The sequence below is a fragment of the Schistocerca serialis genome, chromosome 3 (genome assembly GCF_023864345.2).
Source record: "Schistocerca serialis cubense isolate TAMUIC-IGC-003099 chromosome 3, iqSchSeri2.2, whole genome shotgun sequence".
Taxonomy (NCBI): Eukaryota; Metazoa; Arthropoda; class Insecta; order Orthoptera; family Acrididae; genus Schistocerca; species Schistocerca serialis.
The window spans coordinates 182,994,062-183,066,150 of NC_064640.1; positions in this window are offsets into that span (position 1 = coordinate 182,994,062).

Sequence of the window (72,089 nt, forward strand, 5' to 3'; positions counted from 1 at the left end):
TGGGTGACGTGAACCAGAGACTACGATGATTGTTTCGCAAGCTGGACAGGGCTGGGAGTCCCTACATTTGTGCGGTAGTTTCGAAAACGGTAGGGTCTCAGTAAATGTCTAAGTGGCGCAATATTATCAGAGACACTATCCACCTGCTGATGGCGTGTGGGATATTCACGAGGGTATTGTGCTTAGGGAACTTTGCGTCCACCTCACCCTGATCAGCTGCCGAAACATTCGCAACAACCTACAAGGTTTGATAGCACTCGTAAAAAGGTGTGTAGTCCATGCAATAGAAGGCTATGAAATTTATGTAAAAATCGAAGATGGCAAAGGTGAGATTTATTGTGGCAAATGCAAGCGTATATCGAAAGCACAAGTGCATGGGAAATAGAAGTACAGTATATATCCCAAGGGACAACAAACTCGGATCAGCTGAGATAAAACTGGAGCTGCATGCCGAAATATTTCCTCATGACTCAGTATCAATTTTGCGAATATTCTTATAACACGCTCTACCTATTAACCACCGGACTCACGCCCAGATGTGACTGAAAACTTTAAACTCAAACTCATCCTGCCTAATTTTTCCCCATTCAGATTGTCGTCAATAGAGTAGCTTGTAATGATACAAATATGGATAGGAATAATTATATATTTCTTAGTGCTGGTCATGGTGAGACACCTCGTTTATCATTGCTAAATGCCTTTTCTAAAATGTACCTACCGTAGATGGTTCGCAAGCCCACTATAAATGGAAATATATTGGATCTAATAGCAATAAATTGACCAGACTTCTCTGAGGATGATTATACTCAAATGGTATCAGTGATAACTTGCCATTTGTATATCAGGCAGTAGTGAAAGCGAGACAATCGGGAAAAACGTAAGTAAACTGTTTATTATATCAAGAGTAATCGTCATAACTGTGGAAACATTTGTCCTACTGCTGGGCAAGTCTGTCACTGACCTTATGGATAAATGTTTGCGGTTGCCTATGGTAACATGGTTGTACCAAGTCGTGCTCATCTCCCCCTCAATGAAAGCTATGGCCAGTAATCTCTCCCTTCACCCCTCCAAAAACATGGAAATCACATCACTGTAGTAACAAGCCTAGCAGAATGTGGACAGGCATTTTGTTGCCATGGTTATTTCTTGTACGCTGCAGAAGTATTTTAGTAATCCCTTGCGCCGGCCGAAGTGGCCGCGCGGTTCTGGCGCTGCAGTCTGGAACCGCGAGACCGCTACGGTCGCAGGTTCGACTCCTGCCTCGGGCATGGATGTGTGTGATGTCCTTAGGTTAGTTAGGTTTAACTAGTTCTAAGTTCTAGGGGACTAATGACCTCAGCAGTTGAGTCCCATAGTGCTCAGAGCCATTTGAACAATTTGTAAGCCCTTGCACATCCTCCATACTGTCCCGACGTCTCCCCTAGTGGTTTCCGTAATTTCTGAATCCTGAAGATGGATGTTTATCAACGCCGATCTGAAACGCCTAGAACAGCTCTGCCACAACGGCCGGCTTGGGTCATTCACCAGCTACATAACAATGATTACGATTCTTTATCTTTATCTGTTTTATGAGATTATTAGTGTTTATGAGTGTGTATAATGAAATGGTCTGTCGTAGCCGAGAGCAGACGTGAGGCTAGCCACGTGTAGGTTAGGAGAAAGTATTTGTGTTGTGCTGAAATATTTTTGTGATACATTGGTAGGTTTTGTGGTCGCATTTCGTGAGTATTCATTGACAGTGGCGTACCTCAGTATTACTAGAGGGATTATTCCAGAATTAATAATTTTATCAGTTTCATTTAGCCGGTCAGGTATATTTAATAATTAGTATTTTAAGATTTGGACTTATCTCTGCGTTTAATCCTGTGAAGATGTCGATATTACCATACATAGAAATCATTGGTGTCTCCTACGTAAGTCATTCTGTATTTCGTTGTTTTCAGTTTGTGGAGGAATCTATAATCAGGAGTCCCATCCATCTAGCTGATGGTCTGTGGGATACTCACGAGCCTCCGTTAGTTTAGACCCCAACGTTTCTCCAGAAAACAATGTCCTCACACAAAATGGTTTCAAATGTGAAGCGGGTTTTTCTGCTCCTCTGATTTGCTCCAGTTGCTCTGAATGTTACTTCAGAAAAACATTCACCAGAACGCACTTATTGAAAGTTGGTTTTTTGTACGCTGACTGTTATATCCTGTCAACTTGCTAGTAGTCTAGAATTGGTAACCAAGAGAATTTTTTTGTCCTAGTCCTTTCTTTTTGAAAAGCTGGTGTTTTAAAAGTGGGCCTTCAGTTACTCTAAGTATTCCGAACATTGCTCCATAAGTACTATCCCGACAAAGAAATAGTATTGAAATAGAAATTAAACCACTTTCTTATCAGCTGCCCTTTTCACACTTTTGTCCGTATTTCCTTGCTGTGTGTTTCTATAGTTGTTCTGAACATAGTATCCTCTGGTCAAACACTGCCGACAAGTGAACAGTATTGAAGTGGAAACCATATCAATTTTCTTATTAGCCTAACTTTTTATGCAGAATTATAGTTTCTAAATTTGTTCTGACTTACTCTAGTTCCCAACAGTCTCCAGAACGACATTTCTGAATAGTTAATAACAATACTAATAATACTGAATCGATATTGAAGTGTGCTCCCCTGTCGTTGATAACATTTTTGTTATCGTTTGAAAGTTTCCGTCATCCTCTGTATTCTTCCAAAATAGTATTTTAAAGCATCACAAACGCTGCAGATGAGTGACGATATTTCTTTTCTCTTATCACTTTAGAAAATTAAATTCCAGTGAGTAAGTGCTGAGCATATGATTCTAAGTTTACAGGTATGTCTAGATTGTTCCTTTTGGATTTACTCCTAGTTAGCACTGATAGCGGTTCGTTCCAACATTTCGCAATGTTCCTTGTATCTGCACTCATTCAATCGAACACTTCTCTGCAGGCTACGAAGAGAAAGAGACGGGAATGTCTCTTGGAGATTGTAATACGTCGCAATAGAACTTTGATACTTCTATGAGTAATTTCGGCCATAACAAGTGTTCGGTGACTTCAAGGGTAGTACTATCATCCGATTACTAGACTCTCGTGCTTCGATCAGGTAGACAACAGGTGCCAATCCCACGTATTTACCTGAATATCAGTGCTGTAATCAGCAATTCTGATGAGAATGCATTTATAAGCCCCAAAAATATTTACATGCTTCTGCGAAAAATCATTATAACACCCAGTCCGAAGTGCTTCAACTCCATGTCGTCAACTTTATAATCGAATGCTCTATTGCTAAACGTCTGGACAGATACCCTGTATGAGAAACTGTGGGAGAAAAAGTCGATGCCATGAACTATAGTAGTTAAGACATATAAAGCGTCGAAATTTGGACTGTACCTTTAGATCAAAGGTAGATGTGAAGAATGTCGAAACAATTTATCGGAAATTGTTGTTTAGACTGATCTTTTGTGTATAGTAAGAAGCGTCAGCTAAAAGAAAAACTAAGAACTCATGTTCCAACAGAAACGGTAGCCCGCAATATCTTATCTCGCATCTGGCCCAGAATCGAGGAAAATCAACTAACGAAATTTGAAGACACTGAGCTTCCGCAATTACCAAAAAATTGAGTTTCAAGTAAGACAAAACAAGAGCTCCAAATGTCATTTTTGGATTGACTGGATGCAATCAGATTGAGCAACTCACCGTCATGAAGATTGAACGCCACGAAGGTGAAATTCACTCGATCGGTCTACATCCATAGTACATCCATTATTGTATGCAACAACAATTTGCTGTGTTCGTAAAGTATTCACAATACATCTGTGTAGATGGAAGAGGTTCATTAGTAAAAAGATTCAAGAAACTAACAGGAACACTCTGTTCGCACATCTATCTTTTTTCAAATTGTCACAGAAACCCCGGTTTCCAGACTGCGCCTCTTTCAAATGTTGAGCGAGTCTCAAAACACAGATTCCATGCAATACTGGCTTAATGAAATTATTCACTTGCTTAGCAACCACAATACAAAATTTCCACTAGAAAACACGCTGTCGGCGATTTCGACAAAGCACTATTGGCTACTATTCTAATGGCGTTTGGAGACAGTCGAGATCTAAGAGTTTATTTATCTCTAAAAAATGGTTCCAATAGCTCTGAGCACTATGGGACTTAACATCTGAGGTCATCAGTCCCCTAGAACTTAGAACTACTTAAACCTAACTAACCTTAGGACATCACACACACCCATGCCCGAGGCAGGATTGGAACCTGCGACCGTAGCGGTCGCGCGGTTCCAGACTGAAGCGCCTGGAACCGCTCGTTATTTATCTCTGTGTTTTGATTATTTGGACGGTTTTACCACTGCACTTCCATGATGTTTTCTACGACTGAATGTGTCTCATTACATTCATATGATTTTCAAGAAATAGTGAAATCTTCCGTCATAGTTTCTAACAGCTAAAGTGTATGATATTCACAAAGACGACTATCCCTATTGCCTAAGAACTGGCCATCTCCAGAATAGTGGAAACGAAAGAAAAAAACCATGAAAAATGAAGAAATTTAAACAAGTGAGTATTTTGATGATAACGACAACAACAAATGTGAATTCGGAATTGTTAAATGGGATACTACGTTAGTTAATTAGTCCTTAAGAGAAGCTGAATGTAGATACTTAGCATAGACGGGGCATGATATCTATCTTTATTACGGACCAGGTGTAGGTCTAAGCATCATGGTAATCTTATATTTTTTCCCCTTTATTCAGGTATTAGGATACCCATATTTTGATTTGCGACTACAAATGCCATCTCGTACGCAGTAAAGAGGGGATTCAACTATTAGACACATCGTTTGTTACTAAATGGGACTTGCCCAAGGCCAGGTGACAAAGTTATAGCTGTTCATTTCATATCTCTTTCAGGACATCCCAAACGAGTTTAGGCCAAAGAAGTCTACAATGATTCAACGAACACTGACCAGTCCGCTACCGCTTACTATATACTACATGAAGTGGAAACGTCACATAGTATTTTATTGAATGTACTGACCTATCGAACTGTTAATGTTGTAGAACCAGTGGAAAAAACGAGCAGACACTGAACCGAAGAAATCGGAGGTGGTAATAGAACACCCTGGAAATTATTCTACTAAAGATGGAGTAGATTCATCGATAGAAAACTCCCACGAGTTAACACTTGAACACAAGCGGCTCAATAAAAATGTCCCCGAAAAAACGAAGAGTACTTAATTGCATCCTCGTTCTCAGTTACAGATGGACACATCTTGTAAAACTAGAAAGTTCGGTACCAATGTTGTACTGAAAGATTAGGAGTCGATTAGGGACAATGTCTGATGAATTGCTGCAACTGATACTTCTGGATTTGACAGTATTGTGCAGTTACAGGCCATCACATGTATCTATGATTGCTTTCAGAAGACAGTTCAAACCACACCGTCAGATGCAATGAATCTTGTATAGCCTTTTGTGCAAATGCGATCATGCAAACAGATTTACATTGAACGAACACGACTGTAAGCTAGTATATAAAGTCTATTTAAGCAAGGAAATATATCGAGGGTAATTACCAATGACGCCAATTCAGATATTTGTAATTTGTTCGATTGGGTTTTTAAAGATGAGTGCAGTGGGGGTCTGAGAGAAAAATGTGTCAGACGTAAGAGAGTGAGAAAGTACTAAGGCAACCTACTAGTAACATTAGACTTTGATACGTTTTGCAAACGCGAATATGATAAACTAGCAGCACAACAATACTACAGAGAGGCAATACTACGTCCCAACAGTAATGGATAAGACGACATGAGCGTCAAATACCGCCCGTACATGTTTGACGAGAACATAAGAGATACTAACGTTACAGTGAGCGTCAATTCTTTTCCGTACAGTATGACTCTCAGCGTATCTACGTACACTTTGGTAGGTATAGTTAATTATTGTTGAGACGGTAATGTAAGGTAAATAGCGCGTTATATCACCAATATAAAATTGGTGGGGAATTGTTTGAATTTAACACTATGATATCAACACGTATAAATGAAGATCACTTGCTGAATCCAGTCATTTGCCTTTACGTCAGGACGTAAATACAGTATTACACCAACATGACGCAACGATTCTTGTTTTACTAAAACTGACGCATTAAGTAAAAGATACGGCTTTCAGACGACATTACCGACAGCCAAAAAAATTAAGAAATTAGCAGTGACGATGTAAGTAACATTAATTGTAGGTTGTAGTACAGAAACTGAAGTGAGTCGTTTAATTTGCCTTAAACACATTTGCGTAGTTCTTCAAAGGGATAAAAGGCGTAAATGGGAAACGCCTCACCTCTCGTTTCGCATTAAACATATGATGATTCCAGTGAGACATGTATCATTATATGCATACAAATGATGAAAATGTGAAGAATGTGAAAAACTTTAAAAAACTTAATGAAACAAATCAAATAGACTATACAGTGAAGGAGACAATACGTTATTAATAAGATCAAGCCAAACACATAGGAAAAAAATTAAAAAGAAGGAAAGATAACTGATTACCTGCACGTGGTCCTTCCTGCATGCTCTTACGTTGATAATTTACCCACGTCAGTGAATTGAGTAACCTATGTAAATTGAACGAAAGCACATGATATCTCCCACTTACTTTTCGAATACGATATGCTTCAGATAGTTGCCTATTTGGAATAATCTAAACCAGGATTTTAGTTTTCTAAAGTACCTTCTCCTTTTAACTGCTACATTAAATGCTCTACTTTTGTTACCTCTTAGTTCAGTACCTTGTATTTGCCGGCACTATAATTCAGAACAACTGAAGCTAATCTGAACGCGTGTCATTTTAGGTAATTTTTCCAAAAATTGAGAGCTGGCTCAAGATATGGTTTTGGTTGCAATTTCAGCACTGTTTATCCGGAAATACTGTTTTTCTGAAGCAATGTTCTTAGCAGTTACTGCAAATAAGAGCAGGCATTAAAATTCCGATGGTGGCACGTGAGATAACCTGTTTTTGGTTGCCATTTGGAAACTGTTTATCTGTGGACATTATTATTCTGGAGCAGCGTTCTTATATTTGTTTGCTTGCTTTAAAATGTATAGACGTGTTCTTCTGGAGTAACGTAGAGCAAGACAACACAATTTTAAAGCAATATGAGAACTTAAAAAATCTTTCATATTTGAGGCTTAACTTTCCTGACGCACTCAGGGGGGTGTCTTAGCCTTGCTTACATTCCATCCACTTCACCCTGACTCGCTACCGAAGCAACGTACAATGACTGGAAGCACTCGTAATAAGATGTGGTGTTCACACGATACATGACACAGAAATTTAGGTGCCAATCGAAACTGACTGGGCTGACAGTTTTTGTGGCAAATGAAAGTAAATATTGAAAGCATATTCGCCTGTGTAAGTAAAGTATTTATCGCAGCAGAGAAAAAACTTGGAATCACTTACATAAAAAATGAAGCTACATGCCACATTATTCGGGCAAAACACAGAATCAAGTCTGGCAGAATCTTAGAACTGGATCCATTTACTGATCACTTAACATACGCCCAGAGTTAAACGAAAACCTTAAAGAAAAACTCATCTTGCCAAAACGCATGTACTCATTCATACCATAATGAATAGAGAAGATTTTAATCATACAGGTATCGTTCGAAATAATTGTACTTTCATAAGTGTTGGTCACGGTAAGACACTCTTGCTGAACATTTCTATATACCTTTCCTAAAAAGTACCTACCTTAGATAGTTCGGAAGCCAACTCGTAATGGAAATATACTTAATCTAATGGCAGTTAATGGACTAGACCTGCCTGAGGACGTTCATACTCAAAATGTTATGAGTAATTTTATTGTGGTTGTATAAGAGGCAGCCCATTAAACCGAGACAGTTAAAAAAACCTAAGCAAACTGTTACATCACTTACGGTGCCGTGAGACAAGACTATCATAGCCATTATGGAACAATGTTTGACGTTTCCTATTGCATCGTGACTGTACCAAGACGTGCTCCTCTTCTTCCAAAGCAAATAGATAGCAACCAATGTCCTCCTTCAATCCTAAAAAACAAGGAAATTACATTGGGAGGGATTGAGATCTTTTGGAGGTTGTGCAAGGACTTGCAACGAAACTTGTGCAGCGAACTCAAAACAAGCTTAGCAATATTTGGACGGGCATTTTGTGGCCATGGCTATTTAGACTACGCTGCAGAAGTTTCTTAGACTGCCCTTACATATCCTCCAGGCAGTCTTGAACTCAGCGATTTCCTTATGTTCGGGTACCTGAAGAAAGCATCAACTTGCTCCATACGAATAGATACAGGCCTGGTACAAAAGTTACTCTTTAGACAAATCTGGGCAGATTTTCATTACGAGCCAAATTATAAATGAATTAATCAGTTGAAGCGGGAATGTGGCAGTTCGAAGAGGGGCAGAGGGACGTGTCGCTTTATTTATGAAGAAGGTAATAATTTAAAGGAATGAGAAAGTATTGTGTTCAGTAATAGTGGGAACGTGTTACGTAGAGAAGAGAATTGCAGTACCATGAGAAAGGAAGAAGCTTGCGGGTGTAGAAACGTGTGAGACGATGAAGTTCCCAATTATTTATCGTAGCACCACCGTCTCAGTGAAAAAGCAAATTTTCAGAGAAGACACGATTTCTTCGAAATTGTCAACAGAGAAGAGAGCACAAAAGATAAACAGACATAGGACATAAAATTGAAACTGAAGGTTCAGCGTCGAAGACTCCAGAAATCGAAAGTGTGAGAAGGGACTTCCGACCTCACAAAACGAGAATATACAATGCACCAACAGGAACTGTGTACGAAATAGGCGAACTCGTTATTTTAAGTATTGAAACAGGAGGTGTCTGAAGTTCAATTGTTATCAGCGAACGGTTCGAAGCAAGACGATTCACAGACGCAACAGTGTGAATTAATAGAATATTTTTGAATTAATTTATTGGATTTCGATATGACCCCTCGTCAAATAATCGTCCTCCCGTGGACATACGGTTTACTATGGCTCCTGCGATATCCAGCTGCTGCAGAAGTTACATCACAGGTGAGGGAGCTACTACATTTCCCTACTGTCAACCATTAATTTCGACACATCAGTGGCTATTTACATTCGAGCTAAACAGTATGTAGCAGACTACACGTAGAGATAAATGCAATGAAGAATAACGAAGCTGACTAAGTTACTTCAGAACAAGGGCAATAAACACAAAATAATTTCGACTTTACACTAAGAAACATAATTTATACGTTGTCATTACAACTTAAATAAGGCAGTGAACGCATGCTTTCCTGAGACCAAATTGCAAATAAATTATTACTTATTTCATCAGCTGCCATATGCAATTTCAATATTTGCCTTTGATTTGTAAATTCTGTTTATTTTATCACTTCTCAGCTCATTGTATAATCAAAATTGAACCTAACTAATTTGATTCAATACTTTAAGCCATATAGTTTCGATAAACATTTCATGTCTCAGGTTTGAGTCTCACTGATCTTTTAATTCAGCATGTTCAATAATTTTCGGTAATACGTATTAATTCATACATTCTTAACTATTCTTAAAAAAATGAAGCAAACTGTGTTGACACACGGCACTTCATTCATCGAAACAGAGAAATTATTTATCCTTTTAAATACCTACATAAATAATATTACGATTTTACTATATCTGTACTTACGTTATGTGGTTATGTGTGCATATCCATGTGTAGAAACAAGACGTATGCCATAGCCAAGGGCAGAAGCGGGGCTACCCACGTGTAGGTTGTTGTTCTGGTCTTCAGTCCAAAGACTGGTTTGATGTAACTCTCCATGCTGCTCCACCCTGCACAGTCCTCTACATCTCCGAGTAATTGCTGATACCTACTTTTTTCTGATTCTGCTTACTGCATTCATATCTTCGTCGCCTTTTACGACTTAAACCCCCTACGCTCCCCACCATTACTAAATTGGTGACGGCTTGATGCCTCACAGTGTGTCGTACTGACGAATCCTTTCTTTTAGCCAGATTGTATCGTAAATTTCTCTTTTTCCCAATTCTATTCAGTGCACCCTCATTAGTTACGTTATCTACACATCGAATGTTCGGCTTTCTTCTGTACCCCGACGTGTCAGAAGCTTGTATTCGATTCCTGTGTACACTGTTTATCGTGCTAGTTTCACTTCCATACATGGCTACACTGCACGTAAATACTTTCAGAAGTGGCTTCCTGACACCTCCGGAATGTTTATCCTGAGAGGGTGCTATCTCATTTAACCATACAGTACAGCGGCGAGCCCTCAGGAAAATTACAGCTGTAATTATTCCTCGATCTCCGCCGTTTGCAGTACCAGCACAGGAAGGTCGTTTTGCATGGTCTTAAAAGGATAGATCAGTCAGTCATTGAGACAGGGGGGAGAGGAGGAGGTGTGTTCGAAATAGTAGGTTAAGCGAAAGTATTGGTTTAGTAATAAATAATATTTGGGATACAGTAGCAGGATTGTTGATGGCATTTCGGGATTGTTGATTGACAGTTATCTGTACTGGGTAATATTAAAGTGTGCTTCAATAGTACTAGAGCGAGTGTTCTTGTATTAATACTTTAATCCATCTTATGTGTTGCGACAGTGTATTCATTTATAACACTTGTAAGATATTAAGGTGTGTACCACTTTTATAGTGTTGATAAATGTTTGTACTCATTAGCGTTCACATTTATTGTTCAAACCTTATCAGCTTGTCTCTGAGTTTAGTCTTCTGAACATGATTCTGCTTTAATACATACCAATTACTTCTGCCTCCTACGTAAGAATTCCGTATTTGTCGTTTTGAGTTTGTGGTGGAAACAGAATATGATTAGTGAGAGCTGTGGAGTGTGAACCAAGTAAAGGGTGTAATGATGTCCTATAACTTGACACGTGAATTTGATGACATAGTATCGTCCCACGGTTTAGCCAACGGCAGTTATCGGTAAGCACTTGTCACGTACGACAGACGACATTTTAATCCCGCATTCCAGCTGAAAGTAATATTCATCAAGTCACTTCGGCAACTTGCACACACTGACTGAATCATAAGCAACAAACACAAGTGAAAGCGGTAATAATAGCAAAATTCGCGAGTAGCTTATGAACCAGTGGGTGTTGTACCGAGATGACGAGAGACGTGAAATAGGAAAAAAAAGAATTTGATGAACAGGTGCTGCAGAAGTTAAAATCCACGCCCTTGATCACGGAGATCAACGAAGACTGTATTATGCAGCTTTCTCCGCAGAACTGATCGAAGACCCCTTCTTGTGAGACGAGTGGGCGGTGTGAACCAGAGACGTTGAAGATTGTGTGACAAGCTGGACGGAGCTGGGGCTTAATAGATTAGCGATGAATGGCCACCGTAAATGGGTCAGTGGCGCACTACAAACCGAGATCAGATCTATCTAGCTGATGGTGTGTGGGATACTCATGGGGCTTTTTAGCCTAGGTGACATTCCATCAACTTCACCCTGAACAGTTGCCGAAGCATTCACATCATCTTACAAGGATCGGCAGAATTCGTGAAAAACTGTGCAGTACACACGATACACGGTACAGAAATGTAGGTAAAAATAGAAATTGACAGCGATGATAATTTTTGTTGTAAATGTAATTGTAAATCGAAAGCATAAGCGTGTGGTAAGTGGAAGTAGTGTATTAATCGCAAGAGCCAACACACTCAGATCTCGCTGAGATACAAATTGAAGCAGTATGAAGATATTTATACTCAGGCTCGTATCACTGACCCTGAGGCGGTTATATAAGTGGGAGCCAGTGGAAACACGTTATACCAAGGCCTGCGCCTCTACGTCAGAAGCAAATCGATGGCCACGAATGTCTTACTTCAGTACCAAAAACACGAAAATCAAGTTGGGAGAGATCGGGATCGAATTTGCTTCCAGCGGAAGATCTGCTGCAAATTCAAAACAAGTTTAACAATATGTCGATAAGCATGACGTTGGGAGTGTTATTTCGAGTACACTGAAGAAGTTTCTTGGTAAGACATTACACATACTCATTACAGCCCTAACCTCTGGCCTTCCGATTTCCATATTTTCTGGGCACTGCAAGAAGATATTCGTGGCTGAAGATGTGCCCGAGACGTACATACACACGCCTGGATAGAATCGTGATTCCTTAGGCACATCTACACAAATTTTTGTTACGAGGCAAGTGATAACTGAGAAAGGTAATAGAAGCACGAAAGTGGCAGTTTAAGGACGGGCAAAGGGACATGTCTCTGTATCAGTGAAGAAATGATAATTTTACGGAAATGAGGTAGTATTCTGTGTAGTATTTAAATGGAATGTGTAAGGAGGAAAAGAAAAGTGCAGGACGGTGACCATGGAAGCACTGCGCCTGCCGAGACAGGTGAAACACAGAAGTTTCCAGCTAATTATTATAGCAGCATCATTGCAGTGAAACAGCAAATATTCAGGGAAGACATGATTACTTCGAAGTTCTCACAAGCGAATAAAACACAAAAATGGAAAACAGACGTAAGAGATAAGGTTCAGAAACTGAAGATGCAGTAGAACATGGTCTCCATTATCCTCTGTTTCTTGCGTCGAAGGTTCCGGACATCTAAAGTGTGAGAAGATACGAATCGATCTCAGAAAACGAGATTATACGCTGCAGTAACCGGGAAAATGTACGAAAAAGACATACTCGTTATTTTAACGAAGGAAGCCTTAGGTCGACTGGACTACAATTCTTATCAGCGATCTTTACAGCTCAAGATGATGCACAACAGTAACAGTATGAATTAATAGTATTACTTTGAATTAATTTGCTCGTTTTCGATGCCAACTATCTTCAGCTTTTCGTCCTCCCGTGGACATCTAATTTACTATGGTACCTGCGTTATTCCGCTGCTGCAGAAGATACATCTCAGGTGAGGGAGCAACAACTACTGGACGCCCGCATCTCGTGGTCGTGCGGTAGCGTTCTCGCTTCCCGCGCCCGGGTTCCCGGGTTCGATTCCCGGCGGGGTCAGCGATTTTCTCTGCCTCGTGATGGCTGGGTGTTGTGTGAGTCCTTAGGTTAGTTAGGTTTAAGTAGTTCTAAGTTCTAGGGGACTGATGACCATAGATGTTAAGTCCCATAGTGCTCAGAGCCATTTGAACCACTGGACGTGATTCTCTTCGACCCATCAGTGGCTAATTACTTTCGAGCCAAACGCACTTCACGCAGAGCTAAATAACAATGAAGATTAATGAAACTGAATAAATTATTTCAGAGCAACAACAATAAACTGATATATACTCGATTTTTCACTCTGACGCTTGATTTTCTCGCAGTCAGATGCTTTATCTCACTATATAAATTAAGCAGTGAAATCGTGCTTACCTGAGAGCAAAATGTAAAATTAATCTTTACTGTTTGTATCTGTTCTGATAAGTAATTTGGAAATTTAGATTTGTTTTTATAAAATTCGTTTATTTTATCACTTCACATCAAATTGTATTATCGAAAGTGAACTTAACTAACATGGTTCCATATTCCGCAGTCTTAAATTTTCGATAAATTTTTCATGTCGCAACTATTATTCTGATCGTAATTTGAAATTGTAGTGCACCATGTTTTTCAATAATTTGTATTAATTTATGAATTCTTAACCCTCCTTATGGAAAATGAGCGAATGGTGTTGACGCATAGTACTCCAGTCGTCGAAACAGAGATGTTATTTATCTATCTAAATAGCTACCAAAGTACTAATACGATTCTGTATCTGTACATGCTTTCCATAATTATGTGAATAAATAGTAGCGTTATGTAGTCATATGCCATAGTCAAGAGCAGCAGGAAAGTTAGCCACATCTAGGTAAGGCCAAACTGTTTGTTTGCTAAGGAACTGTTTGGGCGAAACACTAGCGTTATTGTTGGAGGCATTTTATTAGAGATCATTCATCCATTCTGTGATATTAAAGTTTGCTTCAGAAGTACTACAGCCACTTTCCAGTAATACCTTACAATTGTAAGGTATTTAGATAAGCAGCACTTTTGTTGTGTTGAGAAGTGTCTGTTCTCAGTGGTGTTGACGTTCATTGTTCATGTCTTGTCGCTTTGTCCGTGAATTCAGTTCTCTGAACATGACTCTGCTAGCGTATATAGTAATTACTGCTGCCTCCTAAGTAAGCCATTCCATCATTTGTCGTTCCGAGTTAGTGATGGAATAAGAAAAAGGATTCGTGATTGCTGTGGAGTGTGAACCAAGTGCACTGTAAAATGAAGTCCTACTATTTCCCACGGCAATTTAATGACCTAGTATTCTCCAACGGTGTAGCCAACGTCACTAACCGACAAGCACTTGTCATGTAAAACGAACGACATTTTAAACCCGCATTCCATCTGCAAGTAAACTTCAGCAGGTTCATCCAGCGACTTGAAGGCACACACTCACTCATAGGCAACTAACTCAAGTACTGCAGTTCTCTTCTTCATGTTACACGTAACAAATATTTACTTCACAGAATATTATCTCGTTTCTGCAAATAACCACTCATTTCACTAAGGAACCGATAGGACCCTCCGCCATCATTAAACTGCCATTGCTCTGTTTCAACTGCCATTCTCATTTACCACTTGCCCCGTAATAAAAATTTGTACAGATTTGCGTAACTAATCACGACTTTACCCAGGCCTGCATCTATACGTCTGGAGCATATCTACGGCCACGAATATCTTCCTTCAGGGGTTCAAAAATATGTAAATCGGATGGGGAGATTTCGGGTCTTTATGGAGGATGTGTAAGGGCTCGGAAAGAACTTCTTCGCTTTAATCGAAATAACTTACGCAACAAAATGCCCGTCCACATACTGATAAGCATTTTTGAATAAGCTACTGAAGTTTCCTGGAATCCCTTGCATACTCTCCATACGATCTCTATCCCTCCCCATGCGATTTCCATGTTATTGGAGCACTGAACAAAGAAATTCGTGGCCACTGATTTGCTTTCCACGATGAGGGGTACGCATTATTACAATAATAGTACGATTGGTACTACAATCATTTATCCGTATTGACGTTGAAAATCTCATCTCACACCAGGATACATGTTTTAACAGTTATGCCAAATACTCTTGAAATAATAAAGAGATTGCGACCAGTTTCGGCAACCGTCTTGTTCTCCTGGCAAATCTTTCTTACGACCGCCTCAAAGTCACTGATACCATTTTTAGTACTAACATCCTCAGTCTAACGATTTATTGCCATTAGATAGAACAAATTATCATCACATGTAGACTTACTATCTAAATAATTTACATTTTACAAAATGCGTATAGCAATTTTGTGCGTGGAGTTTTACCGTGACCAACTTTCACAAATGTTTAATAATTCCTATCCATATCAATACGATTAAAATCATATGGAATCATGACAGTGTGAATGAGGGACATGCATTTTAGCGAGTTGTTTCTCTTTGAAGTTTCCGGTTACAATTTTGCCTGAGTCCGGTGACGAATAGATAGATGCAGTTATTGAATTATGCCCACACTTTATACTGAGTGTTGCCAAATAATCTCGCATGCAGCTTAAAATTTTTATATCAGCTGATAAGAGTTTGTTGTCTCTTACGATAAATACCCTACTTCCGTTACCCATACGCTTATGCTTCCGATGTACACTTGCATTTACCACCGCTGTAAGTTTGGCTTTTTACCCAAATTTCTCTACCTTATATTGTTAGAACTCCGCTTCCAATCCTCGTACGTTGTTGCGAATGCTTTGGCAGCTGATCAGCGTGAAGTTGGTGGAATGTTGCCTAGGATAAAAAAAAATTCTGAATATCACACACACTATCAGCTAAATGGATCTGATCTCTACTTGTAGTGCGTTAGTGGCCCATTTACGGAGACCGAACAGTTTTCGAACTGACAGTGGTATTATAGAATCTTGTTCAGCTTATCTTCCCAGTCTATGGTTCACGCCACCCTCTTGTCTAAGAACGTGTCGTTCGTCATCACTTCTGTGGATAATGCTGCATATTTCACACTTTGTAGAAATTCGACGACCTAGCGCGTGGAGTAAGACTTTTCCATCTCCCACTCATCAAATATTTTATTTGCAAATTGGTATTTTACACGACACAGCCCTTGCAGTTCCTAAAATGACATGACCATTCTAGTAAACAGCTGACACTTACGAATTTTGTTTATGACTAATTCATTGTCGGCAAATTGCTGAATGCTCTGGCTGAACTTTACTTCGAGAGGGAATGAGTAGGTTAACATATCGTTTGTAGTCCACGACAAGTGGGTTAGTTTGGTTTATGTCGTTCTAAGTTCTAGGGGACTGATGACCTCAGAAGTTAGGTCACATAGTGCTGAGAGCCACTTTGAACCTTACACGTCCTCCACATATCCTCAAACTCTGCCATTGCGATTTCCATATATTTGGGGCCCTGATGAAAGATATATGTTGCCGTACATTTACTTCATACGTGGAGATACGGGCCTGAGCAGAAACGTGATTCCTTAGGCATTCCTGCGCATTTTTGTAATTACGAGACAAGTGATAAATGGAAATGCCAGGTGAAGCTGGTACGTCGTACCTTGAAGCTGAACAGAGTGATGTGTCGGTTTAATAGCGAAGAACGCGGCAATTTAGCAGAAATGACGTAGTATTGTATGTAGTAAATAGTTGGAATGTGTAGCGTGCAGAAGGGAATTGATGTACGATCACAAAAGATGTTGTTTGTGCATACAGAGACGGGTGAAACGAAGAAGTTTCCTGCTAATTATCATCGTGTAGTGTAATAGCCAACTTTCAAAGGCAACACAAGTTTTTCGGAATTATCAACACAGAAGCGTAAGAGTAAGCAGACATAAGAGAGAAGATAGAAGAACTGAAGATTCAAGAGAACATCTTCTCGATAATCTTCTATTTCCTGCGACGAAGATTCCAGACTTCGACGGTGCGAGAAGGGACCAATCGTCATCACAAAACTAAAATACACGCTGCACTAACTAAGACTGTGTACGAAACAGATAAAAAGTTTATTTTAACTATGGAAACAGGAAGCTGACTAAACTATAATTTTTATCAGCGAACTTCACAAAGGAAGACAATGCACATGAGCAACAATGTGTATTAATAGCATTTTTCTACAGCTATATCTGCATGGATACTCTTCAAATCATACTTATGTGTTGGCAGAGGGTTTATCGAACTACCGTCAGCCGGCCGATGTGGCCGAGCGGTTCTAGGCGCTTGAGTCTGGAACCGTGTGACCGCTACGGTCGCATGTTCGAATCCTGCCTCGGGCGTGGATGTGTGTTATGTCCTTAGGTTAGTTAGGATTAAGTAGTTCAAAGTTCCAGGGGACTGATGACCTCAAATGTTTAGTCCCATAGTGATCGGAGCCATTTGAACCATTTTTGAACTACCGTCACAACAATTCTCTATAATTTCACTCTGGAAGAGCTCACGGAAAAACGAACAGTAATATCTTTCCGTGTGAGCTCTAATTTCCCATATTTCATTACGATGATTGTTTCTCATTATGTATGTCAGCGTCATCGAATTATTTTCTCACTCTGAGGAGAACGTTGGTGAATGATTTTTCGTAAGGATTCCCTCGCTACAAATAAACGCCTGTGTTTTAACGGTGTCCAACTCAAATCCTGTATCATCTCTGAGACACTGGCTCCCCTATTTCTCAATAAGACTAAAGGTGCTGCTCTTCTTTTAACTTTCTCGATGCACTCAGTTAACTCTATCTGGTAAGAATACCAGACAGTGGTGCAGTTCTCCAAAAGAGGACGAACAAGTGGGTAGTTTAGGCAATCTCTTTAGTACTTCTGTTACATTTGGTAAGAGTTCGTGCAATAAAACGTAGTCTTTCGTATGTGTTCTTTCCAATTTAAATAGTTCGTAATTGGAATTCCTCGGTATGTAGCTAACTTTACCGCCTTTAGGTTTGACTGATTTATCGTGCAACCGAACTATTACTCAAGTGGATGACCTTATCTTTTGAATTGCCAATTTTCGCACTATTCAGATACCCTTTCCAAATCGTTTTGCAATTTGTTTTGACCTTCTGATGAGTTTACTAAATGATAAGCAGCAGCATCATCTGCATACAAACTAAGACGCCACTCAGGTTGTTTCCTAAATCGTTCATATAGATAAGGCACTGCAGAGGCAGTGCAACGCTACGTTGGGGAACGCCGCAAACCACTTCTCCTTTACTCGATGACTTTCCGGCAGTGACTATGAACTGTGACCTCTCTGACATGAAACTACGAAACCGACCCCATAACTGAGACGATATTCCATAAGTCCGCAATTTCACCACATACCTCTTTTCTGAATTAATGTATTCCTTTTCGATACGACCCATCGTCAACTTATCGTCCTCCCGTGGACATCTGTTTTGCTGTGGTTCCCGCAATATTCAGCGGCTGTAAAAGAGCCAACACAATTGAGGGTGCAACTTCGTTTCCCTACTGGAAGCCATTAACTTGGCCACATCTGTGACTAATTACATTCGAGGAATCGTTACGTAGCAAATCTCACGTAGATGTAAGTGATACTGAAAATTAATGAAACTGGATAAGCTGCTTCAGAATAATAAAAATAAATTCAAATAAATTAGATTAATAACTAAGACGCACAATTTTATCGCATCCAAATGATTTATCCCACTATTTAAAGGAAGTAGTGAAATCATACTTACTTGAGAACTATGTGTAAATTTATCACTACTATTTCCATCAGCTGACATAAACTATTTGAATATTTAAGTTTGTATCGAAAAATTCCTTTAATTTATCACTACAATACAAATTGTATTATCAAAACTGAACTTAACCACACAATCTTATAGTCTGCAGCCATAAACATTCGATAAGCATTCCATATCGCAAAATTCACCATGATAGTCTTTTGAAATCATATTACTCAATATTTATCAATATTTAATTTTATTTTGCAAATGATTTGTATTAATTTATACATTCTTAACACTACGTATGAAAAATAAAGCAAGCTGTGTCGACACACAGCACTTGCGTCGTTTTAATCTATCTAAATAGCTTCATAAATATTACTAGGAATCTACATCTTTGCCTGCTTCATTTTAGTGTGTTTGTACATGCGAGTGTCGAAGGAAGTCATACGTCACACTCAAGAGCAGAAGGGAGCCTAGCTACGTCTAGGCAAGACGAAAGTATTTATTGAGTACTCAATTATTTTGGCGTAACAGAAATAGGTTTGGTGGCACCATTTCGCGAGTGAGCATTGCCAGTGAGCTCTGTCAGTCACATTAAAGTGTGCTTCAGTTGTAATATAATAATTTTATATGTGCAGCATGTTAAATTATTACTGTTTCAATTCATGCACAACTGCAGTTGTGTCGAGAGTGGTCTATAGTCAGTAGTTTTGACCTTCATTGCTCACGTATTATCGGGTTACCTCTGAGTTTATTCCTCTGAACATATTTCTGCCTTCACACATAGTAGTTACTGCTGGATCCTACGTAAGCCAATCCGTATTCGTCACTTTGGGCTTGTGATGGAATTACAACAGGATTAGTGATCCCTGTGGAGTGTGAACCAAGTGAACAGTGAATTGAATAAATTTTGCTTCACACGGGAACTTGGTGGCATAATATTCATGTACGGTTCAGCAACCGCAGCTTACAACATCAAGAACTACAAAAACAGCCGCCACATATGTGAATGACTGAAACGTCTGTCAGCATTAATAAAGAAATATTTAATAGATGTATTTCATTTGTTAAAATAAGTTGCATTTGTGAGAGGGAGAATAAATGAATTTAGCTGCATGTTGTTTGCTGTGTTTCCGCTGTAACAATTTAGTATTCAGCGTCGATGGACACTAGTTTTGAGTACAAGAATCTCTCTGTGGGATGAGTAAACTTTTGGATCAATTCTCAAAACAAAAAAAATAGTTCAAATGGCTCTGAACACTTACCTACTGTGGTCATCAGTCCCCTAGAACTTAGAACTACTTAAACCTAACAAATCTAAGGACATCACACACATCCATGCCCGAGGCAGGATTGGAACCTGCGACCATAGTGGTCACGCGGTTCCTATAGTGGCTCCTAGAACCGCTCGGCCACTCCGGCTGGTGATCAAATATAAATGTGTTTCTCCTCCAAGGCCGTAGTCTGTGCAATGGTGTCTTCCATTGCAGTTCCACATATCTCTTGGCATATGCTCGATATCGATCCACTGGTCCACTATACAGCCGTGGAAGTGCTGAAACTACTGGTTTTCAAGCGTGCCTCGCCTGAATAGACAGCCAACAATCATCTAGCATTTCCAGGCTTTATCACTCCTCTGTTGAAGAAAAACGAAATATGCTTATTTGACCTTCACTGACTAGCCATGATGGTGAGTAATGCATAAATTTATACGTAAAATTTACCGTTCTTTACAAATCTTAAATCAAATATTTTTGTCTCCATTTAAAAAGTAATCACTCTTAAGTTCCAAAACACCATGAAAATCACGTTGAAGGTCACGGCCATTGGCAGCAATTCGTGGCCAACTTTGCCACCTACAAATTTTATCTGAGACATTTTGCTGTATCTCATTTCCAACCCGATTTATTCTCTACTATGGATTAAAATTTGTCCTCCCCTTTCGTTCGATGGAAACTCTACATCATACTTACCAAAGCGATGTGCGCTATTGTGATTTAATAATACACATCAAATACGCTCTTGTAATAACGTAATAATTTATTGCTTGTTACACTGCTTTCCATCTACTTGAGAGCTCTGGCTGACCGAGACAGACGTCGTCCACACATAGACGCTAGTTTTGAAAACATCATTCCCAGTCGTCCAGAGAGAACGAAAGGATGTTGAGGCCTGGAGCCTATTTGCAATACAGTCCGTGTAATTTCGAGATCTGCTTGCCGTGGGCTTGATGGCTCTTCCCGCCTTCGTAATAGCACTGTTTCCAACAGCAGCCAGGTCGGATACGATTGCACCTAAAATGATATTAAAATTTCTCAGCCATTGCTAACATGGTGTTCGATGTCGCAGCTGTACCACACAGAGACATTAGAGATGTTGCCTAACCTTAAGGCGTGATACCTTTTGCTGCTGATACTGGTCACCTCTTTAGGTGAGGATTTTGTAACGGTGTGCTATCTCTTATACGCACAGTATCTTTTGTTGGAAGCACCAAAATTTTGCTGTTGCATTACTATTCTTATTATATAATTATAATCAACAACATGCTAATTCTATAACATGTAGTATTACATTACAAAATGAGTAATGTAGAGGGGGCTTGGCAAGGCTTTATCTATCAGGTGTGGTATATCTGATATACACTCCTGGAAATGGAAAAAAGAACACATTGACACCGGTGTGTCAGACCCACCATACTTGCTCCGGACACTGCGAGAGGGCTGTACAAGCAATGATCACACGCACGGCACAGCGGACACACCAGGAACCGCGGTGTTGGCCGTCGAATGGCGCTAGCTGCGCAGCATTTGTGCACCGCCGCCGTCAGTGTCAGCCAGTTTGCCGTGGCATACGGAGCTCCATCGCAGTCTTTAACACTGGTAGCATGCCGCGACAGCGTGGACGTGAACCGTATGTGCAGTTGACGGACTTCGAGCGAGGGCGTATAGTGGGCATGTGGGAGGCCGGGTGGATGTACCGCCGAATTGCTCAACACGTGGGGCGTGAGGTCTCCACAGTACATCGATGTTGTCGCCAGTGGTCGGCGGAAGGTGCACGTGCCCGTCGACCTGGGACCGGACCGCAGCGATGCACGGATGCACGCCAAGACCGTAGGATCCTACGCAGTGCCGTAGGGGACCGCACCGCCACTTCCCAGCAAATTAGGGACACTGCTGCTCCTGGGGTATCGGCGAGGACCATTCGCAACCGTCTCCATGATGCTGGGCTACGGTCCCGCACACCGTTAGGCCGTCTTCCGCTCACGCCCCAACATCGTGCAGCCCGCCTCCAGTGGTGTCGCGACATGCGTGAATGGAGGGACGAATGGAGACGTGTCATCTTCAGCGATGAGAGTCGCTTCTGCCTTGGTGCCAATGATGGTCGTATGCGTGTTTGGCGCCGTGCAGGTGAGCGCCACAATCAGGACTGCATACGACCGAGGCACACAGGGCCAACACCCGGCATCATGGTGTGGGGAGCGATCTCCTACACTGGCCGTACACCACTGGTGATCGTCGAGGGGACACTGAATAGTGCATGGTACATCCAAACCGTCATCGAACCCATCGTTCTACCATTCCTAGACCGGCAAGGGAACTTGCTGTTCCAACAGGACAATGCACGTCCGCATGTATCCCGTGCCACCCAACGTGCTCTAGAAGGTGTAAGTCAACTACCCTGGCCAGCAAGATCTCCGGATCTGTCCCCCATTGAGCATGTTTGGGACTGGATGAAGCGTCGTCTCACGCGGTCTGCACGTCCAGCACGAACGCTGGTCCAACTGAGGCACCAGGTGGAAATGGCATGGCAAGCCGTTCCACAGGACTACATCCAGCATCTCTACGATCGTCTCCATGGGAGAATAGCAGCCTGCATTGATGCGAAAGGTGGATATACACTGTACTAGTGCCGACATTGTGCATGCTCTGTTGCCTGTGTCTATGTGCCTGTGGTTCTGTCAGTGTGATCATGTGATGTATCTGACCCCAGGAATGTGTCAATAAAGTTTCCCCTTCCCGGGACAATGAATTCACGGTGTTCTTATTTCAATTTCCAGGAGTGTATATGCCATGTTTGGTTGGAAATCAGTAAAGTAGCAGTGCTTAAGGTTTTTCCTATGATGTCATTAATACGTCCAGACGACATTATTTCTACCAATGGGGGATATGTGTTCCTTTGTAACTCATGCACTATGACGCCACACACTCAATCCTGTAATTTGATGGTGGATTAGCAGTGATACATAATATTCCGAAACTTTTGGGCACATACTGATTTATTGTGTTTGGCTGACAGCAGCTTTATAATCCCTTATGCGACGCGATGTTGACGTGACGGCGGGGGCAGTGGGACACAACTTAACATTTAGGAAAGACACGAAAATTTGTAAAGTACCCAAATTATAATATATATAAATATATATGTAAAACATGAATAAACACGTAAAATAGTGAAAAACGAGAGTACTAAATATCTGTGCGGATGTGGTCTCTGGTAGTGCCTTGAACTAGGAAGATCATTTAACTCAATTTGTTATTAACAAATGGACCTCTAGTGATGTGAATTAACGTAATTATAGTACCATTAATTTATTATCAACAAACAGATACAGCCTGATCCCTTCCTGTGCTGCACAAACCCCAATTCAAGCCATTGAGGTCCTTTTGTTGCCTGGAGGTCTAAGGCGAATTGGTTCTCCAACTGTCTGCTATATGTAATTTTCGGGAAATACGCTCAGAATATTTGGAACAGAACTGCACAAATGCTGAACCGGTCACTAATAAATCTTAGTAGCTGGTGAATGAATGACTTTAACATTAAGCATTTCTATATAACCCACAGTCAGACATCTGTAAAACAGAAGACATATATTAACTTAGTAAAAGCAGAAGCGCCTGCCGTGGCGCATCACGCAGATATCGACAGTTAAGAAATACAGAACACATACCAGATACTTCGAGGTGTACTGACGAACTGGAGATATGGTAATTGTATACATGTCATAGACAAACTGACAGTTGAACAGTAATAACAGCACCACGAAACAAAATTCTATCGGCAAGTGGCACTTGCTTTTATTGCATGACGCTCTTAGAATATTCCTCGCAAGTCGTCGTCACCCCCTGTCACTATAGCTTTAGGAGGAATCTTATTCACGACATTCTGCAATTCGCTCAACCTCTATTTTTCCTGACGTACATGTTTATAAAAGCATCCGATTACAATTGTAACCCACCTTTGATCCAAAACTTCATGCAGATTGGAAATTGATTCACATTCGGAATTAGTAACAACTTCGTCAGATATTACTAAATTGTTCATAATAATATATAGACGGTCCCTTTAGCCTCTGTCCTATCCTTATGATGAGCATTGCAATCCGTATTCAGGATTTTGTTGCTGTTTTCCTCCGGTTTCAACCAAATTTCTGTTGCTAATTATGTCCAGTCATTATTACTTTTAATAAGCGGTATTAATTCTGAATCCTTACTCTATATGATAGATGCTCCTGCAGTTTGCTGGTTTCATATTTTCTTTCTCTACTTATAATCTACTAGAGCCCTAGCCTTTCATATTTACTTCTTGACACAGGGTATAGCAGGCTGGTGACGTAAGTCTCTGTGGCTCAGTTTCATTTCAAGTACATACAGGACCTCGAACTTGGTATTAGAGAGCTAATTTTATTTTGATTTCTGGATCTGTTAAAATAAAAGAATTATTAAATCCCTTCAGCAAATGAAGCAGCTGGTTACCAAAATGAGATTTCTATCAATGTAACAGAAAAAGCTGTGATTAAAATTACTGATTCCTGAAAGATTGCTGATGATATAGTCGCTAACAAATTCAACAGAAGTGTTATTATACGATAAATATACACTCCTGTTGACAGGCGAATTCCATGTAAAACGGTATAATATAATCTACACTAACTAAGTAGAAAAAGCCGATTACTTACTATAAATGTTATATTAAGTCAAATTAACAATGAAACATTGCAGAGCAACCAGTCCAGTAAATGAGTTACGCATTTGCCTGCATCTCGTGGTCGTGCGGTAGCGATCTCGCTTCCCACGCCCTGGTTCCCGGGTTCGATTCCCGGCGGGGTCAGGGATTTTCTCTGCCTCGTGATGCCTGGGTGTTGTGTGCTGTCCTTAGGTTAGTTAGGTTTAAGTAGTTCTAAGTTCTAGGGGACTGATGACCACAGCAGTTAAGTCCCATAGTGCTCAGAGCCATTTGAGTTACGCATTTGTTAATATCTGAGCTGTGACACTTTGGGTTATTTATCAGAAACAAAATAGTTTGGTTGAGAATGAAAATTGAATAATCTTTTTTACAACTATGGGAATCTTGTAATTTATACCTCTATTACGTCACATTACCATCATTCAACAAACATTTATAATGTCTACAATTATTCTTTGATTTACATGACTTTGTAAAATGACATGGGGGGAAGGAAATTACACTCCTGGAAATGGAAAAAAGAACACATTGACACCGGTGTGTCAGACCCACCATACTTGCTCCGGACACTGCGAGAGGGCTGTACAAGCAATGATCACACGCATGGCACAGCGGACACACCAGGAACCGCGGTGTTGGCCGTCGAATGGCGCTAGCTGCGCAGCATTTGTGCACCGCCGCCGTCAGTGTCAGCCAGTTTGCCGTGGCATACGGAGCTCCATCGCAGTCTTTAACACTGGTAGCATGCCGCGACAGCGTGGACGTGAACCGTATGTGCAGTTGATGGACTTTGAGCGAGGGCGTATAGTGGGCATGCGGGAGGCTGGGTGGACGTACCGCCGAATTGCTCAACACGTGGGGCGTGAAGTCTCCACAGTACATCGATGTTGTCGCCAGTGGTCGGCGGAAGGTGCACGTGCCCGTCGACCTGGGACCGGACCGCAGCGACGCACGGATGGACGCCAAGACTGTAGGATCCTACGCAGTGCCGTAGGGGACCGCACCGCCACTTCCCAGCAAATTAGGGACACTGTTGCTCCTGGGGTATCGGCGAGGACCATTCGCAACCGTCTCCATGAAGCTGGGCTACGGTCCCGCACACCGTCAGGCTGTCTTCCGCTCACGCCCCAAATGGTGCAGCCCGCCTCCAGTGGTGTCGCGACAGGAGTGAATGGAGGGACGAATGGAGACGTGTCGTCTTCATCGATGAGAGTCGCTTCTGCCTTGGTGCCAATGATGGTCGTATGCGTGTTTGGCGCCGTGCAGGTGAGCGCCACAATCAGGACTGCATACGACCGAGGCACACAGGGCCAACACCCGGCATCATGGTGTGGGGAGCGATCTCCTACACTGGCCGTACACCACTGGTGATCGTCGAGGGGACACTGAATAGAGCACGGTACATCCAAACCGTCATCGAACCCATCGTTCTACCATTCCTAGACCGGCAAGGGAACTTGCTGTTCCAACAGGACAATGCACGTCCGCATGTATCCCGTGCCACCCAACGTGCTCTAGAAGGTGTAAGTCAACTACCCTGGCCAGCAAGATCTCCGGATCTGTCCCCCATTGAGCATGTTTGGGACTGGATGAAGCGTCGTCTCACGCGGTCTGCACGTCCAGCACGAACGCTGGTCCAACTGAGGCGCCAGGTGGAAATGGCATGGCAAGCCGTTCCACAGGGCTACATCCAGCATCTCTACGATCGTCTCCATGGGAGAATAGCAGCCTGCATTGCTGCGAAAGGTGGATATACACTGTACTAGTTCCGACATTGTGCATGCTCTGTTGCCTGTGTCTATGTGCCTGTGGTTCTGTCAGTGTGATCATGTGATGTATCTGACCCCAGGAATGTGTCAATAAAGTTTCCCCTTCCTGGGACAATGAATTCACGGTGTTCTTATTTCAATTTCCAGGAGTGTATAAGCTTTCAAGTAATACTGACTCATGTAATTATAAATCACTTTAACGTATTTAATTATCATCATCCCTTCACATATCTAAGAAGAACAGGAAAATATTCTATTCTTTTTACTGAAGCATAGACATGTAAACAAATGGCAGTAAATATATTATGGTGTCTTCACGTCTCATATTGACCATTTAGCTGCTGCTCATCATGTTGCATTCTTTGCCCATGCTACTTCCTGAACGTGTAGTGCTAGCAATTACGACATAGATGTAATCTAAAGAATCTCTCGTCATTGGCAAATACAAAACTGAGATGACTTCCTACTGTAAATGAATCAAACTATCGCCTGCATTCACTATTGTTCCATACGTTACTGCACAAAATCAGCTGATTGTTGAGCATATTAGGTGCCAACTGCGTTGCACCATTGTTTAGCTACGAACGATTACCACTGACTCTAGTCACATATCCTACCTCACTGGTTGAAGACCACAATCAAAAATACATTACAACATCATCTCCTCACGGAGATAGCAGTTACTTACAAACATTAATAACGAAGATAATTTGATGTACAACATAGTTTCAACAAACCAAATTATTTAATACATATTGCATATGTAACAATAGGTAACCCATGGTTTCAAAAACAATGTATAAAAAACATTCGGTATTATATTATGATGGCAACAACATGCAATAATAATCAAAATACGCTGCTGTTACATTACAGGCTGGATAGATCTTTTTATTTGTATTAAAAAACACCTCCACAAACAGGATCGCTATGAACTGTATCTAACAGAGCATTCAGGCATACTTTCTGGAGCAAAGGCATAAACCGTTTTAATCGTAAAATATTGTGTATGCTTACTAAGTACGTAAAAATGCTAGAAAGGTCAGAGTATGTTAGCTAAATTGTTACAAATATCATAATATGCTAACAATTCTGTGCGAGCCACAGGGACCACTGTCCTGCACACGGTGGGATGTTATGTGCCATAGCGAAGGTTGGAGATACTGACATGACTTCTGAATTTCATTCTAAGTTGTCGTAGTAGCACCCATCTACGTCTTCATATAAGTCTATAACGTGCAAACCATTATGAAGTGCATGAGAGAGGGTATGACCCGTTGTATCAGCTATTTAGACATATTCCATTGCCATTCACGTATGGAGTGACAGAAAAGTAATTGTTTACATGCCTTTGTGCATGCTGTAATTAACCTAGAAGATCCCCACGTACCCTAAGGGTGCGATGGGTAGGCGGTTCTAACATTTTCCTACAGTCACCATTTATAGTCAGTTTTGGAAACTTTTTTAGAAGACTTCTCAGGATAGTTTCCGTTTTCTTTAAGAATCTGCCCGTTCAGTTTTTTCAACATCTCAGTGAGACTCTAACGCGGGTCAAACAAACCTGTGACAATTTATGCTGCCCTTCTCTGGAGATGTTCAGTATACCCGACTAATATGGGTCACACATACTTGTACAATATGTTAAGATGGGTAACATGAGTTATTCGTAAGCAATCTCTATTGCTGATTAATAGGTTTATGTAGTTCCAAGTTCTCGGTGATTGATGACCTCAGACGTTACGTCCCATTGTGCTCAGAGCTATTTTGAAGTAACGACGTGTATGTTAGTAATATTGAAATTTGCATCACTCGAACTACAGCGAGTATTACAGTATTAATAATTTTATTAGTGCTCTGTATTTAGACAGCATATTAAATTGTTACTGTTTTAAGATATGCGATGCTTTAGATGTGTCGAGAACAGTGATGTAGACGTTCAGTGCACACAATTTATCGGATTATCTTTGAATTTATTCCTCTGAACTTCTTGCTGTCTTTATACATTGCAGTTACTACAGCCTCCCGCGTAAACCATTCTGTATTTGTCTTTTTGAGTTATGATGGAATCAGAACAGAATTTTTGATTGCTGGGGAGCGTGAATCAAGTGAATGGTGAAATGAAATCCTATTATTTCGCACGGGAATTTCATGACTTAGAATTCTCCTGCAGTTTAGCCAGTATCATTTATCGACAAGCACTTCTCATGAACGACGAACGACATTTCAACCCCACATAAAATCTAAAAGTAACGTTCAGTGGCTGATCCAGCGACTTGCCGACACTTACGGAATCATAAGCAACGATCACGTTGATTTTGGTTTACCTCGTAGATCGCGCATGTCGTTCATAGACCAGTAAAGGTTGTGCCGAGTAGAGTTCCAAACTGAAAAATGTATTTGATGAATAGCAGCAGAAGCCTTAATCCACGCCCTTGTTCACGGAATCCTATCGTAGCTCACAATATGCGTAATTCTGCGCGGACATGATTGCGGACTTCTTGTTCTGAGTCGAGTGGACGGCGTGAACCAGAGACTTCGATGAGTTTATGACTGGCTGCACAGGGCTGGGAGTGCCTAGATTAGCGCTGTAGGATTGACTACTGTAGGATGTCTTTGAGTTTAATCCATTAACACGTTTCTGCAGTTTCCCTTGTAAGCCATTCACTTTTTCCCGTTTTGTGTTTGTAATGAAATCGGAACACGATTCGTGATTGCAGTGAAGTTTGAACCAAGAGGACGGTGAAATGAAAACCTATTATATCACACAGGATTTTGATGACATAGTATTCTCCTACGGTTTAGCCAACAGCAGTTGGTTATCGACAAGCACAGACACGTACGATGAACGACATTTGAACCCTGCATTCCAACTCAAAGTGAAGGTCAGTAAATTCATCCAGTGACTACCAGACATTGACGTAATCATAAGAGACCAACACAAGTGATAGCGTTTTACCTCGAAACACGAGCATGTCGTTTATTGAGCAGTGAATGTTGTGCCGAGTAGAAGGCGGAACTGAAAGAAATTATCAGAAAAGTAAGTGTTCCAAAAGTCTTATGCCACGCACTTACTCACAGAATTTCAACAAAGCTTACAATGTACAACATTCTCCACAAAACACATAGGGGACCTCTTGCTCTGAGACCAGTGGGTGACGTGAACCAGAGACTACGATGATTGTTTCGCAAGCTGGACAGGGCTGGGAGTCCCTACATTTGTGCGGTAGTTTCGAAAACGGTAGGGTCTCAGTAAATGTCTAAGTGGCGCAATATTATCAGAGACACTATCCACCTGCTGATGGCGTGTGGGATATTCACGAGGGTATTGTGCTTAGGGAACTTTGCGTCCACCTCACCCTGATCAGCTGCCGAAACATTCGCAACAACCTACAAGGTTTGATAGCACTCGTAAAAAGGTGTGTAGTCCATGCAATAGAAGGCTATGAAATTTATGTAAAAATCGAAGATGGCAAAGGTGAGATTTATTGTGGCAAATGCAAGCGTATATCGAAAGCACAAGTGCATGGGAAATAGAAGTACAGTATATATCCCAAGGGACAACAAACTCGGATCAGCTGAGATAAAACTGGAGCTGCATGCCGAAATATTTCCTCATGACTCAGTATCAATTTTGCGAATATTCTTATAACACGCTCTACCTATTAACCACCGGACTCACGCCCAGATGTGACTGAAAACTTTAAACTCATACTCATCCTGCCTAATTTTTCCCCATTCAGACTGTCGTCAATAGAGTAGCTTGTAATGATACAAATATGGATAGGAATAATTGTATATTTCTTAGTGCTGGTCATGGTGAGACACCTCGTTTATCATTGCTAAATGCCTTTTCTAAAATGTACCTACCGTAGATGGTTCGCAAGCCCACTATAAATGGAAATATATTGGATCTAATAGCAATAAATTGACCAGACTTCTCTGAGGATGATTATACTCAAATGGTATCTGTGATAACTTGCCATTTGTATATCAGGCAGTAGTGAAAGCGAGACAATCGGGAAAAACGTAAGTAAACTGTTTATTATATCAAGAGTAATCGTCATAACTGTGGAAACATTTGTCCTACTGCTGGGCAAGTCTGTCACTGACCTTATGGATAAATGTTTGCGGTTGCCTATGGTAACATGGTTGTACCAAGTCGTGCTCATCTCCCCCTCAATGAAAGCTATGGCCAGTAATCTCTCCCTTCACCCCTCCAAAAACATGGAAATCACATCACTGTAGTAACAAGCCTAGCAGAATGTGGACAGGCATTTTGTTGCCATGGTTATTTCTTGTACGCTGCAGAAGTATTTTAGTAATCCCTTGCGCCGGCCGAAGTGGCCGCGCGGTTCTGGCGCTGCAGTCACGAACCGCGAGACCGCTACGGTCGCAGGTTCGACTCCTGCCTCGGGTATGGATGTGTGTGATGTCCTTAGGTTAGTTAGGTTTAACTAGTTCTAAGTTCTAGGGGACTAATGACCTCAGCAGTTGAGTCCCATAGTGCTCAGAGCCATTTGAACCATTTGTAAGCCCTTGCACATCCTCCATACTGTCCCGACGTCTCCCCTAGTGGTTTCCGTAATTTCTGAATCCTGAAGATGGATGTTTATCAACGCCGATCTGAAACGCCTAGAACAGCTCTGCCACAACGGCCGGCTTGGGTCATTCACCAGCTACATAACAATGATTACGATTCTTTATCTTTATCTGTTTTATGAGATTATTAGTGTTTATGAGTGTGTATAATGAAATGGTCTGTCGTAGCCGAGAGCAGACGTGAGGCTAGCCACGTGTAGGTTAGGAGAAAGTATTTGTGTTGTGCTGAAATATTTTTGTGATACATTGGTAGGTTTTGTGGTCGCATTTCGTGAGTATTCGTTGACAGTGGCGTACCTCAGTATTACTAGAGGGATTATTCCAGAATTAATAATTTTATCAGTTTCATTTAGCCGGTCAGGTATATTTAATAATTAGTATTTTAAGATTTCGACTTATCTCTGCGTTTAATCCTGTGAAGATGTCGATATTACCATACATAGAAATCATTGGTGTCTCCTACGTAAGTCATTCTGTATTTCGTTGTTTTCAGTTTGTGGAGGAATCTATAATCAGGAGCCCCATCCATCTAGCTGATGGTCTGTGGGATACTCACGAGCCTTCGTTAGTTTAGACCCCAACGTTTCTCCAGAAAACAATGTCCTCACACAAAAAGGTATCAAATGTGAAGCGGGTTTTTCTGCTCCTCTGATTTGCTCCAGTTGCTCTGAATGTTACTTCAGAAAAACATTCACCAGAACGCACTTATTGAAAGTTGGTTTTTTGTACGCTGACTGTTATATCGTGTCAACTTGCTAGTAGTCTAGAATTGGTAACCAAGAGAATTTTTTTGTCCTAGTCCTTTCTTTTTGAAAAGCTGGTGTTTTAAAAGTGGGCCTTCAGTTACTCTAAGTATTCCGAACATTGCTCCATAAGTACTATCCCGACAAAGAAATAGTATTGAAATAGAAATTAAACCACTTTTTTATCAGCTGCCCTTTTCACACTTTTGTCCGTATTTCCTTGCTGTGTGTTTCTATAGTTGTTCTGAACATAGTATCCTCTGGTCAAACACTGCCGACAAGTGAACAGTATTGAAGTGGAAACCATATCAATTTTCTTATTAGCCTATCTTTTTATGCCGAATTATAGTTTCTAAATTTGTTCTGACTTACTCTAGTTCCCAACAGTCTCCAGAACGACATTTCTGAATAGTTAATAACAATACTAATAATACTGAATCGATATTGAAGTGTGCTCCCCTGTCGTTGATAACATTTTTGTTATCGTTTGAAAGTTTCCGTCATCCTCTGTATTCTTCCAAAATAGTATTTTAAAGCATCACAAACGCTGCAGATGAGTGACGATATTTCTTTTCTCTTATCACTTTAGAAAATTAAATTCCAGTAAGTAAGTGCTGAGCATATGATTCTAAGTTTACAGGTATGTCTAGATTGTTCCCTTTGGATTTACTCCTAGTTAGCACTGATAGCGGTTCGTTGCAACATTTCGCAATGTTCCTTGTATCTGCACTCATTCAATCGAACACTTCTCTGCAGGCTACGAAGAGAAAGAGACGGGAATGTCTCTTGGAGATTGTAATACGTCGCAATAGAACTTTGATACTTCTATGAGTAATTTCGGCCATAACAAGTGTTCGGTGACTTCAAGGGTAGTACTATCATCCGATTACTAGACTCTCGTGCTTCGATCAGGTAGACAACAGGTGCCAAGCCCACGTATTTATCTGAATATCAGTGCTGTAGTCAGCAATTCTGATGAGAATGCATTTATAAGCCCCAAAAATATTTACATGCTTCTGCGAAAAATCATTATAATACCCAGTCCGAAGTGCTTCAACTCCATGTCGTCAACTTTATAATCGAATGCTCTATTGCTAAACGTCTGGACAGATACTCTGTATGAGAAACTGTGGGAGAAAAAGTCGATGCCATGAACTATAGTAGTTAAGACATATAAAGCGTCGAAATTTGGACTGTACCTTTAGATCAAAGGTAGATGTGAAGAATGTCGAAACAATTTATCGGAAATTGTTGTTTAGACTGATCTTTTGTGTATAGTAAGAAGCGTCAGCTAAAAGAAAAACTAAGAACTCATGTTCCAACAGAAACGGTAGCCCGCAATATCTTATCTCGCATCTGGCCCAGAATCGAGGAAAATCAACTAACGAAATTTGAAGACACTGAGCTTCCGCAATTACCAAAAAATTGAGTTTCAAGTAAGACAAAACAAGAGCTCCAAATGTCATTTTTGGATTGACTGGATGCAATCAGATTGAGCAACTCACCGTCATGAAGATTGAACGCCACGAAGGTGAAATTCACTCGATCGGTCTACATCCATGGTACATCCATTACTGTATGCAACAACAATTTGCTGTGTTCGTAAAGTATTCACAATACATCTGTGTAGATGGAAGAGGTTCATTAGTAAAAAGATTCAAGAAACTAACAGGAGCACTCTGTTCGCACATCTATCTTTTTTCAAATTGTCACAGAAACCCCGGTTTCCAGACTGCGCCTCTTTCAAATGTTGAGCGAGTCTCAAAACACAGATTCCATGCAATACTGGCTTAATGAAATTATTCACTTGCTTAGCAACCACAACACAAAATTTCCACTAGAAAACACGCTGTCGGCGATTTCGACAAAGCACTATTGGCTACTATTCTAATGGCGTTTGGAGACAGTCGAGATCTAAGAGTTTATTTATCTCTAAAAAATGGTTCCAATAGCTCTGAGCACTATGGGACTTAACATCTGAGGTCATCAGTCCCCTAGAACTTAGAACTACTTAAACCTAACTAACCTTAGGACATCACACACACCCATGCCCGAGGCAGGATTGGAACCTGCGACCGTAGCGGTCGCGCGGTTCCAGACTGAAGCGCCTGGAACCGCTCGTTATTTATCTCTGTGTTTTGATTATTTGGACGGTTTTACCACTGCACTTCCATGATGTTTTCTATGACTGAATGTGTCTCATTACATTCATATGATTTTCAAGAAATAGTGAAATCTTCCGTCATAGTTTCTAACAGCTAAAGTGTATGATATTCACAAAGACGACTATCCCTATTGCCTAAGAACTGGCCATCTCCAGAATAGTGGAAACGAAAGAAAAAAACCATGAAAAATGAAGAAATTTAAACAAGTGAGTATTTTGATGATAACGACAACAACAAATGTGAATTCGGAATTGTTAAATGGGATACTACGTTAGTTAATTAGTCCTTAAGAGAAGCTGAATGTAGATACTTAGCATAGACGGGGCATGATATCTATCTTTATTACGGACCAGGTGTAGGTCTAAGCATCATGGTAATCTTATATTTTTTCCCCTTTATTCAGGTATTAGGATACCCATATTTTGATTTGCGACTACAAATGCCATCTCGTACGCAGTAAAGAGGGGATTCAACTATTAGACACATCGTTTGTTACTAAATGGGACTTGCCCAAGGCCAGGTGACAAAGTTATAGCTGTTCATTTCATATCTCTTTCAGGACATCCCAAACGAGTTTAGGCCAAAGAAGTCTACAATGATTCAACGAACACTGACCAGTCCGCTACCGCTTACTATATACTACATGAAGTGGAAACGTCACATAGTATTTTATTGAATGTACTGACCTATCGAACTGTTAATGTTGTAGAACCAGTGGAAAAAACGAGCAGACACTGAACCGAAGAAATCGGAGGTGGTAATAGAACACCCTGGAAATTATTCTACTAAAGATGGAGTAGATTCATCGATAGAAAACTCCCACGAGTTAACACTTGAACACAAGCGGCTCAATAAAAATGTCCCCGAAAAAACGAAGAGTACTTAATTGCATCCTCGTTCTCAGTTACAGATGGACACATCTTGTAAAACTAGAAAGTTCGGTACCAATGTTGTACTGAAAGATTAGGAGTCGATTAGGGACAATGTCTGATGAATTGCTGCAACTGATACTTCTGGATTTGACAGTATTGTGCAGTTACAGGCCATCACATGTACCTATGATTGCTTTCAGAAGACAGTTCAAACCACACCGTCAGATGCAATGAATCTTGTATAGCCTTTTGTGCAAATGGGATCATGCAAACAGATTTACATTGAACGAACACGACTGTAAGCTAGTATATAAAGTCTATTTAAACAAGGAAATATATCGAGGGTAATTACCAATTACGCCAATTCAGATATTTGTAATTTGTTCGATTGGGTTTTTAAAGATGAGTGCAGTGGGTGTCTGAGAGAAAAATGTGTCAGACGTAAGAGAGTGAGAAAGTACGAGGGTTATTCCAAAAGTAAGGTCCGGTTATAAAAAGAAAATCAAAACTAAAATGTTTTTTCAAAACAATTGTGTTATTTACATTCCTTACATCTTTATCTATTTTTCTACATAACTTCCATACTTATTTAAACATTTGTCACATCGTTCAACAAGCTTTTGAATGCCCATGTTATAGAAATCGGCCGCCTGTGACGATAACCAGTCCTTAACTGCTTCTTTCACTTCATCATCTGTGTCGAAGCGCTTGCCGCCGAGAAACTCCTTTAAGTAACGGAACAGGTGGAAATCACTTGGCGCCAGGTCCGGACTGTAAGGAGGATGGTCCATCTGTTCCCATCCAAATTTCTTGATCAGAGCTTGCGTTTCATTTGCAGTGTGGGGTCTGGCATTGTCATGCAACAACAAGATTCCAGACGACAAAAGACCACGTCGCTTATTCTGGATTGCACGTCGAAGTTTAGTCAGGGTAGCGCAGTAGGCGGCTTTATTAATCGTTGTTCCTCTCTCCATAAAGTCGACTAACAATACTCCACGTCTATCCCAGAACACAGTCGCCATAACCTTACGTGTTGAGATTGTCTGCTTTGCCTTGACCTTGACTGGCGATGACGTGTGACGCCATTGCATTGACTGACGTTTAGACTCTGGAGTGATGTGAGAAACCCATGTCTCATCCCCTGTGACAACATTGTCTAAAAGACTGTCACCTTCCTTATGATATCGCTCCAAAAAATCAAGAACAAAAGCCATTCTTTTCATTCGTTGGGGCTCAGTAAGCAGCCTGGGAACCCAACGGGCACACAATTTGTGAAACTTCAAATGTTCAGACACAATTCTGTACAAAGTTGTTCTACTCACATTCGGAAAATGCATGTCTACGTCTGTAATAGTGAATAGTGAATCACGAATTTTTTTGTCAACCGCATTGACCAAATCGTCTGAAATCACTGATGGTCGGCCACACCGTGGTTCATCGTGCACATTATCCCGTCCTTCATTAAAAGCTCGCACCCACTTGCGCACTTTACTGTCGCTCATTATGTTAGGACCGTACACTTCAGTAATCTGCCGATGGATTTCCGCCGCTGAATTGTTTCTTGCAGACAAAAACCGTATCACTGCCCTTACTTCACAATCGGCGGGCTGATCAATTGTCTTAAACATTGTAAAGTGACACTGTGAACTACACTCAGCAACAGTAACAAAGCGAATGGCGGCGTTTGACGCGCAAGGCTTGCCGGGAGTCGGCGCGCATGCGTGTTTTGTCATTGGCGCCAAATTTCAATAGTTACGGCGAATCGGACCTTACTTTTGGAATAACCCTCGTACTAAGGCAACCTACTAGTAACATTAGACTTTGATACGTTTTGCAAACGCGAATATGATAAACTAGCAGCACAACAATACTACAGAGAGGCAATACTACGTCCCAACAGTAATGGATAAGACGACATGAGCGTCAAATACCGCCCGTACATGTTTGACGAGAACATAAGAGATACTAACGTTACAGTGAGCGTCAATTCTTTTCCGTACAGTATGACTCTCAGCGTATCTACGTACACTTTGGTAGGTATAGTTAATTATTGTTGAGACGGTAATGTAAGGTAAATAGCGCGTTATATCACCAATATAAAATTGGTGGGGAATTGTTTGAATTTAACACTATGATATCAACACGTATAAATGAAGATCACTTGCTGAATCCAGTCATTTGCCTTTACGTCAGGACGTAAATACAGTATTACACCAACATGACGCAACGATTCTTGTTTTACTAAAACTGACGCATTAAGTAAAAGATACGGCTTTCAGACGACATTACCGACAGCCAAAAAAATTAAGAAATTAGCAGTGACGATGTAAGTAACATTAATTGTAGGTTGTAGTACAGAAACTGAAGTGAGTCGTTTAATTTGCCTTAAACACATTTGCGTAGTTCTTCAAAGGGATAAAAGGCGTAAATGGGAAACGCCTCACCTCTCGTTTCACATTAAACATATGATGATTCCAGTGAGACATGTATCATTATATGCATACAAATGATGAAAATGTGAAGAATGTGAAAAACTTTAAAAAACTTAATGAAACAAATCAAATAGACTATACAGTGAAGGAGACAATACGTTATTAATAAGATCAAGCCAAACACATAGGAAAAAAATTAAAAAGAAGGAAAGATAACAGATTACCTACACGTGGTCCTTCCTGCATGCTCTTACGTTGATAATTTACCCACGTCAGTGAATTGAGTAACCTATGTAAATTGAACGAAAGCACATGATATCTCCCACTTACTTTTCGAATACGATATGCTTCAGATAGTTGCCTATTTGCAATAATCTAAACCAGGATTTTAGTTTTCTAAAGTACCTTCTCCTTTTAACTGCTACATTAAATGCTCTACTTTTGTTACCTCTTAGTTCAGTACCTTGTATTTGCCGGCACTATAATTCAGAACAACTGAAGCTAATCTGAACGCGTGTCATTTTAGGTAATTTTTCCAAAAATTGAGAGCTGGCTCAAGATATGGTTTTGGTTGCAATTTCAGCACTGTTTATCCGGAAATACTGTTGTTCTGAAGCAATGTTCTTAGCAGTTACTGCAAATAAGAGCAGGCATTAAAATTCCGATGGTGGCACGTGAGATAACCTGTTTTTGGTTGCCATTTGGAAACTGTTTATCTGTGGACATTATTATTCTGGAGCAGCGGTCTTATATTTGTTTGCTTGCTTTAAAATATATAGACGTGTTCTTCTCGAGTAACGTAGAGCAAGACAACACAATTTTAAAGCAATATGAGAACTTAAAAAATCTTTCATATTTGAGGCTTAACTTTCCTGACGCACTCAGGGGGGTGTCTTAGCCTTGCTTACATTCCATCCACTTCACCCTGACTCGCTACCGAAGCAACGTACAATGACTGGAAGCACTCGTAATAAGATGTGGTGTTCACACGATACATGACACAGAAATTTAGGTGCCAATCGAAACTGACTGGGCTGACAGTTTTTGTGGCAAATGAAAGTAAATATTGAAAGCATATTCGCCTGTGTAAGTAGAGTATTTATCGCAGCAGAGAAAAAACTTGGAATCACTTACATAAAAAATGAAGCTACATGCCACATTATTCAGGCAAAACACAGAATCAAGTCTGGCAGAATCTTAGAACTGGATCCATTTACTGATCACTTAACATACGCCCAGAGTTAAACGAAAACCTTAAAGAAAAACTCATCTTGCCAAAACGCATGTACTCATTCATACCATAATGAATAGAGAAGATTTTAATCATACAGGTATCGTTCGAAATAATTGTACTTTCATAAGTGTTGGTCACGGTAAGACACTCTTGCTGAACATTTCTATATACCTTTCCTAAAAAGTACCTACCTTAGATAGTTCGGAAGCCAACTCGTAATGGAAATATACTTAATCTAATGGCAGTTAATGGACTAGACCTGCCTGAGGACGTTCATACTCAAAATGTTATGAGTAATTTTATTGTGGTTGTATAAGAGGCAGCCCATTAAACCGAGACAGTTAAAAAAACCTAAGCAAACTGTTACATCACTTACGGTGCCGTGAGACAAGACTATCATAGCCATTATGGAACAATGTTTGACGTTTCCTATTGCATCGTGACTGTACCAAGACGTGCTCCTCTTCTTCCAAAGCAAATAGATAGCAACCAATGTCCTCCTTCAATCCTAAAAAACAAGGAAATTACATTGGGAGGGATTGAGATCTTTTGGAGGTTGTGCAAGGACTTGCAACGAAACTTGTGCAGCGAACTCAAAACAAGCTTAGCAATATTTGGACGGGCATTTTGTGGCCATGGCTATTTAGACTACGCTGCAGAAGTTTCTTAGACTGCCCTTACATATCCTCCAGGCAGTCTTGAACTCAGCGATTTCCTTATGTTCGGGTACCTGAAGAAAGCATCAACTTGCTCCATACGAATAGATACAGGCCTGGTACAAAAGTTATTCTTTAGACAAATCTGGGCAGATTTTCATTACGAGCCAAATTATAAATGAATTAATCAGTTGAAGCGGGAATGTGGCAGTTCGAAGAGGGGCAGAGGGACGTGTCGCTTTATTTATGAAGAAGGTAATAATTTAAAGGAATGAGAAAGTATTGTGTTCAGTAATAGTGGGAACGTGTTACGTAGAGAAGAGAATTGCAGTACCATGAGATAGGAAGAAGCTTGCGGGTGTAGAAACGTGTGAGACGATGAAGTTCCCAATTATTTATCGTAGCACCACCGTCTCAGTGAAAAAGCAAATTTTCAGAGAAGACACGATTTCTTCGAAATTGTCAACAGAGAAGAGAGCACAAAAGATAAACAGACATAGGACATAAAATTGAAACTGAAGGTTCAGCGTCGAAGACTCCAGAAATCGAAAGTGTGAGAAGGGACTTCTGACCTCTCAAAACGAGAATATACAATGCACCCACAGGAACTGTGTACGAAATAGGCGAACTCGTTATTTTAAGTATCGAAACAGGAGGTGTCTGAAGTACAATTGTTATCAGCGAACGGTTCGAAGCAAGACGATTCACAGAAGCAACAGTGTGAATTAATAGAATATTTTTGAATTAATTTATTGGTTTTCGATATGACCCCTCGTCAAATTATCGTCCTCCCGTGGACATACGGTTTACTATGGCTCCTGCGATATCCAGCTGCTGCAGAAGTTACACCACAGGTGAGGGAGCTACTACATTTCCCTACTGTCAACCATTAATTTCGACACATCAGTGGCTATTTACATTCGAGCTAAACAGTATGTAGCAGACTACACGTAGAGATAAATGCAATGAAGAATAACGAAGCTGACTAAGTTACTTCAGAACAAGGGCAATAAACACAAAATAATTTCGACTTTACACTAAGAAACATAATTTATACGTTGTCATTACAACTTAAATAAGGCAGTGAACTCATGCTTTCCTGAGACCAAATTGCAAATAAATTATTACTTATTTCATCAGCTGCCATAAGCAATTTCAATATTTGCCTTTGTTTTGTAAATTCTGTTTATTTTATCACTTCTCAGCTCATTGTATAATCAAAATTGAACCTAACTAATATGATTCAATACTTTAAGCCATATAGTTTCGATAAACATTTCATGTCTCAGGTTTGAGTCTCACTGATCTTTTAATTCAGCATGTTCAATAATTTTCGGTAATTCGTATTAATTCATACATTCTTAACTATTCTTAAAAAAATGAAGCAAACTGTGCTCACACACGGCACTTCATTCATCGAAACAGAGAAATTATTTATCATTTTAAATACCTACATAAATAGTATAACGATTTTACTATATCTGTACTTACGTTATGTGGTTGTGTGTGCATATCCATGTGTGGAATCAAGACGTATGCCATAGCCAAGGGCAGAAGCGGGGCTACCCACGTGTAGGTTGTAGTTCTGGTCTTCAGTCCAAAGACTGGTTTGATGTAACTCTCCATGCTGCTCCACCCTGCACAGTCCTCTACATCTCCGAGTAATTGCTGATACCTACTTTTTTTCTGATTCTGCTTACTGCATTCATATCTTCGTCGCCTTTTACGACTTAAACCCCCTACGCTCCCCACCATAACTAAATTGGTGACGTCTTGATGCCTCACAGTGTGTCGTACTGACGAATCCTTTCTTTTAGCCAGATTGTATCGTAAATTTCTCTTTTTCCCAATTCTATTCAGTGCACCCTCATTAGTTACGTTATCTACACATCGAATGTTCGGCTTTCTTCTGTACCCCGACGTGTCAGAAGCTTGTATTCGATTCCTGTGTACACTGTTTATCGTGCTAGTTTCACTTCCATACATGGCTACACTGCACGTAAATACTTTCAGAAGTGGCTTCCTGACACCTCCGGAATGTTTATCCTGAGAGGGTGCTATCACATTTAACCATACAGTAGAGCGGCGAGCCCTCAGGAATATTACAGCTGTAATTATTCCTCGATTTCTGCCGTTTGCAGTACCAGCACAGGAAGGTCGTTTTGCATGGTCTTAAAAGGATAGATCAGTCAGTCATTGAGACAGGGGGGAGAGGAGGGGGTGTGTTCGGAAGTGTAGGTTAAGCGAAAGTATTGGTTTAGTAATAAATAATATTTGGGATACAGTAGCAGGATTGTTGATGGCATTTCAGGATTGTTGATTGACAGTTATCTGTACTGGGTAATATTAAAGTGTGCTTCAATAGTACTAGAGCGAGTGTTCTTGTATTAATACTTTAATCCATGTTATGTGTTGCGACAGTGTATTCATTTATAACACTTGTAAGATATTAAGGTGTGTACCACTTTTATAGTGTTGATAAATGTTTGTACTCATTTGCGTTCACATTTACTGTTCAAACCTTATCAGCTTGTCTCTGAGTTTAGTCTTCTGAACATGATTCTGCTATAATACATACCAATTACTTCTGCCTCCTACGTAAGAATTCCGTATTTGTCGTTTTGAGTTTGTGGTGGAAACAGAATATGATTAGTGAGAGCTGTGGAGTGTGAACCAAGTAAAGGGTGTAATGATGTCCTATAACTTGACACGTGAATTTGATGACATAGTATCGTCCCACGGTTTAGCCAACGGCAGTTATCGGTGAGCACTTGTCACGTACGACAGACGACATTTTAATCCCGCATTCCAGGTGAAAGTAAAATTCATCAAGTCACTTCGGCAACTTGCACACACTGACTGAATCATAAGCAACAAACACAAGTGAAAGCGGTAATAATAGCAAAATTCGCGAGTAGCTTATGAACCAGTGGGTGTTGTACCGAGATGACGAGAGACGTGAAATAGGAAAAAAAAAGAATTTGATGAACAGGTGCTGCAGAAGTTAAAATCCACGCCCTTGGTCACGGAGGTTCAACGAAGACTGTAATATGCAGCTTTCTCCGCAGATCTGATCGAAGACCCCTTCTTGTGAGACGAGTGGGCGGTGTGAACCAGAGACGTTGAAGATTGTGTGACAAGCTGGACGGAGCTGGGGCTTACTAGATTAGCGATGAATGGCCACCGTAAATGGGTCAGTGGCGCACTACAAACCGAGATCAGATCTATCTAGCTGATGGTGTGTGGGATACTCATGGGGCTTTTTAGCCTAGGTGACATTCCATCAACTTCACCCTGAACAGTTGCCGAAGCATTCACATCATCTTACAAGGATCGGCAGAATTCGTGAAAAACTGTGCAGTACACACGATACACGGTACAGAAATGTAGGTAAAAATAGAAATTGACAGCGATGATAATTTTTGTTGTAAATGTAAGTGTAAATCGAAAGCATAAGCGTGTGGTAAGTGGAAGTAGTGTATTAATCGCAAGAGCCAACACACTCAGATCTCGCTGAGATAGAAATTGAAGCAGTATGAAGATATTTATACTCAGACTCGTATCACTGACCCTGAGGCGGTTATATAAGTGGGAGCCAGTGGAAACACGTTATACCAAGGCCTGCGCCTCTACGTCAGAAGCAAATCGATGGCCACGAATGTCTTACTTCAGTACCAAAAACACGAAAATTAAGTTGGGAGAGATCGGGATCGAATTTGCTTCCAGCGGAAGATCTGCAGCAAATTCAAAACAAGTTTAACAATATGTCGATAAGCATGACGTTGGGAGTGTTATTTCGAGTACACTGAAGAAGTTTCTTGGTAAGACATTACACATACTCATTACAGCCCTAACCTCTGGCCTTCCGATTTCCATATTTTCTGGGCACTGCAAGAAGATATTCGTGGCTGAAGATGTGCCCGAGACGTACATACACACGCCTGGATAGAATCGTGATTCCTTAGGCACATCTACACAAATTTTTGTTACGAGGCAAGTGATAACTGAGAAAGGTAATAGAAGCACGAAAGTGGCAGTTTAAGGACGGGCAAAGGGACATGTCTCTGTATCAGTGAAGAAATGATAATTTTACGGAAATGAGGTAGTATTCTGTGTAGTATTTAAATGGAATGTGTAAGGAGGAAAAGAAAAGTGCAGGACGGTGACCATGGAAGCACTGCGCCTGCCGAGACAGGTGAAACACAGAAGTTTCCAGCTAATTATTATAGCAGAATCATTGCAGTGAAACAGCAAATATTCAGGGAAGACATGATTACTTCGAAGTTCTCACAAGCGAATAAAACACAAAAATGGAAAACAGACGTAAGAGATAAGGTTCAGAAACTGAAGATGCAGTAGAACATGGTCTCCATTATCCTCTGTTTCTTGCGTCGAAGGTTCCGGACATCTAAAGTGTGAGAAGATACGAATCGATCTCAGAAAACGAGATTATACGCTGCAGTAACCGGGAAAGTGTACGAAAAAGACATACTCGTTATTTTAACGAAGGAAGCCTTAGGTCGACTGGACTACAATTCTTATCAGCGATCTTTACAGCTCAAGATGATGCACAACAGTAACAGTATGAATTAATAGTATTACTTTGAATTAATTTGCTCGTTTTCGATGCCAACTATCTTCAGCTTTTCGTCCTCCCGTGGACATCTAATTTACTATGGTACCTGCGTTATTCCGCTGCTGCAGAAGATACATCTCAGGTGAGGGAGCAACAACTACTGGACGCCCGCATCTCGTGGTCGTGCGGTAGCGTTCTCGCTTCCCGCGCCCGGGTTCCCGGGTTCGATTCCCGGCGGGGTCAGCGATTTTCTCTGCCTCGTGATGGCTGGGTGTTGTGTGAGTCCTTAGGTTAGTTAGGTTTAAGTAGTTCTAAGTTCTAGGGGACTGATGACCATAGATGTTAAGTCCCATAGTGCTCAGAGCCATTTGAACCACTGGACGTGATTCTCTTCGACCCATCAGTGGCTAATTACTTTCGAGCCAAACGCACTTCACGCAGAGCTAAATAACAATGAAGATTAATGAAACTGAATAAATTATTTCAGAGCAACAACAATAAACTGATATATACTCGATTTTTCACTCTGACGCTTGATTTTCTCGCAGTCAGATGCTTTATCTCACTATATAAATTAAGCAGTGAAATCGTGCTTACCTGAGAGCAAAATGTAAAATTAATCTTTACTGTTTGTATCTGTTCTGATAAGTAATTTGGAAATTTAGATTTGTTTTTATAAAATTCGTTTATTTTATCACTTCACATCAAATTGTATTATCGAAAGTGAACTTAACTAACATGGTTCCATATTCCGCAGTCTTAAATTTTCGATAAATTTTTCATGTCGCAACTATTATTCTGATCGTAATTTGAAATTGTAGTGCACCATGTTTTTCAATAATTTGTATTAATTTATGAATTCTTAACCCTCCTTATGGAAAATGAGCGAATGGTGTTGACGCATAGTACTCCAGTCGTCGAAACAGAGATGTTATTTATCTATCTAAATAGCTACCAAAGTACTAATACGATTCTGTATCTGTACATGCTTTCCATAATTATGTGAATAAATAGTAGCGTTATGTAGTCATATGCCATAGTCAAGAGCAGCAGGAAAGTTAGCCACATCTAGGTAAGGCCAAACTGTTTGTTTGCTAAGGAACTGTTTGGGCGAAACACTAGCATTATTGTTGGAGGCATTTTATTAGAGATCATTCATCCATTCTGTGATATTAAAGTTTGCTTCAGAAGTACTACAGCCACTTTCCAGTAATACCTTACAATTGTAAGGTATTTAGATAAGCAGCACTTTTGTTGTGTTGAGAAGTGTCTGTTCTCAGTGGTGTTGACGTTCATTGTTCATGTCTTGTCGCTTTGTCCGTGAATTCAGTTCTCTGAACATGACTCTGCTTCCGTATATAGTAATTACTGCTGCCTCCTAAGTAAGCCATTCCATCATTTGTCGTTCCGAGTTAGTGATGGAATAAGAAAAAGGATTCGTGATTGCTGTGGAGTGTGAACCAAGTGCACTGTAAAATGAAGTCCTACTATTTCCCACGGCAATTTAATGACCTAGTATTCTCCAACGGTGTAGCCAACGTCACTAACCGACAAGCACTTGTCATGTAAAACGAACGACATTTTAAACCCGCATTCCATCTGCAAGTAAACTTCAGCAGGTTCATCCAGCGACTTGCAGGCACACACTCACTCATAGGCAACTAACTCAAGTACTGCAGTTCTCTTCTTCATGTTACACGTAACAAATATTTACTTCACAGAATATTATCTCGTTTCTTCAAATAACCACTCTTTTCACTAAGGAACCGATAGGACCCTCCGCCATCATTAAACTGCCATTGCTCTGTTTCAACTGCCATTCTCATTTACCACTTGCCCCGTAATAAAAATTTGTACAGATTTGCGTAACTAATCACGACCTTACCCAGGCCTGCATCTATACTTCTGGAGCATATCTACGGCCACGAATATCTTCCTTCAGGGGTTCAAAAATATGTAAATCGGATGGGGAGATTTCGGGTCTTTATGGAGGATGTGTAAGGGCTCGGAAAGAACTTCTTCGCTTTAATCGAAATAACTTTCGCAACAAAATGCCCGTCCACATACTGATAAGCATTTTTGAATAAGCTACTGAAGTTTCCTGGAATCCCTTGCATACTCTCCATACGATCTCTATCCCTCCCCATGCGATTTCCATGTTATTGGAGCACTGAACAAAGAAATTCGTGGCCACTGATTTGCTTTTCACGATGAGGGGTACGCATTATTACAATAATAGTACGATTGGTACTACAATCATTTATCCGTATTGACGTTGAAAATCTCATCTCACACCAGGATACATGTTTTAACAGTTATGCCAAATACTCTTGAAATAATAAAGAGATTGCGACCAGTTTCGGCAACCGTCTTGTTCTCCTGGCAAATCTTTCTTACGACCGCCTCAAAGTCACTGATACCATTTTTAGTACTAACATCCTCAGTCTAACGATTTATTGCCATTAGATAGAACAAATTATCATCACATGTAGACTTACTATCTAAATAATTTACATTTTACAAAATGCGTATAGCAATTTTGTGCGTGGAGTTTTACCGTGACCAACTTTCACAAATGTTTAATAATTCCTATCCATATCAATACGATTAAAATCATATGGAATCATGACAGTGTGAATGAGGGACATGCATTTTAGCGAGTTGTTTCTCTTTGAAGGGTTACAATTTTGCCTGAGTCCGGTGACGAATAGATAGATGCAGTTATTGAATTATGCCCACACTTTATACTGAGTGTTGCCAAATAATCTCGCATGCAGCTTAAAATTTTTATATCAGCCGATAAGAGTTTGTTGTCTCTTACGATAAATACCCTACTTCCGTTACCCATACGCTTATGCTTCCGATGTACACTTGCATTTACCACCGCTGTAAGTTTGGCTTTTTACCCAAATTTCTCTACCTTATATTGTTAGAACTCCGCTTCCAATCCTCGTACGTTGTAGCGAATGCTTTGGCAGCTGATCAGCGTGAAGTTGGTGGAATGTTGCCTAGGATAAAAAAAAATTCTGAATATCACACACACTATCAGCTAAATGGATCTGATCTCTACTTGTAGTGCGTTAGTGGCCCATTTACGGAGACCGAACAGTTTTCGAACTGACAGTGGTATTATAGAATCTTGTTCAGCTTATCTTCCCAGTCTATGGTTCACGCCACCCTCTTGTCTCAGAACGTGTCGTTCGTCATCACTTCTTTGGATAATGCTGCATATTTCACACTTTGTAGAAATTCGACGACCTAGCGCGTGGAGTAAGACTTTTCCATCTCCCACTCATCAAATATTTTATTTGCAAATTGGTATTTTACACGACACAGCCCTTGCAGTTCCTAAAATGACATGACCATTCTAGTAAACAGCTGACACTTACGAATTTTGTTTATGACTAATTCATTGTCGGCAAATTGCTGAATGCTCTGGCTGAACTTTACTTCGAGAGGGAATGAGTAGGTTAACATATCGTTTGTAGTCCACGACAAGTGGGTTAGTTTGGTTTATGTCGTTCTAAGTTCTAGGGGACTGATGACCTCAGAAGTTAGGTCACATAGTGCTGAGAGCCACTTTGAACCTTACACGTCCTCCACATATCCTCAAACTCTGCCATTGCGATTTCCATATATTTGGGGCCCTGAAGAAAGATATATGTTGCCGTACATTTACTTCATACGTGGAGATACGGGCCTGAGCAGAAACGTGATTCCTTAGGCATTCCTGCGCAATTTTGTAATTACGAGACAAGTGATAAATGGAAATGCCAGGTGAAGCTGGTACGTCGTACCTTGAAGCTGAACAGAGTGATGTGTCGGTTTAATAGCGAAGAACGCGGCAATTTAGCAGAAATGACGTAGTATTGTATGTAGTAAATAGTTGGAATGTGTAGCGTGCAGAAGGGAATTGATGTACGATCACAAAAGATGTTGTTTGTGCATACAGAGACGGGTGAAACGAAGAAGTTTCCTGCTAATTATCATCGTGTAGTGTAATAGCCAACTTTCAAAGGCAACACAAGTTTTTCGGAATTATCAACACAGAAGCGTAAGAGTAAGCAGACATAAGAGAGAAGATAGAAGAACTGAAGATTCAAGAGAACATCTTCTCGATAATCTTCTATTTCCTGCGACGAAGATTCCAGACTTCGACGGTGCGAGAAGGGACCAGTCGTCATCACAAAACTAAAATACACGCTGCACTTACTGAGACTGTGTACGAAACAGATAAAAAGTTTATTTTAACTATGGAAACAGGAAGCTGACTAAACTATAATTTTTATCAGCGAACTTCACAAAGGAAGATAATGCACATGAGCAACAATGTGTATTAATAGCATTTTTCTACAGTTATATCTGCATGGATACTCTTCAAATCATACTTATGTGTTGGCAGAGGGTTTATCGAACTACCGTCAGCCGGCCGATGTGGCCGAGCGGTTCTAGGCGCTTGAGTCTGGAACCGTGTGACCGCTACGGTCGCATGTTCGAATCCTGCCTCGGGCGTGGATGTGTGTTATGTCCTTAGGTTAGTTAGGATTAAGTAGTTCAAAGTTCCAGGGGACTGATGACCTCAAATGTTTAGTCCCATAGTGATCGGAGCCATTTGAACCATTTTTGAACTACCGTCACAACAATTCTCTATAATTTCACTCTGGAAGAGCTCACGGAAAAACGAACAGTAATATCTTTCCGTGTGAGCTCTAATTTCCCATATTTCATTACGATGATTGTTTCTCATTATGTATGTCAGCGTCATCGAATTATTTTCTCACTCTGAGGAGAACGTTGGTGAATGATTTTTCGTAAGGATTCCCTCGCTACAAATAAACGCCTGTGTTTTAACGGTGTCCAACTCAAATCCTGTATCATCTCTGAGACACTGACTCCCCTATTTCTCAATAAGACTAAAGGTGCTGCTCTTCTTTTAACTTTCTCGATGCACTCCGTTAACTCTATCTGGTAAGAATACCAGACAGTGGTGCAGTTCTCCAAAAGAGGACGAACAAGTGGGTAGTTTAGGCAACTCTTTAGTACTTCTGTTACATTTGGTAAGAGTTCGTGCAATAAAACGTAGTCTTTCGTATGTGTTCTTTCCAATTTAAATAGTTCGTAATTGGAATTCCTCGATATGTAGCTAACTTTACCGCCTTTAGGTTTGACTGATTTATCGTGCAACCGAACTATTACTCAAGTGGATGACCTTATCTTTTGAATTGCCAATTTTCGCACTATTCAGATACCCTTTCCAAATCGTTTTGCAATTTGTTTTGACCTTCTGATGAGTTTACTAAATGATAAGCAGCAGCATCATCTGCATACAAACTAAGACGCCACTCAGGTTGTTTCCTAAATCGTTCATATAGATAAGGCACTGCAGAGGCAGTGCAACGCTACGTTGGGGAACGCCGCAAACCACTTCTCCTTTACTCGATGACTTTCCGTCAGTGACTATGAACTGTGACCTCTCTGACATGAAACTACGAAACCGACCCCATAACTGAGACGATATTCCATAAGTCCGCAATTTCACCACATACCTCTTTTCTGAATTAATGTATTCCTTTTCGATACGACCCATCGTCAACTTATCGTCCTCCCGTGGACATCTGTTTTGCTGTGGTTCCCGCAATATTCAGCGGCTGTAAAAGAGCCAACACAATTGAGGGTGCAACTTCGTTTCCCTACTGGAAGCCATTAACTTGGCCACATCTGTGACTAATTACATTCGAGGAATCGTTACGTAGCAAATCTCACGTAGATGTAAGTGATACTGAAAATTAATGAAACTGGATAAGCTGCTTCAGAATAATAAAAATAAATTCAAATAAATTAGATTAATAACTAAGACGCACAATTTAATCGCATCCAAATGATTTATCCCACTATTTAAAGGAAGTAGTGAAATCATACTTACTTGAGAACTATGTGTAAATTTATCACTACTATTTCCATCAGCTGACATAAACTATTTGAATATTTAAGTTTGTATCGAAAAATTCCTTTCATTTATCACTACAATACAAATTGTATTATCAAAACTGAAATTAACCACACAATCTTATAGTCTGCAGCCATAAACATTCGATAAGCATTCCATATCGCAAAATTCACCATGATAGTCTTTTGAAATCATATTACTCAATATTTATCAATATTTAATTTTATTTTGCAAATGATTTGTATTAATTTATACATTCTTAACACTACGTATGAAAAATAAAGCAAGCTGTGTCGACACACAGCACTTGCGTCGTTTTTATCTATCTAAATAGCTTCATAAATATTACTAGGAATCTACATCTTTGCCTGCTTCATTTTATTGTGTTTGTACATGCGAGTGTCGAAGGAAGTCATACGTCACACTCAAGAGCAGAAGGGAGCCTAGCTACGTCTAGGTAAGACGAAAGTATTTATTGAGTACTGAATTATTTTGGCGTAACAGAAATAGGTTTGGTGGCACCATTTCGCGAGTGAGCATTGCCAGTGAGCTCTGTCAGTCACATTAAAGTGTGCTTCAGTTGTAATATAATAATTTTATATGTGCAGCATGTTAAATTATTACTGTTTCAATTCATGCACAACTGCAGTTGTGTCGAGAGTGGTCTATAGTCAGTAGTTTTGACCTTCATTGCTCACGTATTATCGGGTTACCTCTGAGTTTATTCCTCTGAACATATTTCTGCCTTCACACATAGTAGTTACTGCTGGATCCTACGTAAGCCAATCCGTATTCGTCACTTTGGGCTTGTGATGGAATTACAACAGGATTAGTGATCCCTGTGGAGTGTGAACCAAGTGAACAGTGAATTGAATAAATTTTGCTTCACACGGGAACTTGGTGGCATAATATTCATGTACGGTTCAGCAACCGCAGCTTACAACATCAAGAACTACAAAAACAGCCGCCACATATGTGAATGACTGAAACGTCTGTCAGCATTAATAAAGAAATATTTAATAGATGTATTTCATTTGTTAAAACAAGTTGCATTTGTGAGAGGGAGAATAAATGAATTTAGCTGCATGTTGTTTGCTGTGTTTCCGCTGTAACAATTTAGTATTCAGCGTCGATGGACACTAGTTTTGAGTACAAGAATCTCTCTGTGGGAATGTCTCAAAGATTCCCTAGTAAACGCACTGCATTTGAGGTACTCATGTCGGTCTCAGTTAGCGAATATTTCACAAACTGGATGAGTGATTTAACTAACAGGTAGTCTCTTTCCATCCCGCATTAAATTTATTTACAGTATTTAAAAGCTTGGAGATGAATATGACGTACCTTAAATTACGTTTAGATATTTACATAATTTCAAACGTGTGTCTCGTTTCCTCCTTTACTATGACTTCGCTTTGTAGGCCACACACGTAAGAAGTGACTTTGGGTTGTCTCGAATTTTGGGCCATTTTAAAGCTCTTATAATTGTCTCGTCAGTCTTAATTGTCGACTTCTTTTCCTGCGGAGTTTTGACATTAATAGTTCTAACTGATGGCTGTGATATTCCAAGTTGTCTCGAAGATTTGTTTACTGATGAGTAAACTTTTGGATCAATTCTCAAAACAAAAAAAATAGTTCAAATGTCTCTGAACACTTACCTACTGTGGTCATCAGTCCCCTAGAACTTAGAACTACTTAAACCTAACAAATCTAAGGACATCACACACATCCATGCCCGAGGCAGGATTGGAACCTGCGACCATAGTGGTCACGCGGTTCCTATAGTGGCTCCTAGAACCGCTCGGCCACTCCGGCTGGTGATCAAATATAAATGTGTTTCTCCTCCAAGGCCGTAGTCTGTGCAATGGTGTCTTCCATTGCAGTTCCACATATCTCTTGGCATATGCTCGATATCGATCCACTGGTCCACTATACAGCCGTGGAAGTGCTGAGACTACTGGTTTTCAAGCGTGCCTCGCCTGAATAGACAGCCAACAATCATCTAGCATTACCAGGCTTTATCACTCCTCTGTTGAAGAAAAACGAAATATGCTTATTTGACCTTCACTGACTAGCCATGATGGTGAGTAATGCATAAATTTATACGTAAAATTTACCGTTCTTTACAAATCTTAAATCAAATATTTTTGTCTCCATTTAAAAAGTAATCACTCTTAAGTTCCAAAACACCATGAAAATCACGTTGAAGGTCACGGCCATTGGCAGCAATTCGTGGCCAACTTTGCCACCTACAAATTTTATCTGAGACATTTTGCTGTATCTCATTTCCAACCCGATTTATTCTCTACTATGGATTAAAATTTGTCCTCCCCTTTCGTTCGAGGGAAACTCTACATCATACTTACCAAAGCGATGTGCGCTATTGTGATTTAATAATACACATCAAATACGCTCTTGTAATAACGTAATAATTTATTGCTTGTTACACTGCTTTCCATCTACTTGAGAGCTCTGGCTGACCGAGACAGACGTCGTCCACACATAGACGCTAGTTTTGAAAACATCATTCCCAGTCGTCCAGAGAGAACGAAAGGATGTTGAGGCCTGGAGCCTATTTGCAATACAGTCCGTGTATTTTCGAGATCTGCTTGCCGTGGGCTTGATGGCTCTTCCCGCCTTCGTAATAGCACTGTTTCCAACAGCAGCCAGGTCGGATACGATTGCACCTAAAATGATATTAAAATTTCTCAGCCATTGCTAACATGGTGTTCGATGTCGCAGCTGTACCACACAGAGACATTAGAGATGTTGCCTAACCTTAAGGCGTGATACCTTTTGCTGCTGATACTGGTCACCTCTTTAGGTGAGGATTTTGTAACGGTGTGCTATCTCTTATACGCACAGTATCTTTTGTTGGAAGCACTAAAATTTTGCTGTTACATTACTATTCTTATTATATAATTATAATTAACAACATGCTAATTCTATAACATGTAGTATTACATTACAAAATGAGTAATGTAGAGGTGGCTTGGCAAGGCTTTATCTATCAGGTGTGGTATATCTGATATACACTCCTGGAAATGGAAAAAAGAACACATTGACACCGGTGTGTCAGACCCACCATACTTGCTCCGGACACTGCGAGAGGGCTGTACAAGCAATGATCACACGCACGGCACAGCGGACACACCAGGAACCGCGGTGTTGGCCGTCGAATAGCGCTAGCTGCGCAGCATTTGTGCACCGCCGCCGTCAGTGTCAGCCAGTTTGCCGTGGCATACGGAGCTCCATCGCAGTCTTTAACACTGGTAGCATGCCGCGACAGCGTGGACGTGAACCGTATGTGCAGCTGACGGACTTTGAGCGAGGGCGTATAGTGGCCATGTGGGAGGCCGGGTGGGTGTACCGCCGAATTGCTCAACACGTGGGGCTTGAGGTCTCCACAGTACATTGATGTTGTCGCCAGTGGTCGGCGGAAGGTGCACGTGCCCGTCGACCTGGGACCGGACCGCAGCGATGCACGGATGCACGCCAAGACCGTAGGATCCTACGCAGTGCCGTAGGGGACCGCAACGCCACTTCCCAGCAAATTAGGGACACTGTTGCTCCTGGGGTATCGGCGAGGACCATTCGCAACCGTCTCCATGAAGCTGGGCTACGGTCCCGCACACCGTCAGGCCGTCTTCCGCTCACGCCCCAAATCGTGCAGCCCGCCTCCAGTGGTGTCGCGACAGGAGTGAATGGAGGGACGAATGGAGACGTGTCGTCTTCAGCGATGAGAGTCGCTTCTGCCTTGGTGCCAATGATGGTCGTATGCGTGTTTGGCGCCGTGCAGGTGACCGCCACAATCAGGACTGCATACGACCGAGGCACACAGGGCCAACACCCGGCATCATGGTGTGGGGAGCGATCTCCTACACTGGCCGTACACGACTGGTGATCGTCGAGGGGACACTGAATAGTGCACGGTACATCCAAACCGTCATCGAACCCATCGTTCTACCATTCCTAGACCGGCAAGGGAACTTGCTGTTCCAACAGGACAATGCACGTCCGCATGTATCCCGTGCCACCCAACGTGCTCTAGAAGGTGTAAGTCAACTACCCTGGCCAGCAAGATCTCCGGATCTGTCCCCCATTGAGCATGTTTGGGACTGGATGAAGCGTCGTCTCACGCGGTCTGCACGTCCAGCACGAACGCTGGTCCAACTGAGGCGCCAGGTGGAAATGGCATGGCAAGCCGTTCCACAGGACTACATCCAGCATCTCTACGATCGTCTCCATGGGAGAATAGCAGCCTGCATTGCTGCGAAAGGTGGATATACACTGTACTAGTGCCGACATTGTGCATGCTCTGTTGCCTGTGTCTATGTGCCTGTGGTTCTGTCAGTGTGATCATGTGATGTATCTGACCCCAGGAATGTGTCAATAAAGTTTCCCCTTCCTGGGACAATGAATTCACGGTGTTCTTATTTCAATTTCCAGGAGTGTATATGCCATGTTTGGTTGGAAATCAGTAAAGTAGCAGTGCTTAAGGTTTTTGCTATGATGTGATTAATACGTCCAGACGACATTATTTCTACCAATGGGGGATATGTGTTCCTTTGTAACTCATGCACTATGACACCACACACTCAATCCTGTAATTTGATGGTGGATTAGCAGTGATACATAATATTCCGAAACTTTTGGGCACATACTGATTTATTGTGTTTGGCTGACAGCAGCTTTATAACCCTTATGCGACGCGATGTTGACGTGACGGCGGGGGCAGTGGGACACAACTTAACATTTAGGAAAGACACGAAAATTTGTAAAGCACGCAAATTATAATATATATAAATATATATGTAAAACATGAATAAATACGTAAAATAGTGAAAAACGAGAGTACTAAATATCTGTGCGGATGTGGTCCCTGGTAGTGCCTTGAACTAGGAAGATCATTTAACACAATTTGTTATTAACAAATGGACCTCTAGTGATGTGAATTAACGTAATTATAGTACCATTAATTTATTATCAACAAACAGATACAGCCTGATCCCTTCCTGTGCTGCACAAACCCCAATTCAAGCCATTGAGGTCCTTTTGTTGCCTGGAGGTCTAAGGCGAATTGGTTCTCCAACTGTCTGCTGTATGTAATTTTCGGGAAATACGCTCAGAATATTTGGAACAGAACTGCACAAATGCTGAACCGGTCACTAATAAATCTTAGTAGCTGGTGAATGAATGACTTTAACATTAAGCATTTCTATATAACCCACAGTCAGACATCTGTAAAACAGAAGACATATATTAACTTAGTAAAAGCAGAAGCGCCTGCCGTGGCGCATCACGCAGATATCGACAGTTAAGAAATACAGAACACATACCAGATACTTCGAGGTGTACTGACGAACTGGAGATATGGTAATTGTATACATGTCATAGACAAACTGACAGTTGAACAGTAATAACAGCACCACGAAACAAAATTCTATCGGCAAGTGGCACTTGCTTTTATCGCATGACGCTCTTAGAATATTCCTCGCAAGTCGTCGTCACCCCCTGTCACTATAGCTTTATGAGGAATCTTATTCACGACATTCTGCAATTCACTCAACCTCTACTTTTCCTGACGTACATGTTTATAAAAGCATCCGATTACAATTGTAACCCACCTTTGATCCAAAACTTCATGCAGATTGGAAATTGATTCACATTCGGAATTAGTAACAACTTCGTCAGATATTACTAAATTGTTCATAATAATATATAGACGGTACCTTTAGCCTCTGTCCTATACTTATGATGAGCATTGCAATCCGTATTCAGGATTTTGTTGCTGTTTTCCTCCGGTTTCAACCAAATTTCTGTTGCTAATTATGTCCAGTCATTATTACTTTTAATAAGCGGTATTAATTCTGAATCCTTACTCTATATGATAGATGCTCCTGCAGTTTGCTGGTTTCATATTTTCTTTCTCTACTTATAATCTACTAGAGCCCTAGCCTTTCATATTTACTTCTTGACACAGGGTATAGCAGGCTGGTGACGTAAGTCTCTGTGGCTCAGTTTCATTTCAAGTACATACAGGACCTCGAACTTGGTATTAGAGAGCTAATTTTATTTTGATTTCTGGATCTGTTAAGCTAAAAGAATTATTAATTCCCTTCAGCAAATGAAGCAGCTGGTTACCAAAATGAGATTTCTATCAATGTAACAGAAAAGGCTGTGATTAAAATTACTGATTCCTGAAAGATTGCTGATGATATAGTCGCTAACAAATTCAACAGAAGTGTTATTATACGATAAATATACACTCCTGTTGACAGGCGAATTCCATGTAAAACGGTATAATATAATCTACACTAACTAAATAGAAAATGCCGATTACTTACTATAAATGTTATATTAAGTCAAATTAACAATGAAACATTGCAGAGCAACCAGTCCAGTAAATGAGTTACGCATTTGCCCGCATCTCGTGGTCGTGCGGTAGCGTTCTCGCTTCCCACGCCCGGGTTCCCGGGTTCGATTCCCGGCGGGGTCAGGGATTTTCTCTGCCTCGTGATGGCTGGGTGTTGTGTGCTGTCCTTAGGTTAGTTAGGTTTAAGTAGTTCTAAGTTCTAGGGGACTGATGACCACAGCAGTTAAGTCCCATAGTGCTCAGAGCCATTTGAGTTACGCATTTGTTAATATCTGAGCTGTGACACTTTGGGTTATTTATCAGAAACAAAATAGTTTGGTTGAGAATGAAAATTGAATAATCTTTTTTACAACTATGGGAATCTTGTAATTTATACCTCTATTACGTCACATTACCATCATTCAACAAACATTTATAATGTCTACAATTATTCTTTGATTTACATGACTTTGTAAAATGACATGGGAGGAAGGAAATTACACTCCTGGAAATGGAAAAAAGAACACATTAACACCGGTGTGTCAGACCCACCATACTTGCTCCGGACACTGCGAGAGGGCTGTACAAGCAATGATCACACGCACGGCACAGCGGACACACCAGGAACCGCGGTGTTGGCCGTCGAATGGCGCTTGCTGCGCAGCATTTGTGCACCGCCGCCGTCAGTGTCAGCCAGTTTGCCGTGGCATACGGAGCTCCATCGCAGTCATTAACACTGGTAGCATGCCGCGACAGCGTGGACGTGAACCGTATGTGCAGTTGATGGACTTTGAGCGAGGGCGTATAGTGGGCATGCGGGAGGCCGGGTGGACGTACCGCCGAATTGCTCAACACGTGGGGCGTGAAGTCTCCACAGTACATCGATGTTGTCGCCAGTGGTCGGCGGAAGGTGCACGTGCCCGTCGACCTGGGACCGGACCGCAGCGACGCACGGATGGACGCCAAGACTGTAGGATCCTACGCAGTGCCGTAGGGGACCGCACCGCCACTTCCCAGCAAATTAGGGACACTGTTGCTCCTGGGGTATCGGCGAGGACCATTCGCAACCGTCTCCATGAAGCTGGGCTACGGTCCCGCACACCGTCAGGCCGTCTTCCGCTCACGCCCCAAATCGTGCAGCCCGCCTCCAGTGGTGTCGCGACAGGAGTGAATGGAGGGACGAATGGAGACGTGTCGTCTTCAGCGATGAGAGTCGCTTCTGCCTTGGTGCCAATGATGGTCGTATGCGTGTTTGGCGCCGTGCAGGTGAGCGCCACAATCAGGACTGCATACGACCGAGGCACACAGGGCCAACACCCGGCATCATGGTGTGGGGAGCGATCTCCTACACTGGCCGTACACGACTGGTGATCGTCGAGGGGACACTGAATAGTGCACGGTACATCCAAACCGTCATCGAACCCATCGTTCTACCATTCCTAGACCGGCAAGGGAACTTGCTGTTCCAACAGGACAATGCACGTCCGCATGTATCCCGTGCCACCCAACGTGCTCTAGAAGGTGTAAGTCAACTACCCTGGCCAGCAAGATCTCCGGATCTGTCCCCCATTGAGCATGTTTGGGACTGGATGAAGCGTCGTCTCACGCGGTCTGCACGTCCAGCACGAACGCTGGTCCAACTGAGGCGCCAGGTGGAAATGGCATGGCAAGCCGTTCCACAGGGCTACATCCAGCATCTCTACGATCGTCTCCATGGGAGAATAGCAGCCTGCATTGCTGCGAAAGGTGGATATACACTGTACTAGTGCCGACATTGTGCATGCTCTGTTGCCTGTGTCTATGTGCCTGTGGTTCTGTCAGTGTGATCATGTGATGTATCTGACCCCAGGAATGTGTCAATAAAGTTTCCCCTTCCTGGGACAATGAATTCACGGTGTTCTTATTTCAATTTCCAGGAGTGTATAAGCTTTCAAGTAATACTGACTCATGTAATTATAAATCACTTTAACGTATTTAATTATCATCATCCCTTCACATATCTAAGAAGAACAGGAAAATATTCTATTCTTTTTACTGAAGCATAGACATGTAAACAAATGGCAGTAAATATATTATGGTGTCTTCACGTCTCATATTGACCATTTAGCTGCTGCTCATCATGTTGCATTCTTTGCCCATGCTACTTCCTGAACGTGTAGTGCTAGCAATTACGACATAGATGTAATCTAAAGAATCTCTCGTCATTGGCAAATACAAAACTGAGATGACTTCCTACTGTAAATGAATCAAACTATCGCCTGCATTCACTATTGTACCATACTTTACTGCACAAAATCAGCTGATTGTTGAGCATATTAGGTGCCAACTGCGTTGCACCATTGTTTAGCTACGAACGATTACCACTGACTCTAGTCACATATCCTACCTCACTGGTTGAAGACCACAATCAAAAATACATTACAACATCATCTCCTCACGGAGATAGCAGTTACTTACAAACATTAATAACGAAGATAATTTGATGTACAACATAGTTTCAACAAACCAAATTATTTAATACATATTGCATATGTAACAATAGGTAACCCATGGTTTCAAAAACAATGTATAAAAAACATTCGGTATTATATTATGATGGCAACAACATGCAATAATAATCAAAATACGCTGCTGTTACATTACAGGCTGGATAGATCTTTTTATTTGTATTAAAAAACACCTCCACAAACAGGATCGCTATGAACTGTATCTAACAGAGCATTCAGGCATACTTTCTGGAGCAAAGGCATAAACCGTTTTAATCGTAAAATATTGTGTATGCTTACTAAGTACGTAAAAATGCTAGAAAGGTCAGAGTATGTTAGCTAAATTGTTACAAATATCATAATATGCTAACAATTCTGTGCGAGCCACAGGGACCACTGTCCTGCACACGGTGGGATGTTATGTGCCATAGCGAAGGTTGGAGATACTGACATGACTTCTGAATTTCATTCTAAGTTGTCGTAGTAGCACCCATCTACGTCTTCATATAAGTCTATAACGTGCAAACCATTATGAAGTGCATGAGAGAGGGTATGACCCGTTGTATCAGCTATTTAGACATATTCCATTGCCATTCACGTATGGAGTGACAGAAAAGTAATTGTTTACATGCCTTTGTGCATGCTGTAATTAACCTAGAAGATCCCCACGTACCCTAAGGGTGCGATGGGTAGGCGGTTCTAACATTTTCCTACAGTCACCATTTATAGTCAGTTTTGGAAACTTTTTTAGAAGACTTCTCAGGATAGTTTCCGTTTTCTTTAAGAATCTGCCCGTTCAGTTTTTTCAACATCTCAGTGAGACTCTAACGCGGGTCAAACAAACCTGTGACAATTTATGCTGCCCTTCTCTGGAGATGTTCAGTATACCCGACTAATATGGGTCACACATACTTGTACAATATGTTAAGATGGGTAACATGAGTTATTCGTAAGCAATCTCTATTGCTGATTAATAGGTTTATGTAGTTCCAAGTTCTCGGTGATTGATGACCTCAGACGTTACGTCCCATTGTGCTCAGAGCTATTTTGAAGTAACGACGTGTATGTTAGTAATATTGAAATTTGCATCACTCGAACTACAGCGAGTATTACAGTATTAATAATTTTATTAGTGCTCTGTATTTAGACAGCATATTAAATTGTTACTGTTTTAAGATATGCGATGCTTTAGATGTGTCGAGAACAGTGATGTAGACGTTCAGTGCACACAATTTATCTGATTATCTTTGAATTTATTCCTCTGAACTTCTTTCTGTCTTTATACATTGCAGTTACTACAGCCTCCCGCGTAAACCATTCTGTATTTGTCTTTTTGAGTTATGATGGAATCAGAACAGAATTTTTGATTGCTGGGGAGCGTGAATCAAGTGAATGGTGAAATGAAATCCTATTATTTCGCACGGGAATTTCATGACTTAGAATTCTCCTGCAGTTTAGCCAGTATCATTTATCGACAAGCACTTCTCATGAACGACGAACGACATTTCAACCCCACATAAAATCTAAAATAACGTTCAGTGGCTGATCCAGCGACTTGCCGACACTTACGGAATCATAAGCAACGATCACGTTGATTTTGGTTTACCTCGTAGATCGCGCATGTCGTTCATAGACCAGTAAAGGTTGTGCCGAGTAGAGTTCCAAACTGAAAAATGTATTTGATGAATAGCAGCAGAAGCCTTAATCCACGCCCTTGTTCACGGAATCCTATCGTAGCTCACAATATGCGTAATTCTGCGCGGACATGATTGCGGACTTCTTGTTCTGAGTCGAGTGGACGGCGTGAACCAGAGACTTCGATGAGTTTATGACTGGCTGCACAGGGCTGGGAGTGCCTAGATTAGCGCTGTAGGATTGACTACTGTAGGATGTCTTTGAGTTTAATCCATTAACACGTTTCTGCAGTTTCCCTTGTAAGCCATTCACTTTTTCCCGTTTTGTGTTTGTAATGAAATCGGAACACGATTCGTGATTGCAGTGAAGTTTGAACCAAGAGGACGGTGAAATGAAAACCTATTATATCACACAGGATTTTGATGACATAGTATTCTCCTACGGTTTAGCCAACAGCAGTTGGTTATCGACAAGCACAGACACGTACGATGAACGACATTTGAACCCTGCATTCCAACTCAAAGTGAAGGTCAGTAAATTCATCCAGTGACTACCAGACATTGACGTAATCATAAGAGACCAACACAAGTGATAGCGTTTTACCTCGAAACACGAGCATGTCGTTTATTGAGCAGTGAATGTTGTGCCGAGTAGAAGGCGGAACTGAAAGAAATTATCAGAAAAGTAAGTGTTCCAAAAGTCTTATGCCACGCACTTACTCACAGAATTTCAACAAAGCTTACAATGTACAACATTCTCCACAAAACACATAGGGGACCTCTTGCTCTGAGACCAGTGGGTGACGTGAACCAGAGACTACGATGATTGTTTAGCAAGCTGGACAGGGCTGGGAGTCCCTACATTTGTGCGGTAGTTTCGAAAACGGTAGGGTCTCAGTAAATGTCTAAGTGGCGCAATATTATCAGAGACACTATCCACCTGCTGATGGCGTGTGGGATATTCACGAGGGTATTGTGCTTAGGGAACTTTGCGTCCACCTCACCCTGATCAGCTGCCGAAACATTCGCAACAACCTACAAGGTTTGATAGCACTCGTAAAAAGGTGTGTAGTCCATGCAATAGAAGGCTATGAAATTTATGTAAAAATCGAAGATGGCAAAGGTGAGATTTATTGTGGCAAATGCAAGCGTATATCGAAAGCACAAGTGCATGGAAAATAGAAGTACAGTATATATCCCAAGGGACAACAAACTCGGATCAGCTGAGATAAAACTGGAGCTGCATGCCGAAATATTTCCTCATGACTCAGTATCAATTTTGCGAATATTCTTATAACACGCTCTACCTATTAACCACCGGACTCACGCCCAGATGTGACTGAAAACTTTAAACTCATACTCATCCTGCCTAATTTTTCCCCATTCAGACTGTCGTCAATAGAGTAGCTTGTAATGATACAAATATGGATAGGAATAATTATATATTTCTTAGTGCTGGTCATGGTGAGACACCTCGTTTATCATTGCTAAATGCCTTTTCTAAAATGTACCTACCGTAGATGGTTCGCAAGCCCACTATAAATGGAAATATATTGGATCTAATAGCAATAAATTGACCAGACTTCTCTGAGGATGATTATACTCAAATGGTATCAGTGATAACTTGCCATTTGTATATCAGGCAGTAGTGAAAGCGAGACAATCGGGAAAAACGTAAGTAAACTGTTTATTATATCAAGAGTAATCGTCATAACTGTGGAAACATTTGTCCTACTGCTGGGCAAGTCTGTCACTGACCTTATGGATAAATGTTTGCGGTTGCCTATGGTAACATGGTTGTACCAAGTCGTGCTCATCTCCCCCTCAATGAAAGCTATGGCCAGTAATCTCTCCCTTCACCCCTCCAAAAACATGGAAATCACATCACTGTAGTAACAAGCCTAGCAGAATGTGGACAGGCATTTTGTTGCCATGGTTATTTCTTGTACGCTGCAGAAGTATTTTAGTAATCCCTTGCGCCGGCCGAAGTGGCCGCGCGGTTCTGGCGCTGCAGTCACGAACCGCGAGACCGCTACGGTCGCAGGTTCGACTCCTGCCTCGGGTATGGATGTGTGTGATGTCCTTAGGTTAGTTAGGTTTAACTAGTTCTAAGTTCTAGGGGACTAATGACCTCAGCAGTTGAGTCCCATAGTGCTCAGAGCCATTTGAACCATTTGTAAGCCCTTGCACATCCTCCATACTGTCCCGACGTCTCCCCTAGTGGTTTCCGTAATTTCTGAATCCTGAAGATGGATGTTTATCAACGCCGATCTGAAACGCCTAGAACAGCTCTGCCACAACGGCCGGCTTGGGTCATTCACCAGCTACATAACAATGATTACGATTCTTTATCTTTATCTGTTTTATGAGATTATTAGTGTTTATGAGTGTGTATAATGAAATGGTCTGTCGTAGCCGAGAGCAGACGTGAGGCTAGCCACGTGTAGGTTAGGAGAAAGTATTTGTGTTGTGCTGAAATATTTTTGTGATACATTGGTAGGTTTTGTGGTCGCATTTCGTGAGTATTCGTTGACAGTGGCGTACCTCAGTATTACTAGAGGGATTATTCCAGAATTAATAATTTTATCAGTTTCATTTAGCCGGTCAGGTATATTTAATAATTAGTATTTTAAGATTTCGACTTATCTCTGCGTTTAATCCTGTGAAGATGTCGATATTACCATACACAGAAATCATTGGTGTCTCCTACGTAAGTCATTCTGTATTTCGTTGTTTTCAGTTTGTGGAGGAATCTATAATCAGGAGTCCCATCCATCTAGCTGATGGTCTGTGGGATACTCACGAGCCTCCGTTAGTTTAGACCCCAACGTTTCTCCAGAAAACAATGTCCTCACACAAAAAGGTTTCAAATGTGAAGCGGGTTTTTCTGCTCCTCTGGTTTGCTCCAGTTGCTCTGAATGTTACTTCAGAAAAACATTCACCAGAACGCACTTATTGAAAGTTGGTTTTTTGTACGCTGACTGTTATATCGTGTCAACTTGCTAGTAGTCTAGAATTGGTAACCAAGAGAATTTTTTGGTCCTAGTCCTTTCTTTTTGAAAAGCTGGTGTTTTAAAAGTGGGCCTTCAGTTACTCTAAGTATTCCGAACATTGCTCCATAAGTACTATCCCGACAAAGAAATAGTATTGAAATAGAAATTAAACCACTTTTTTATCAGCTGCCCTTTTCACACTTTTGTCCGTATTTCCTTGCTGTGTGTTTCTATAGTTGTTCTGAACATAGTATCCTCTGGTCAAACACTGCCGACAAGTGAACAGTATTGAAGTGGAAACCATATCAATTTTCTTATTAGCCTATCTTTTTATGCCGAATTATAGTTTCTAAATTTGTTCTGACTTACTCTAGTTCCCAACAGTCTCCAGAACGACATTTCTGAATAGTTAATAACAATACTAATAATACTGAATCGATATTGAAGTGTGCTCCCCTGTCGTTGATAACATTTTTGTTATCGTTTGAAAGTTTCCGTCATCCTCCGTATTCTTCCAAAATAGTATTTTAAAGCATCACAAACGCTGCAGATGAGTGACGATATTTCTTTTCTCTTATCACTTTAGAAAATTAAATTCCAGTAAGTAAGTGCTGAGCATATGATTCTAAGTTTACAGGTATGTCTAGATTGTTCCCTTTGGATTTACTCCTAGTTAGCACTGATAGCGGTTCGTTGCAACATTTCGCAATGTTCCTTGTATCTGCACTCATTCAATCGAACACTTCTCTGCAGGCTACGAAGAGAAAGAGACGGGAATGTCTCTTGGAGATTGTAATACGTCGCAATAGAACTTTGATACTTCTATGAGTAATTTCGGCCATAACAAGTGTTCGGTGACTTCAAGGGTAGTACTATCATCCGATTACTAGACTCTCGTGCTTCGATCAGGTAGACAACAGGTGCCAAGCCCACGTATTTACCTGAATATCAGTGCTGCAATCAGCAATTCTGATGAGAATGCATTTATAAGCCCCAAAAATATTTACATGCTTCTGCGAAAAATCATTATAATACCCAGTCCGAAGTGCTTCAACTCCATGTCGTCAACTTTATAATCGAATGCACTATTGCTAAACGTCTGGACAGATACTCTGTATGAGAAACTGTGGGAGAAAAAGTCGATGCCATGAACTATAGTAGTTAAGACATATAAAGCGTCGAAATTTGGACTGTATCTTTAGATCAAAGGTAGATGTGAAGAATGTCGAAACAATTTATCGGAAATTGTTGTTTAGACTGATCTTTTGTGTATAGTAAGAAGCGTCAGCTAAAAGAAAAACTAAGAACTCATGTTCCAACAGAAACGGTAGCCCGCAATATCTTATCTCGCATCTGGCCCAGAATCGAGGAAAATCAACTAACGAAATTTGAAGACACTGAGCTTCCGCAATTACCAAAAAATTGAGTTTCAAGTAAGACAAAACAAGAGCTCCAAATGTCTTTTTTCAAATTGTCACAGAAACCCCGGTTTCCAGACTGCGCCTCTTTCAAATGTTGAGCGAGTCTCAAAACACAGATTCCATGCAATACTGGCTTAATGAGATTATTCACTTGCTTAGCAACCACAATACAAAATTTCCACTAGAAAACACGCTGTCGGCGATTTCGACAAAGCACTATTGGCTACTATTCTAATGGCGTTTGGAGACAGTCGAGATCTAAGAGTTTATTTATCTCCAAAAAAATGGTTCCAATAGCTCTGAGCACTATGGGACTTAACATCTGAGGTCATCAGTCCCCTAGAACTTAGAACTACTTAAACCTAACTAACCTTAGGACATCACACACACCCATGCCCGAGGCAGGATTGGAACCTGCGACCGTAGCGGTCGCGCTGTTCCAGACTGAAGCGCCTGGAACCGCTCGTTATTTATCTCTGTGTTTTGATTATTTGGACGGTTTTAATACTGCACTTCCATGATGTTTTCTACGACTGAATGTGTCTCATTACATTCATATGATTTTCAAGAAATAGTGAAATCTTCCGTCATAGTTTCTAACAGCTAAAGTGTATGATATTCACAAAGACGACTATCCCTATTGCCTAAGTACTGGCCATCTCCAGAATAGTGGAAACGAAAGAAAAAAACCATGAAAAATGAAGAAATTTAAACAAGTGAGTATTTTGATGATAACGACAACAACAAATGTGAATTCGGAATTGTTAAATGGGATACTACGTTAGTTAATTAGTCCTTAAGAGAAGCTGAATGTAGATACTTAGCATAGACGGGGCATGATATCTATCTTTATTACGGACCAGGTGTAGGTCTAAGCATCATGGTAATCTTATATTTTTTCCCCTTTATTCAGGTATTAGGATACCCATATTTTGATTTGCGACTACAAATGCCATCTCGTACGCAGTAAAGAGGGGATTCAACTATTAGACACATCGTTTGTTACTAAATGGGACTTGCCCAAGGCCAGGTGACAAATTTATAGCTGTTCATTTCATATCTCTTTCAGGACATCCCAAACGAGTTTAGGCCAAAGAAGTCTACAATGATTCAACGAACACTGACCAGTCCGCTACCGCTTACTATATACTACATGAAGTGGAAACGTCACATAGTATTTTATTGAATGTACTGACCTATCGAACTGTTAATGTTGTAGAACCAGTGGAAAAAACGAGCAGACACTGAACCGAAGAAATCGGAGGTGGTAATAGAACACCCTGGAAATTATTCTACTAAAGATGGAGTAGATTCATCGATAGAAAACTCCCACGAGTTAACACTTGAACACAAGCGGCTCAATAAAAATGTCCCCGAAAAAACGAAGAGTACTTAATTGCATCCTCGTTCTCAGTTACAGATGGACACATCTTGTAAAACTAGAAAGTTCGGTACCAATGTTGTACTGAAAGATTAGGAGTCGATTAGGGACAATGTTTGATGAATTGCTGCAACTGATACTTCTGGATTTGACAGTATTGTGCAGTTACAGGCCATCACATGTACCTATGATTGCTTTCAGAAGACAGTTCAAACCACACCGTCAGATGCAATGAATCTTGTATAGCCTTTTGTGCAAATGGGATCATGCAAACAGATTTACATTGAACGAACACGACTGTAAGCTAGTATATAAAGTCTATTTAAACAAGGAAATATATCGAAGGTAATTACCAATGACGCCAATTCAGATATTTGTAATTTGTTCGATTGGGTTTTTAAAGATGAGTGCAGTGGGTGTCTGAGAGAAAAATGTGTCAGACGTAAGAGAGTGAGAAAGTACTAAGGCAACCTACTAGTAACATTAGACTTTGATACGTTTTGCAAACGCGAATATGATAAACTAGCAGCACAACAATACTACAGAGAGGCAATACTACGTCCCAACAGTAATGGATAAGACGACATGAGCGTCAAATACCGCCCGTACATGTTTGACGAGAACATAAGAGATACTAACGTTACAGTGAGCGTCAATTCTTTTCCGTACAGTATGACTCTCAGCGTATCTACGTACACTTTGGTAGGTATAGTTAATTATTGTTGAGACGGTAATGTAAGGTAAATAGCGCGTTATATCACCAATATAAAATTGGTGGGGTATTGTTTGAATTTAACACTATGATATCAACACGTATAAATGAAGATCACTTGCTGAATCCAGTCATTTGCCTTTACGTCAGGACGTAAATACAGTATTACACCAACATGACGCAACGATTCTTGTTTTACTAAAACTGACGCATTAAGTAAAAGATACGGCTTTCAGACGACATTACCGCATTAAACATATGATGATTCCAGTGAGACATATATCATTATATGCATACAAATGATGAAAATGTGAAGAATGTGAAAAACTTTAAAAAACTTAATGAAACAAATCAAATAGACTATACAGTGAAGGAGACAATACGTTATTAATAAGATCAAGCCAAACACATAGGAAAAAAATTAAAAAGAAGGAAAGATAACTGATTACCTGCACGTGGTCCTTCCTGCATGCTCTTACGTTGATAATTTACCCACGTCAGTGAATTGAGTAACCTATGTAAATTGAACGAAAGCACATGATATCTCCCACTTACTTTTCGAATACGATATGCTTCAGATAGTTGCCTATTTGGAATAATCTAAACCAGGATTTTAGTTTTCTAAAGTACCTTCTCCTTTTAACTGCTACATTAAATGCTCTACTTTTGTTACCTCTTAGTTCAGTATCTTGTATTTGCCGGCACTATAATTCAGAACAACTGAAGCTAATCTGAACGCGTGTCATTTTAGGTAATTTTTCCAAAAATTGAGAGCTGGCTCAAGATATGGTTTTGGTTGCAATTTCAGCACTGTTTATCCGGAAATACTGTTTTTCTGAAGCAATGTTCTTAGCACTTACTGCAAATAAGAGCAGGCATTAAAATTCCGATGGTGGCACGTGAGATAACCTGTTTTTGGTTGCCATTTGGAAACTGTTTATCTGTGGACATTATTATTCTGGAGCAGCGTTCTTATATTTGTTTGCTTGCTTTAAAATATATAGACGTGTTCTTCTCGAGTAACGTAGAGCAAGACAACACAATTTTAAAGCAATATGAGAACTTAAAAAATCTTTCATATTTGAGGCTTAACTTTCCTGACGCACTCAGGGGGGTGTCTTAGCCTTGCTTACATTCCATCCACTTCACCCTGACTCGCTACCGAAGCAACGTACAATGACTGGAAGCACTCGTAATAAGATGTGGTGTTCACACGATACATGACACAGAAATTTAGGTGCCAATCGAAACTGACTGGGCTGACAGTTTTTGTGGCAAATGAAAGTAAATATTGAAAGCATATTCGCCTGTGTAAGTAGAGTATTTATCGCAGCAGAGAAAAAACTTGGAATCACTTACATAAAAAATGAAGCTACATGCCACATTATTCGGGCAAAACACAGATTCAAGTCTGGCAGAATCTTAGAACTGGATGCATTTACTGATCACTTAACATACGCCCAGAGTTAAACGAAAACCTTAAAGAAAAACTCATCTTGCCAAAACGCATGTACTCATTCATACCATAATGAATAGAGAAGATTTTAATCATACAGGTATCGTTCGAAATAATTGTACTTTCATAAGTGTTGGTCACGGTAAGACACTCTTGCTGAACATTTCTATATACCTTTCCTAAAAAGTACCTACCTTAGATAGTTCGGAAGCCAACTCGTAATGGAAATATACTTAATCTAATGGCAGTTAATGGACTAGACCTGCCTGAGGACGTTCATACTCAAAATGTTATGAGTAATTTTATTGTGGTTGTATAAGAGGCAGCCCATTAAACCGAGACAGTTAAAAAAACCTAAGCAAACTGTTACATCACTTACGGTGCCGTGAGACAAGACTATCATAGCCATTATGGAACAATGTTTGACGTTTCCTATTGCATCGTGACTGTACCAAGACGTGCTCCTCTTCTTCCAAAGCAAATAGATAGCAACCAATGTCCTCCTTCAATCCTAAAAAACAAGGAAATTACATTGGGAGGGATTGAGATCTTTTGGAGGTTGTGCAAGGACTTGCAACGAAACTTGTGCAGCGAACTCAAAACAAGCTTAGCAATATTTGGACGGGCATTTTGTGGCCATGGCTATTTAGACTACGCTGCAGAAGTTTCTTAGACTGCCCTTACATATCCTCCAGGCAGTCTTGAACTCAGCGATTTCCTTATGTTCGGGTACCTGAAGAAAGCATCAACTTGCTCCATACGAATAGATACAGGCCTGGTACAAAAGTTATTCTTTAGACAAATCTGGGCAGATTTTCATTACGAGCCAAATTATAAATGAATTAATCAGTTGAAGCGGGAATGTGGCAGTTCGAAGAGGGGCAGAGGGACGTGTCGCTTTATTTATGAAGAAGGTAATAATTTAAAGGAATGAGAAAGTATTGTGTTCAGTAATAGTGGGAACGTGTTACGTAGAGAAGAGAATTGCAGTACCATGAGAAAGGAAGAAGCTTGCGGGTGTAGAAACGTGTGAGACGATGAAGTTCCCAATTATTTATCGTAGCACCACCGTCTCAGTGAAAAAGCAAATTTTCAGAGAAGACTTGATTTCTTCGAAATTGTCAACAGAGAAGAGAGCACAAAAGATAAACAGACATAGGACATAAAATTGAAACTGAAGGTTCAGCGTCGAAGACTCCAGAAATCGAAAGTGTGAGAAGGGACTTCCGACCTCACAAAACGAGAATATACAATGCACCAACAGGAACTGTGTACGAAATAGGCGAACTCGTTATTTTAAGTATCGAAACAGGAGGTGTCTGAAGTACAATTGTTATCAGCGAACGGTTCGAAGCAAGACGATTCACAGAAGCAACAGTGTGAATTAATAGAATATTTTTGAATTAATTTATTGGTTTTCGATATGACCCCTCGTCAAATTATCGTCCTCCCGTGGACATACGGTTTACTATGGCTCCTGCGATATCCAGCTGCTGCAGAAGTTACACCACAGGTGAGGGAGCTACTACATTTCCCTACTGTCAACCATTAATTTCGACACATCAGTGGCTATTTACATTCGAGCTAAACAGTATGTAGCAGACTACACGTAGAGATAAATGCAATGAAGAATAACGAAGCTGACTAAGTTACTTCAGAACAAGGGCAATAAACACAAAATAATTTCGACTTTACACTAAGAAACATAATTTATACGTTGTCATTACAACTTAAATAAGGCAGTGAACTCATGCTTTCCTGAGACCAAATTGCAAATAAATTATTACTTATTTCATCAGCTGCCATAAGCAATTTCAATATTTGCCTTTGTTTTGTAAATTCTGTTTATTTTATCACTTCTCAGCTCATTGTATAATCAAAATTGAACCTAACTAATATGATTCAATACTTTAAGCCATATAGTTTCGATAAACATTTCATGTCTCAGGTTTGAGTCTCACTGATCTTTTAATTCAGCATGTTCAATAATTTTCGGTAATTCGTATTAATTCATACATTCTTAACTATTCTTAAAAAAATGAAGCAAACTGTGTTGACACACGGCACTTCATTCATCGAAACAGAGAAATTATTTATCATTTTAAATACCTACATAAATAGTATAACGATTTTACTATATCTGTACTTACGTTATGTGGTTATGTGTGCATATCCATGTGTGGAATCAAGACGTATGCCATAGCCAAGGGCAGAAGCGGGGCTACCCACGTGTAGGTTGTAGTTCTGGTCTTCAGTCCAAAGACTGGTTTGATGTAACTCTCCATGCTGCTCCACCCTGCACAGTCCTCTACATCTCCGAGTAATTGCTGATACCTACTTTTTTTCTGATTCTGCTTACTGCATTCATATCTTCGTCGCCTTTTACGACTTAAACCCCCTACGCTCCCCACCATTACTAAATTGGTGACGTCTTGATGCCTCACAGTGTGTCGTACTGACGAATCCTTTCTTTTAGCCAGATTGTATCGTAAATTTCTCTTTTTCCCAATTCTATTCAGTGCACCCTCATTAGTTACGTTATCTACACATCGAATGTTCGGCTTTCTTCTGTACCCCGACGTGTCAGAAGCTTGTATTCGATTCCTGTGTACACTGTTTATCGTGCTAGTTTCACTTCCATACATGGCTACACTGCACGTAAATACTTTCAGAAGTGGCTTCCTGACACCTCCGGAATGTTTATCCTGAGAGGGTGCTATCACATTTAACCATACAGTAGAGCGGCGAGCCCTCAGGAAAATTACAGCTGTAATTATTCCTCGATTTCTGCCGTTTACAGTACCAGCACAGGAAGGTCGTTTTGCATGGTCTTAAAAGGATAGATCAGTCAGTCATTGAGACAGGGGGGAGAGGAGGGGGTGTGTTCGGAAGTGTAGGTTAAGCGAAAGTATTGGTTTAGTAATAAATAATATTTGGGATACAGTAGCAGGATTGTTGATGGCATTTCAGGATTGTTGATTGACAGTTATCTGTACTGGGTAATATTAAAGTGTGCTTCAATAGTACTAGAGCGAGTGTTCTTGTATTAATACTTTAATCCATGTTATGTGTTGCGACAGTGTATTCATTTATAACACTTGTAAGGTATTAAGGTGTGTACCACTTTTATAGTGTTGATAAATGTTTGTACTCATTAGCGTTCACATTTACTGTTCAAACCTTATCAGCTTGTCTCTGAGTTTAGTCTTCTGAACATGATTCTGCTTTAATACATACCAATTACTTCTGCCTCCTACGTAAGAATTCCGTATTTGTCGTTTTGAGTTTGTGGTGGAAACAGAATATGATTAGTGAGAGCTGTGGAGTGTGAACCAAGTAAAGGGTGTAATGATGTCCTATAACTTGACACGTGAATTTGATGATATAGTATCGTCCCACTGTTTAGCCAACGGCAGTTATCGGTGAGCACTTGTCACGTACGACAGACGACATTTTAATCCCGCATTCCAGCTGAAAGTAAAATTCATCAAGTCACTTCGGCAACTTGCACACACTGACTGAATCATAAGCAACAAACACAAGTGAAAGCGGTAATAATAGCAAAATTCGCGAGTAGCTTATGAACCAGTGGGTGTTGTACCGAGATGACGAGAGACGTGAAATAGGAAAAAAAAAGAATTAGATGAACAGGTGCTGCAGAAGTTAAAATCCACGCCCTTGATCACGGAGGTTCAACGAAGACTGTAATATGCAGCTTTCTCCGCAGAACTGATCGAAGACCCCTTCTTGTGAGACGAGTGGGCGGTGTGAACCAGAGACGTTGAAGATTGTGTGACGAGCTGGACGGAGCTGGGGCTTAATAGATTAGCGATGAATGGCCACCGTAAATGGGTCAGTGGCGCACTACAAACCGAGATCAGATCTATCTAGCTGATGGTGTGTGGGATACTCATGGGGCTTTTTAGCCTAGGTGACATTCCATCAACTTCACCCTGAACAGTTGCCGAAGCATTCACATCA